This window comes from Chenopodium album, chromosome 23, assembly GCF_948465745.1.
Source record: "Chenopodium album chromosome 23, dcCheAlbu1.1, whole genome shotgun sequence".
Lineage (NCBI taxonomy): Eukaryota > Viridiplantae > Streptophyta > Magnoliopsida > Caryophyllales > Amaranthaceae > Chenopodium > Chenopodium album.
In genome coordinates, this window is record NC_137856.1 from 1,141,231 (window position 1) to 1,200,302 (window position 59,072).

The following is a 59,072-nucleotide window of genomic DNA, read 5'->3' on the forward strand; positions in this document are numbered from 1 at the left end:
AAAAAAATAAATATATAAAATACAAGGCTCTTGTTCCACCACCAACCACGAGCACCAGCACCACCATCCACGCGCACCAGCACCATCACCACCATCCATGCGCACCAGATCCCAGCCCACCACCACCATCCAACAGACCACCACCACTCACCATATCCATGAGCACAACCACCATACACCAGACCACGACCACACACCAGTTCCCAGCCCACATCACCACCAACACCCATAAACTCGTAACCCACCTTACCACCCACCAAAACCCTCACCGAAACCACGACCTCCACCCAAACTAGCTCATCTGCGGCCATGAAAACGCCAATTTTGGCTTGAATTTATGGTTTTAAAGGTCAAATTCGAACCTAAAAACTCTAGATCTAGAGTTTTTAGGGTCGAGTTTGACCTAAAAAACTTGAATCCACACACATGCATGAATTTGCTCGAAATTGTACTTGAAATTTGCTCGAAATTGCCCTCGAAATCGGCTCAAATAAAATTGCTCTGAAATTTGCTCTGAAATTTCACTTGGGGTTTTGGTCGAATTTGCTCGAAAATATTGTTTTGTGGTTCGAATTTGTGGAGATGAGAATGAACAAAGAAAAAGAGATTGTGAAAGAAAAGAGGAGCGAAGGACAGAGAAGAAGATTGGAGATGAAAAGGGAAGAGAAGAGGAAAGAGAGGGAGAACGGGAGATATGGAAGAGGAGAGAGAGAGCAGCGAAAATGAGAGTAAAGAAAGAGGAGAGAGAATCGGGAAATGAAGTGAAGGGTGGGCGGCTACAAGTGCTGAGCATTAGTTTTAGGTTTTTTTTTTTAAAATGGCAAGTGGTTTGGGGTTGAACCGCTTGCCAATATATCTAATGGCAAGCGGTTCAACCCCAAACCGCTTGTCATTATATATATTGGCAAGCGGTTCGCGCCAAAACCGCTTGCCATTTAATATTAGAAGTTTTTTTAAAAAAAATTGGGTAAATGGCAAGCGGATTTTTAAAACCGCTTGCCATTTGGGGCTTCCCATTACGTTTTTTCTACTAGAATTCGCCCGAAAATAAAAATTGCCGAGATGTTTACCATCGTCCCTAGCTAATACCCTATAGGAGTCCAATTAGGTCGGTAGAACCATCCGATGGAACCATCCGATATTCCCTTAAACGGTCATTTTACTCGTTCGCATTTTGCAGTGATTTCATAAACTCAAGACTATAACGGACGTTTATGAAAACATATAATGATCATATGTGGTTTTAAACGGCATTGTATGATTTAACCCCGAGATGTATCCCTAAGGTTTTAAAACCCTTCGTCACCGGGCCCCGAAATATCAAATTTTCGTCAAAAAGCGTGGATTATAGCATTCCATTTTGTAATTTTTTTGACCTTTTTTCGCCTGGAAATAAAAATTGCCGAGATGTTTACCATGGTCCATAATACGCTCAGGAAGTCCACTTGGGTTGGTGGAACCATCCAATATGCCCTTAAACAAATATTTTACCCGTTCACAACTTGTAGTGATTTCGTAAACGTAAGCCTACCACGTACGTTTATGACAACATATAATTATCATATATGGTTTCAGTCCGCATCAGATGACACCGAGATATATATCCCCTAGGGTGTTAACTCTTTTCGCCACTAGGCCCCGAAAACTCAAAATTTCCTCAAAAAACGTGGATTATAGTCTTTAATTATGTAATTTTTTGACCTTTTTTCGCCCGGAAATAAAAATTTCCGAGATGTTTACCATAGTCCATAATACCCTCCGGGAGTCCAATTGGGTCGGTGGAACCATCCTATATGCTCTTAAACGGTTATTTTACCCGTTCGCAACTTGCACTGATTTCGTAAACTCAAGCCTACCATGGACGTTTATGACAACATATAATGATCATATATGGTTTAAAATGACATTATATGACCCCGAGATGTATCCCCTAGGTCTCAAAGCTTTTTCGCCACCATGCCCGTAAACCCAAAATTTCATCAAAAAGTGTGGATTATAGCCTTTATTTTTGTAATTTTTTGACCTTTTTTCGCCCGAAAATAAAAATTAATGAGATGTTTACCATGGTCCCTAATACATTTCGGGAGTCCAATTGGGTCGGTGGAACCATCTAAGTATGCCCTTAAACGGTCATTTTACCCGTTCACAACTTGTAGTGGTTTCGGAAACTCAAGCCTACCACGGACGTTTATGACAACATATAATGATCATTTATGGTTTCAATCGGCATTATATGACCTCGAGATGTATCCCTTAGGGTCTCAAGGCTTTTCTCCACCGGGCCTCGAAATCTCAAATTTTCCTCAAAAAACGTGGATTATAGCATTCAATTTTGTAATATTTTGACATTTTTTCATCCGGAAATTAAAATTGCTGAGATATTTACAATGGTCCCTAATACCCTCCGGGAGTCCAATTGGGTCGGTGGAATCATCTAATATACCGTTAAACGGTCATTTTACCTGTTCACAACTTGTAGTACGTGATTTCATAAATTCAAGCCTTCCATGTACGTTTGTGCAGTGACGACATATAATTAATAATCAGATATTATTTCAAACAGTATTATATGACGACAATGTATATCCCCTATGGTCTTAATACTTTTCCCCACCGGGCCCAAAACATCAAAAATTAATTTTGTAACTTTTTTCACCCGGAAATAAAATTTTTCGAGATGTTTACCATGGTCCTAACACCCTCCGAAAGTCCAATTGGATCAGTGGAACCATCCAATATGCCCTTAAACGGTCAATTTACCTGTTCACAACCTGTAGTTATTTCGTAAGCTCAAGCCTACTACGTACGTTTATGACAACATAAAATGATCATATATGCTTTCAAATGGAATTATATAACCCCGAGATATATCCCCAAGGGTCTCAACACTTTTCGCCTTCGGGCCCTTAAACCTTATGATTTCCTAAAAAACGTGGATTATAGCCTTCAATTTTGTATTTTTTTTACCTTTTTTCGCCCAAAAATAAAAATTGTCGAGATATGTTTACCATGGTACCTAATACCCTCTGGAAGTCCAAATGGGTCGGTAGAACCATCTAATATGCCCTTAAACGGCTATTTTTTCCGCTCATAACTTGTAGTAATTTCGTAAACTCAAGCCTACCACGTACGTTTATGACAACATATAATGATCATATATGGTTTCAAATTATATGACCCCGAAATGTATCTCTTAGGGTCTCAGGACTTTTCGTTACCGGGCCTCAAAACCTCAAAATTTACTCAAAAAGCATGGATTATAGCTTAGGCATTAATTTTGTAATTTTTTGACCTTTTTTTCGTCTGAAAATAAATATTGGTCAGGTGTTTACCACGGTCCCTAATATCCTCCAAGAGTCAAATTGAGTCGGTGGAACCGTCCAATATGCCCTTAAACGGTCATTTACCCGTTCACAACTTGCAGTGATTTCGTAAACTCAAGCCCACAACGTACGTTTATGACAATATATATGGTTTCAAACGGCATTATATGACACCGAGACATATCCACTAGGGTCTCAACACTTTTCGCCATCGAGCCCGAAAACCTCAAAATTTTCTAAAAAAGGTAGATTATAGCCTTCAATATTGTAAATTTATGACCTTTTTCGCCCTGAAATAAAAATTGCTGAGATGTTTACCATGATCCCAAATATCCTCCTGGAGTGCAATTAGGTCTGTGAAACCATCCAATATTTCCTTAAACGATCATTTAACCCATTCGCAACTTGCACCGATTTTTTAAACTCAAGCCTACCACGGACGTTTATGACAACATAAAATGATCCTGTATGGTTTCAAACGGCATTATACGACCCCGAGATGTATCCATTAGGGAATCAAGGCTTTTCGCAACCGGGCCCCGGCCCTAAACCTCAAAATTTCCTTAAAAAGTGTGGATGCCTTCAATTTTGTAATTTTTGGACCTTTTTCGCCTGGAAATAAAAACTTCTGAGATATTTACAATGGTCCCTAATACCCTCCTAGAGTCCAATTAGGTCGGCAGAACTATCCAATATGTCCTTAAACGGTCATTTTACCCGTTCACAACTTGTAGTGATTTTGTATATTCAAACCTACCACGTACATTTATGTAAACATACAATGATCATATATGGTTTCAAACGGCATTACATGACCTCGATATGTATCCCCTAGGTCTCAAGGCTTTTCGCCACCGATCCCCTAAACCTCAAAATTTCCTTTAAAAACATGGATTATAGCCTTCAATTTTGTAATTATTTGACTTTTTTTTCGCTCGGAAATAAAAATTGCCGAGATGTTTACCATGATCCCTAATACCCTCCAGGAGTCCAATTGTGTTGATGGAACCAACCAATATGCCCTAAAACGTTCATTTACCCGTTCACAACTTGTAGTGATTTCGTAAACTAAAACTTAACACGGACGTTTATGACAACATATAATGATCATATATGATTTCAAACGGCATTATATGACCCTAAGATGGATCCCTTAGGGCCTCAAGGATTTTCGCCTCAGAGATCCGAAACCTCAAAATTTCCTCAAAAAGCATGGATTATAGCCTTCAATTTTTTAAAATTTTGACCTTTTTTCCCCCGGAAATAAAAATTGCCGAGATGTTAACCATAGTCCCTAATACCCTCTGGGAGTCCAATTGGGTCGGTAGAACCATTCATTATGCCCTTAAAAGGTCATTTTATCCGTTCACAACTTGTAGTTTCGTAAACTCAAGCCTACCATGGACGTTAATGACAACATATAATGATCATTTGTTGTTTCAAACGGCATTATATAACCCCGAGATGTATCTATTAGGGTCTTAATGATTTCTTCACCGGGCCTCGAAACCTCAAAATTTCCTCAAAAAGCGTGGCTTATAGCTTTCAATTTTGTAATTTTTTGACCTTTTTTCACCAGAAAATAAAAATGGTTGAGATGTTTTCCATGGTCCGTAATACCCCCAGGAGTCCAATCAGGTCGGTGGAACCATCCGATATGCCCTTAAACGGTCATTTAACCTGTTCACAATTTGTAGTGATTTCGTAAACTCAAGCCTATAACGAATGTTTATGACAACATATAATGATCATATGTGGTTTCAAACGACATTATATGACTTCGAGATGTATCCCTTACGTTTTCAAGCCCTTCGTCACTGGGCCCCGAAACCTCAAAATTTCATCAAAAAGCGTGGATTATAGCCTTTAATATTGTAATTTTTTGAACTTTTTTCGCCCAGTAATAAAAATTGCCGAGATGTTTACCATGGTCCCTAATATCCTCCAAGAGTCAACTTGGGTCAGTGAAACCATCCAATATGCCCTTAAACGGTCATTTTACCCGTTCATAAATTTGTAGTGATTTCGTAAACTCAAGTCTACCACGGACGTCGTTTATGACAACATATAATGATTATATATGGTTTCAAACGACATTATTTAACCCCGAGATGTATCTTTTAGGGTTTTAAGGCTTTTCACCACCGGGCCCTGAAACCTCAAAATTTCCTAAAAATGCGTGGATTCAATTTTGTAATTTATTGACCTTTTTTCGCCCGGAAATAAAAATTGCCGAGATGTTTGTCATGGACCCTAATACCCTCCGGGAGTCCATTTGGGTCGGTGGAACCATCCAATACTCCCTTAAACAGTTATTTAACCCGTTCACAACTTGTAGTGATTTCGTAAATTTAAGCCTACCACGTACGTTTATGACAACATATAATTATCATATATGGTTTCAGACGGCATTAGATGACACCGAAATATATCCCCTAGGGTGTTAACACTTTTTGCCACAGGCCTCGAAACCTCAAAATTTCCTCAATAAGCGTGGATTATAGCCTTTAATTTTGTAATTTTTTGACCTTTTTTCGCCCAGATTCAAAAATTACCGAGATGTTTACCATGGTCCCTAATACCCTCCGTGAGTCCAATTAAGTTGGTGGAACCATCCTATATTCCCTTAAACAGTCATTTTACCCGGCTCGTTCGCAACTTGCATTGATCTCGTAAACTTAAGTCTACCACGGACGTTTATGACAACATACAATGATCATATATGGTTTCAAACGACATTATATGACCCCGAGATGTATCCCCGCAAGGCTTTTCGCCACCGCGCCCCTAAACCTCTAAATTTCCTCAAAAAGCGTGGATTATAGCCTTCAGTTTTGTAATTTTTTTACCCTTTTTCGCCCGGAAATAAAATTGCTGAGATGTTTACCATGGTCCCTAATACATTTCGGGAATCCAATTGAGTCGGTGGAACCATCCAAGTATGCCCTTAAACGGACATTTTACTCACTCACAACTTGTAGTGATTTCGGAGACTCAAGCCTACCACGGACGTTTATGACAACATATAATGATCATTTGTGGTTTCAATCGGCATTATATGACCTTGAGATGTATCCCTTAGGGTCTCAACTCTCAAGGCTTTTCGCCACCGTGCCCCGAAACCTCAAAATTTCCTCAAAAAACGTGGATTATAGCCTTTAATTTTGTAATTTTTTGACATTTTTTCATCCGGAAATAAAAATTGCCGAGATATTTACCATGGTCCCTAATACCCTCTGAGAGTCCAATTGGGTCGGTGGAACCATCCAATATACCCTTAAACGGTCATTTTATCCTTTCACAACTTGTAGTGATTTCATAAACTCAAGCCTAGCTACCACATACGTTTGTGACAACATATAATGATCATATATATAGTTTCAAACGGCAAAAACTGGATTATAATTAGAGCTGTCAAAAATTCCTCAAAAGTGTGGATTATAGCTAGAGCTGTCAAAAACTGCTCCAACCAGAGAACTCGACCTTAATCGACAATGATCTGAACCTAGCCTGTACTCGAAAAATGGGGTGAAACTAGGGACCTGTAACCTGACCTGATCTTGACCGAAAACCGATTTGATCCAATTCCTTATGAATTGAACCCGAACCTGCACCTGACATGATAGTAACCCTCAACCGATTTAATTCAACCCGAAAACAATCCGAACCCGAACTAGTACCCAAGCCAATTAAAACCTGAACCCGAGTCATGGAAGGTTTAATAAAATTTGTATACCTTTTTTCAGCTTATGTACTGGTATATAATTCTGTAAACCCTCAATCTGATTTAATAAATTCTTTTGTTAAGCTTATATACCTTTTGTTCTCCATTACTCGTATATAGGTTTAATAAAATCTTGATGATACTTGATCAAATTATGGAAGGCGTAATTATATACTACCTCCGTTAACTATTATTTGCAACAAAGGAATACTATATCTCACAAATAATACCCCTTTGTTGCAAATAATAGTTAACGGAGGAATTAAGTAGTTCAACTTGGCCACATCGATATTATTAGAATTGAACTTGAACCAAAACCCGACTCATCAACACTAACCCGAACTGGAATGTACCATCTTGTTAACCAATCCAAACCCGACTCAACACAACTCGAACCTGAAATTGAACCCGATCTGATTTTAACTCGAATTAAACCCGACCTATATCCAAAAAGTTGAACGCCCCGTTATAACTTGAATTGAAATTGACCCAACCTGAACCCGAACCCGAACCTGATTTGAAGCTAGATTGAACCGACATAATCTGATCTTGATTTAACCCGAGATCTAATTTGACCCGACCCAAACCCGAATTGACAGCTCTTGTGGTGTAGCATTTGTGTTCTCACTGGACTTATCGTGAGTCCGTTCTACCCAAAAGTTTACCTTGTACTTAGCAATTTTCTATTATGCTATTTATAAAAAAACTAGTTAATGCACGAGCTATGACCGAGTTTTTTTTAATTAATACATAGTTAGATTATTTTGTATGCATAATATAGAAAATAAATTTTGTATGTTGATTTACTTAGTCGATCAATAACTAGAATGTCATTTACAATCTTTCATAAATAAGAATGTCATTATACAACGAACCTTTTTTTTTTTTTAATCAGTCAAATTGAACATAGGTTGTATGTTGAAATTGAAAATTTTTGTCTTACCTTTTACCGTGATAAAATTAACTTTTAGTCATTTACTTTTAAATTTTAACTTTAAAGCTAACTTGGAATTATTTATTTTTTAATGAAAAAATGGCAAAAGAAAAAAAAACAGTATTTTAGACAGGAATTTTTTTTTTTAAAATATTGTATACATTTTTTTTTATATATACTGTATACATTAATACTACCTCCGTTAACCATTATCTGCAATTTTGGGGCATGACACGGATTCCAATGCAAAATTTATAATTGTGATTAGTAAATTAAAAGGGTATGTAGTTAAGGTGAAGAGAGAGAAAGAAGAACACCAACACCAACCAAAACCAACCACCCACTGTCACCACCAAGACCACGCAACACCATTCACACCGCTTCACCCCCACGAAAACCTACCACCACCACCACCAACACCCCCACGAAAACCGACCACCACCACCAACATGACCACGACAAGCGCTCACATCTCACCCGTTTTCATTAATGACATTTTCGTAATTTCGCGAATTTTTAAATTTTTTTTTAAATCATTTTGTAAAGTTTAAATATTACTAAAATGCCATTAATGACACGGGAAGCATGTGAGCCGTCCGATTAACATGATTCAAGGGCCTAGATTAGTTCCTAGTTCTTATTTTAGCCTTGATTCTCATTGTAACTTATTAACTTGGTTCTCTCTCTCTCTCTCTCTCTCTCTCTCTCTCTCTCTCTCTCTCTCTATATATATATATATATATATATATATATATAGTCCTATGTATATATAAATTATCATGACTCAAGTTTAAAATATACTTAACTCAACCTAATTTCACTAACCCAACCCAAACACCTAAATTAACACCTCTAAATTCAAGCCCGTGTATTGTGTCATTTGTATGAGACGCGTCACACACTCACACCTGACCACTATATTAAGTCCAACTCCAAAATTCAAATCTTCCTTTTACAAGGACAGCCAAATTGACATTCTTGTGGCTATAATTCAGAATTTGATAACCACTTGAATTGATGAATTGCTACAACTTGGATTTGGATTGAGTGAGGGCCGCCACCAACCAAATAAAACAAAGTATTCACATTTTCCTCCTTTCGTTGTTCTCCCCTTCATCTCTCTTCTCACTCCTTAACATTTTAAGGTGAGAGAAGAGAGATTAACAATGGAGTCTGCAATTATTACCAGCAATCACATTTCTCTTGCATTATCTATCTCCAGAAACCCCAGTTTATCGACTAAAAATGCTGCTGGTAACTCATTTCTTATCATTTTCTTTTTGGGTATTTTTGTTTTTTTGTTTGTTCTTGCTTATAATTTGCTGCATTGGAAGGAAGCTGTATATATGAATTGGGTTGTATTTGTATGGTGTGTAAATATATGAATTTGTGATTAATTAAAAGTTATGAACTTTGATGGTAGAATTTTGATTGTTGCTGTTTTGGAGTTAATTATAGTGATTACTTTTGATTTTAGAATTGTTAATAATTATTATTGTGTGGTTATAGAAATGATTGAAAGCAAAATTTTCTGGTAATTGATAGATATGTAGAATTATGTTTCAACAAGAAATGTCATTTAGCTTCTTTGAGAGCTTTCAATAATTCCTTGGCCACTAGCTTGACCATTGGAGCTAGAAAACTCAATTAGCTTGGCTAAGCAAATTAGCTTTGCCAAGCTAATTTTCTTGGGAATTAAACTTGCCAAAATATAATGCGCATTGCACCAATTAAGCTCTTTCCATGTATTTTATATCCAACAACTACTACTAAGCTAATAGCTTGCCATTGGAGCAAAAAGTAGCTAAAATGATAATTTGCTTAAAAACTTATGTGGCATGACAAGCAAATTGTCAAATTAGCTCCTCATTGGAGTTGCTCTAAGTAAATGGGTCAACATCTATGAAGAGAATGCAGGTAAAATGCCTAAAAAAAAATTTTCCCTTTTAAGAAATCTAATAAAATCTAAAGTATGCCACTTAATTCACCGTATAGGCCCGTGTCATATGATGGATGGTTAGGCATCCTTCTTGAATGGGAACAATTTGTTTAACTTTGTAAGGATAGCACATGAAAGGAACAATTTCTTGAATAGTTAGGTTCTTTGTTCATTTCCATTGCTTGTAACCCTCATCACAACACTAAGCTTAGTTTATGCTGTTATTAGACTTTTAATGATTATCCACCAGTTATATCTCTATCTAGAAATACATTGCCCTGTTAAGGCGTTGACTGTTTGTACAGTGCTTTAATGGCTTGGTCTTGAGTAATGGGTAATACGGAGGCTATTAGACAATTAGGTGTTAAATGCAAAAACCATTGACATTATCGCATTAGAAGACACCTGCTGACAAGTTATATACTTCATCATCTTCATGTATGTTTTGGACTAAGAGAGTATATGATTTGGAACATGTTTTCATGAGAATTACGCCCTAGTCACGTATATTTCTCTCTTACTTTGAGAACAAAAGTTAAACCATTTTACTTTTGGTTTTTGACTCTTTATTGTTAGATATAGAATAGTCTTCTGGCTTATTGTTATTTGCTCTTGTCATCTTGTATTTCATATATATGAAATTATTAATGTTAATTGCTTGTCCCATGATTTTGGGTATCATTAATTGAGTATTATGTGTTTATGTTTGGGTAGTACAACCAGTTTTATAATCTTAGGCAAGGGTTATTGTGGATATGATTTCATCAAGTGAATTTCAGAATGCTGAGGGCAATTCTAGTTTAATATTCAGTAATTAGTTATGAATTGAAACTTGTTAATTGTTGAATGTAATGTTCTACGAATTATTCGAAAAAACATGTCCTAACCTCAAATTGGAGATGTTGGATGCCCCAGAATGAATCATTTTAGAAGTTACACATGTAAGCTGTGTCCAGTGTTTGAAAAAAAGCGCTGAGATGCAGGACGTTAGGGGTCATTCGCCTTTTGTGGTCTAGGCTAAGAGATTTCGTTGAAGTGCAGCTAAGATGCACCTTAAAGCATATTGAGGCACACCAACAAATACTTTTATTGATTATTATATGACCTCACTTCAACAAGGCACAGTGGGCCCCTGGCACAGGAAACTCCAAGCTGCCTTGATGCATCTTGAGTACATTGGTTGTGTCACATGCCTGTGGAGTAAAATTTTATTGATCCACGCTGCTCACTTTATTGGCAGGTATATCTTGCATAAAATGGCAGAAACCATGCCTAAGAAAGTTAAGCCATGTGAGACTTAACCAACAATGGAAAGGTACGAGAAGAAAGTCAGCCTTGGTGCAGGCTGTTGCTGTCCCTGTTGCACCACCGTCAGAACTTCCCCCAACCAATAACACAGATCACCTCAAACAGCTAGCAGAGAGCTATGGTTTCCAGCAAATTGGTGAACCACTTCCTGATGATGTGACAATGAGGGACATAATTACCTCCCTTCCTAAGAAGGTAAAGGTTTTATTTGCTTCTGAAGTTGAAATTAAAGTTTTAACATGTAGACTCATTCCAGGGAATCCAATTTCTGCTTAGGTGTTTGAGATAAATGACATGAAAGCATGGGGAACAGTTCTAATAAGTGTGACTTCGTATGCTTTGGGTATATTTATGATTGCTAAAGCCCCTTGGTACTTGCTTCCTCTTGCCTGGGCATGGACAGGCACTGCTATCACAGGGGTATGTTCCTTTTATTCAAGTTCAGTATAAATTATCTTTCCATCTATAAACTCCTACATTACTTTGCCAATTGTTTGCTTTTATGACTTTGAATCCCTTTTTTCTCTTTTAATTTCAGTTCTTTGTGATTGGACATGATTGTGCTCACAAATCCTTTTCAAAAAATAAGCTACTTGAAGATATTGTTGGGACTCTGGCATTTATGCCGCTTATATATCCTTATGAACCATGGCGCTTCAAGCATGATCAGCATCATGCCAAAACTAATATGTAAGCAGTCAACAGTAATCACTTAGCTTTATATAGAGTGTTCCTCTAGAGTGTAGACCCCCCCCCCCCCCCCAAACAATATAGTTTGCTGCACTTGTTCCTTTCCTAATAACTTGCATTATTTTCCGCTTCCTCTTACGATTTCCATTGCTGATTCAATACTTATTAAATTATTGCATGTATGCTTTAAGAAAGCCTTACAATCTGATAATGTAGGCCAGCTTAATGCTTCAGCATAGAGCTTAGACAAGCATGATGCCACTTGAGACATTAGCTTCTCATGTTTCACAAAGGGATTGACAGCCCATTCGGCTCTTTTAACCAGGTTGCGTGAAGATACAGCCTGGCTTCCTATCATGAAAGAAGATATAGAGGAATCCCCTGCCTTGCGTAAAGCTCTAATTTTAGGTTATGGCCCCCTTCGAACTTGGATGTCAGTAGCTCACTGGTATGATGTTAAAAATTTAATCATCATCTGCAATCCAAAGATTATGTTCAAATTACGATAGTTAATTCAATATGTACGTCACTTCATGTGAGCAGGTTAAGGTTTCACTTTGATTTGAAGAAGTTCAGAAAGAGTGAAGTAAAGCGTGCCACAATAAGCATAGCTGCTGTTTCCGCATTTATGGTTATAGCTTGGCCCCTGATTATATATAAGACTGGAATAGTGGGATGGATCAAGTTCTGGCTAATGCCTTGGTTGGGCTACCATTTTTGGGTAACAGAGCTCTTTCTTTCTTTTTTATTTTTTTTTCTTACAACACAAAATTTTCGAGTGATGAGTATCATGTCTTTTGCATCTTTAAACTGTCTGGTAGTTGTTGGATCTTCTTGAAGTTCTTTTCCTTCACTTCTATGTGTGCTCATTGTTATTTCCTTCTTTGTTTATAGATGAGTACTTTCACAATAGTCCATCATACAGCGCCTCACATACCATTTAAGGATTCAAAGGAGTGGAATGCAGCACAGGCCCAGCTTAATGGAACTGTGCATTGTGACTATCCCCGTTGGTATTGTATTCTGTAACCCATCTTAGCATTGAAAACTATAGCTTGATCTTTCATAGTTTTAATCGCTAACATCTTCCATTTTTACATCCAGGATAGAGGTCTTGTGCCATGATATCAATGTGCATATTCCTCATCATATCTCTCCTAAAATTCCAAGCTACAATTTGCGAGCAGCTCATCAATCCCTAAATGAGAACTGGGGAAAGGTATGTTTTTTGTGTTGGATTTGTGTGATGGGAAGTCCTTGGTGATGATTAATTATTTTTTCTGCAGCTTGTGCAATGCAAATTTCCTTTGTTTTGTATTTTTTCATAGCCAGTTAGTAGTTACGAAGTATTTTTTTTTTTGAATTAATAGTTCAAACTTAGTTAATCATTACTTAGAGATTTAATAGCTTTGATGGTACTTCCGAAAGACAGTTGATTAATTTTCCATAAGAATATATGTCTCCATTTTGCTAATCATTCTCATTACTCATAAGCCACAATAATCCCATGCATTGTCTGAGTTTTATCAGGCTTGTTTATGCTTGGTACCCCGTTCATCTAATACTGATGAATCAGGCTCTTTGATTTTCTTCGAGGGTCTTTACTCTTTGCTGCCTCTCTGGTTTTCTAGGAGTAAGATTGCCTACAATATACTTCGTATCGTTTTAAAGGCTAGCATAATTGTTTTTGGTTATCTTGGTTGTTATGGCTGTGGTAGTTAATGACATTTTCCGTGCTTATGGCAGTACCTAAATAAGGCTGTATGGAATTGGCGTTTGATGAAAACGATCATGACTACATGTCATATCTACGATAAAGAAGAAAACTATGTCTCCTTTGAGAAAGCTGTTCCTGAAGAATCACAGCCGATTTCATTTCTTAAAAGAGTGATGCCTGATTATGCATAATTCATTGGCACAAAATTGATTCTTGGTATGCTGGATAAAAGTATGCAGGAAAGTTGTTACTTTCAACTTGCCTATTGTGAACTGGTTGGGTGGCCAAAGCCCTCCATCATACCGTACTAGCAAGTGTAAACTAGCACGATAAATTTATCACGTCCATGGAAGGAACCTGGTTTCGCTCTGCAGACTGTAGCATTAGCTATACAGATTAGATATTTGTATGAATACTGAAAGTTTCTTAATGATTTTTCTCCTTTCAGAATATATTTATATATACATGGCAAAATAGGCCTCAACAACATGAACTTTTAACAAGGTGCAAGTAGCAGCATGAACTTTGACTAGTAGCTATAACAACACAAACATTTTTATTAGGTGCACAAAATATCATAAATGAAGCTTGATACCAAAAATTTTGACGAAGACATGGTATCTAATATTTTATTACTATAAAAAATCTTTTAGTATTGCGTGCCTCAATTTTTTTATGGGGAAAAATTATTAAATGAGGTTTTGGAGGTCAATTTAATCAAATTTGAGATCAACTTTAGCATAAAAATTACAAAAAAAATCGATTTGCGTGTTATAAAAATATCTCGGTCAAAGTATTGGCTCAATTTGGACCTCCAGGACTAAATATGATATCAAAAATTGCAAACAGTTAATAGAATATTAATATTCGATAAATTTTCGATTCTAGGTTTCATTTATGATATTTTGTGCACCCAATAAAGAAATTGGTGTTGTTACAGCTACTAGTCAAAGTTTATGCTACCATATGCACCTTGTTAAAAGTTCGTGTTGTTGAGGCCAATTTCAGTATTTATCTTCTTCTGGGTCGCTATCACACGCTCAGCATTTAGAATAATAGAGGCAAGATCACTAGCTTTGTCAATGAAATAAAGAGCTGCCTACAATCAAAATCCTTCCTCTTAATTTAAACACAAGAAATCTACAACTTTCTCACAAATTTTGAGTACTTTAAGGTCAAGGCCCCTGAATGAAGATACACTTTAGGTTTGGAACTATTTCCAATGTACTTGATAAATGATTTTATACTTCCTTCACTTTTCTTAATTTTAGTGTTACCTAACGAACATTTAATTTTGGAGCAAAAGGAGTACTATGTAACTATGTGCTTATGTGCACACATAAACACAATTACAAGCACCTGTGGGCACGTAAATGTCCATATGATGATACAAATGTACCACACAAGCAAATTCATACCCTTGTGATTTTGGAGTTGTTATCTTCACTTGAAATGAGGAGGTCTAATTTAATAAAGTCTAATCTGATTTGAATTAAATTTTAATTATTAGTATCTACCCCATGATCTATTAATTTAACTGAACTTTAACCTCGTTTTTGTACTATCAAGGAAAAAAATTATCAAATTGAGTCTTATTCGATTTGTGTTTTTTTTTTTTTTTTTTTTTTTTTTTTTTTTTTTTTTTTTTACGGAGATTTGTGTTGTCTCATTAAGTATTTCTCAATAAAATAATTATAATATATCTATACTAATATATTAAAAGGCATTTCTAACAACGTCATCGTGTCACGAAAGCTCCCCTCACTACGTTGATTTTCATTGCATGTCATGCACTCATAATAATTTAAAAAAAAGTTCTCCGCAAGATTTGTTGCATGAGACATTTGTTGCATCACAATTCACAAGAAACATACTCTACTACTCACAGTTCCAAGAATAAACGGATTAGAAAAACAAAAACAGTAATCACAAATCTAGGAGCATGCACAACAAAAATACTTCAACTTAGTGAGATTAACTAGCTTAGTCAGATTAACAAGCAGAAGATGACTCTATCTTAGCTTTCAAATACTTCAACTCCTTCTCAATTTCTGTCATTCGAACCATCAAAGCATGCATGTCTTGCCCTTTGAAAGTTTCCTTGCTAACTGGCATAGAATCATCCTTCTCCAAAGAAGGATAGTTGTCGGTGGTCAACATTTCTTGGGCGATGCTAGAATCAGGCAAGTCCTTCAATGTCAGATTATAATCAACCATCCTTGAATCATTACTCTACACATTAAAATCAAGAATGTTATTCCAAACCGATGAAAATCACAAACAAAAGTAATTAAATGATTCAAAAGTCTCAATTTCATAACTCATGCATGCTCCAAGATTCAACTATTTCAAAGGCAGAGGGGAGATTCCTTTAAAACAATTGATGAAACTCAAGCATATACCAACAAAATGGTTTCAACACAACATATCTGGTAGTCTGGTACCACACAGTAATTCATTAAATACCATAGAGAGGGAGTCGATGGCAAATGATAAAGTGTATGAAGTATGAACTAAAAAAAACTGACTCCAAGGCAAAGAATTTGCATGGTTATCTTTTGCAGGTATAAATTTCATATCTATTTTTAGAATTGCCCTCACTCTTCTTTTCTCGAAGCAAAAGTTGCCTCTTATTCGAGCTTTACGTGGAGTTGAGTGTGAAGGATGTGATTGAAAAAGAGAAAAGGAAGAGTGTTGGGTCGGAGAACAGCATTCATATCTGGAACAATCCATGGGTACAAAAGCTACCTGATTTTCGTATTATGTCACAGAGGGGAGTAGGAGAAAACATCACAAATTTTGTCAATGAGCTACGGGATGATAAGAGATGGAATCTGGCCATGCTTAGTGAGCTGTTCATTCAGAGGGAAGTAGTCAATATTAGCAGCATTCCTATTCCACTTTTTGATAAAGGGGATGCCCGGACATGCCATTATTCGAAGGATGAAAATTACAATGTAACAAGTGCGTACAACTTGATGATTGAGGAGGAGGAGAGGGGAAGAGCTTCTACTTCAGTAGGAAGGAGTGAGTTCAAGTGGAAGACTATTTGGTAGAGCTGTTCATGGGCAGGACGGCCCGCTAAGCCCGCCCAACCCGGCCCGCAAAAAGGGCGGGCTTGGACAACCTTTTTGAAAAAATTGGATATTTGGGCGGGCTAGGCCCGGCCCGTCAACATAAATGGGCGGGTATGAACAAGAAATATGTATCGCGGGCTAACCCGCCCGGCCCGTTTATTAATATATTATAATAATAATAACATTCTTATTTTAATAATTTTATTTAGTTAGTTAGTTATGACATACTTTGTGTATTTTTGAAAATAAATACAAAGGGACTATAATGAACTATAAGCTTTTATTAGTTACAATTATTCATTTTTATTTTATATTTTATCATTAACTCTTATTAAATAAGTTTTATCTTACATATATTTATAACATGTGTCATAATTTCAACTTTTATTTTAATTTCTATTACCATTTGTGAACAAAAAATTATAAGACAACTATACCAAAATAATTTTAGCACAAGTAAATAATAAAAAGATTAGTTAGTGTTATAAAAAATAAAACAAAAATTAAGGCCCGTTAGCCCGCGGGCAAGCCCGGCCCGTTTAACAAGCGGCCATGGACAAAGTATCAAGCCTGCATAAAAGGGGTTCGGATTTGCTACATAAAGCCCGTTGGACAAAAAAATAAGCATAGGCCCGGCCCGCTACCCGTCCAAGCCCGCAAATGATCACTTCTACTATTTGGCATGCTCATATTCTGCCAAAAGTGAAACTTTTTGTGTTGCATTGTGTTAAGGACAGCCTCCCTACTTGAAGTAATTTTGCTGCAAATGTGTGGGGAAGAGGATGAATCAGTTTTGCATATGCTGCTATTGTGCCCGACTGTAGGAGTGATTTGGAGATATTCGGAGCTAAGGTTGGATGTTAAGCTTGGACGGGATGGTGGGTTCAGAGAATGGTGTTCTGCTATGAAGGAAAAGATTAGCGAGGCTACGTGGTGGCCGGTGGGATATGTTTTGGTGTTTGGCTGAGACAAAATGGATGGGTTTTTGAAGGTAAAAGGAAGCTGGAGTTGGAAGTCATTCACAAAGCTGCTAGCCTTGTTGGTGAGTATGCTGATGAATTAGAGAAGGCCGTGGTGAAGCAGCCTGTGATTCAGATGGGGTCAGTTTGGAAGTTTGGAAGTCCCCTGGAAATGGAGTGTATAAGCTCAATACTGATGCTGCTTTCTTCGATCAGCAGAAGCTTGGGAGTGGGGATATCTTGCGTGACAGTGTGTGAGATGTAGTACTGGCTTGCTGCGAGTGTGCTCAAGGTAACTTTGAGGTTGATGTGGGAGAAGCATTTGCAATGAGGCAGAGCTTCAAGGTTGCAATTGAAGCAGGATTCAGATATTTTGTGCTAGAAATGGACATCAATCTATTTCATCATATGAAGAAGGGCATTACTCTTCCAAACGAGTTTGGCAATTTGGTAAAGGATATTTAGAGGCTTTCAAGAGATTGTCAAAGGGTGTCTTTCTCTTTCATTTGGAGATCGGGTAATGAAGTATCACATTGTTTAGCTAAGTTAAGTTGCAATTTTAATGAGTTTCGAGTTTGGCTTGAAGAGTACCCTCTTGAATTACAAGGGGTCATTTGTAACAATATTGCAAACTTGATGCCTTAATTAAATTTGTGCTTCCGATTTGTGCCAAAAAAAAAAAAAAGAATTACCCTATATTTTGAGCTAAGCAATTATATAGCAATTAGTAAGGTTAAGAATATACCTTTTTCAAAGAACAAGAACACAATTTTTTTAATGCTTTGGAACACTCCTCGGGGTCCTCAAATTGGATGGAGACATTATTGTCATCAATATCAAGATTCCTTCAATAATAAATTCAGGGGGAAAAAATGTGTAAAACACCAAAAAAAAAAAAAAAAAAAAAAAAAAAAAAAAAGATAATCATAAATTTCAAGAATTTAGTGAATAAGCCAAGTGTGATTCATGTTAACACAAGAAATTCAACATAGGAAGGGGTACATTGGCAGCAAATAATGTATAAAATAAAAGAATATAAAGTCAAAATTGGTCAAATACCTGAGTCTCCCAAAAGTATGAAACAGAGCTCGAAGATTCTCCATTGAGTGATGGTCAGCAAACCACTCACAAGGCACACCCTTAAGAACAATAGTGGGTGGCTTCTCTTGAGACAAAACTGCAAGCAAGCACTGGTATTAAGTTCTTTGTGTAATAGGAAAATGAAATTAATTAAAGTAAAGCAATCCAAAGTATTTAATTTGAAAAAGTACCTGACATCATTTCACTCAAATCGTCTTGCATCGCGACTGAAACTTTAAAAAGGGTCCCAAAATATTTCATTGGAAAAACACCTAATTTCTCAAGTAATTTTTTTTAAAATTCTAAATATATCTCTTCCGAGTTTAATTTAGAACCTCGAAAATTAAAATTTCCTTGAGCAATAATTTCAAAGTCATCAATGAATTTGCGAGGAACTGAATAAGTAACATCAATGTCCTCATCTGACAAAGGTATATTTTTTGAAAAAAACTTAGATTCGCGAAAACCTGTGGCAACCATATCTTTCATAATCCATCCAGTAGGAAAAAGATTGTTTACCCCCCCTGGGCAGCCAAAAGCAAACTTTAACTTGATCGTGGGAACCAGCATTAAATCACCTATCATGATAATTCTTGCAAAATCCAAATATTTGGGGAATGCATTCTCAATTGCAAGAGCCTTATCATGATTTCCCTTAGGCAGCATTAAAGATGGAGATATATTACCTGCATTTAAAAACACCAAATATAACAACAATATATAGAGCCAGAGTAATTTTTGAGTGAAAAAAGGAAATCGTCAGTTATAAAAGGAAAAAAAAGGTCAACTTTACGATCATTTGTCAAAGCGAAAACATCTATCAGCCATTTCAAAAATCAGGTATTCATGATCATTTGAACTGCAAGTACCAGCAACATGGATATGAGCTGTTGTGTTTATATTTAGACTTCAGTTCACAAGCATTCTCCTTTATAAAGCTAACTTGAATACCTCACTCAATCTACACAACTATGACTTCCTAAACTTTACCATAAACAAGTAATATTATATCAAGAAAACCCCATAAACAAACCAGCAATAATACAACATATGCAAATAAAAGAGATCATTACTTTGAGCTTTGTGTTCAATAGAGGCTTGTTCATCACCCAGCTGAATAACCTTCTCATTCTCATTTCCTACTATAACAAAACCCGATTCTATGTCATCTTCACTTCCTAATTTTTGAACAGTTGGAACCTTATCCTGATTTTCCTTGGGCAGCATATTGGGTCCAGATAAATTACCTGCATTTGAAAACACCAAATCTTAACACTAAGATATAAAGCCACATAATAATTTTGGAGTGAAACCGGTTATAGAAAATCACTTTACTATAGATGATATGAGATTTAACCTAAATGACTTGAACTCCTATCATCCTATGCACAAGGTATGGATGATCTCAAACTTACTCTTTAAGTATATGACTACAACACTCTCCTTACCCCTGTAGACGGAAACTATTCAATAAAACTTGAAGCATATATATATATATATATATATATATATACACACACAAATTGAAGCAGAAAGAAAGCCACCGGCCAATCATTTCACCCACAAAGGGGAAACCTGAGAGTGGCTGCTATATGTGATCATAGCAGCAGTTGTGAAAGAAGAAAATTATGTGAACTTATGATCATTTGTCAAAGCGAAAACCACTATCAGCCATTTTAACAATCATGTACTAGTATTCAAGTTTATAAGTTATATAACTACAAGCATCAGAAACAAGGGATATGACAAAGCTATTGTATTTATATTCAATGCACAAGCATTCTCCCTTATAAAGCTAACTTGTACAATCCACACAACTATATGACTTCCTAGATTTCATAAGGTTCTTCTCAAATCAGCAATTATAGAACATATGCAAATATAAGCGATCATTAGTTTAAGCTTTGTGTTAATCAGAGGCCTGTTCATCAACCCAAATCACAAACTTTTAGATGAACCATTGTCATATGACTAATATGAGCATCAATATCACCAAAAGTAAAGGCCTATAAAAAAACCTTTGGCATATTTGTTGACAACTAGACAAACATAACTTCCTCCGCTAACCTCTTCAACAAGTAAATTTTCTAACATCAAAACAACAAGTATGTAACTTGATTACACGTAACCTCCAAGGACATTTACATTATTTTTCCTTTCTTATGCACCAACAACATACTTTTCTGGCTGCACTTCATTGACTCGAAATGTTTGATTTTTGGTAATAGAGCTTAGTTTGATAGCATCTCATTAGCTTATAAAGTTATAAATCACGCAATTTCCTTAATAAGAATCTCATTAGCTTCTCTTACAAAATCATTAACCTAAGGGTGCTAATCGGGCGAGCCGAGCCCGAACTATGGTCAGCTCGGCTCGTGATCGTTTGAATATGTTCACGAACTTATTTATATACATGATTTTTTTTATATGAAAAAAATTATAGAGCTTTGTTCACGAACTTTTCGCGTCGAACTTGGCATAACTCAGCTTGGCTCGTTAAGGTCTCGAGCCGAGACCAAACCCGAGTCGAGCCACCACAAATCAAGCTTTGACCGAATCGAGCTCGAATAGTTCATGAATAGCTCAGTCTCATTATCACCCCTAGATTAACCCTATTACCCTAATCACCATAACATAACATTACATCATCACCTAGCAAATATACCTCGGGGTTTAACGAGTTATAATCACCAAAACGAATTTGGAGAAATCACATCCAATAAATAATCGTCAATATAATGACTACTAATGATCATTAGTGAGTATTCTTGTAAATAAATGATTACATCCCTACATTAGAAATTGTATATTCAAGAATCAAGATTGAGAATTTATTCTACCATAGAGTAACACAAAACTAAATTTAAGAAAATACACATTCATAACTAAATCCGTCTAAATGCAATAACATAGATGGGAAGATTTTCAGCAATCAAGTAAAGCATCCAATTAAAGATATTGATCGAATTAAAACCCATAAAATAAACCAGATTTTGATTTAATTTAGGAACATAATCACAGTATACAGGATGAATGATACAATTATCAAAGCTAACCTCACAATTGACGCTAGAAAGAGCGACGGCGCAGATGTTTACTACGGTAGAGGAGTGTACGTGTTCGCTGCACTGTTTTTTTTTTCTTTGTTATAGAGAAATACGGAGTTTTATAAAATTATTACGGAGTAAACGAAGATGAACTCGATAACAGTCTAGGGCCTATTCTTATTAACTGAACTAAATATTTTATAAGAGAACAGGCCCTTACTGAATTCACACAGAATTCGCTCCCCGATAGATAAAAGTTTATTTAGTTCACGTTATTTTTGCTTATCTAATATGATCATTATTTGAGAGCTTACTGTTTCATTGTTCTATTTTTCTTCCGATGAGAGTTCTTTTCACCCTTTTCTCACGATTCTATTTTGCTATCAGTCACCTAAGAAGCTAACAGAATAAGTTTAGATCAGAAAAATAAAAAGTTTAGGTTAAATGTATTAGGGAAAAAAAAAAAGAACTTTAAAATGTGTCAATTAACATTGAAACACTGAACAAACGTTAACAAATGTACTGCTCTCTTAATCTCAATGGCCAAGTAGGCCCAAGCTATTTCACACACGTTTTCAGCGTAGTTTTCTTTGGGAAAACATTTTTTTTTTCCAAGCCCAAAGCCTTCGTTATTTGATTGGGCTTGGTAATTGTCAACTAGGAAATTCTCTTAAAAACACTTTCTTTTTTTTTTTCAATTTTTTTTAAAAGAAAAAAGTCATACATAGCCCTAAATAATACGGAGTAATAAGCTAAATGAAAAAAAGTATTAATGAAATATATTTAATTTGCGTATGATTTTGTTATACATTTTAAAACTAATACCATATAAGGAAAGATGGTTACAAAAATTTTGGAGTATCAATGACAGAGTATTGATAAATAAAAAAGTACTAGAGGCAAAGTCTTAAAATCTTCATTTTTATTTGTTAAATATATAACTATTTAACCGCTACTCCAGTACTCCGTGATACATTTTTTTTTTATATTCATTGTAATACATAAAACAATTGTTTTTTTTGGATTTGACTAATAAATAAAATAGCAGGGGTCATGCTCTATCATAGGGGCATTGGTTAAGATCTTTTGTTAAGTACGAGTTTGGGCTACATACGTCACCAGTAGAGAGAGCGCACGTCTACTTTATAAGTTTTAGAAGGTTTCATCCCAAAATCATATGGCAATAGGAGGAGTAGCCTCTAGCTTTACAATGATCAACTCTCTCTTTTTTTCTCAATGTTAGACACTTACATGTGTTCGAAAATTTTACACTTCTAACATCTTCCCCAGTGGACTTATGAAGTATACATATATATATATATATACTATACATATATATACATACATATATATATATATATATATATATATATATATATATATATATATATATATATATATATATATATATATATATATATATATATATATATATTAATATGTTAATTAAAACTTAGAAAGTTGGAAGTTAGACCATCTTCAATGGTGAGACTCAACATTGAGTATTGAAATACAAAATGAGTTGTTTTTTTATCTTTAATGGTGAGATCATATCCACTTCTCAATTTAGCAACTCATGCTAAATCTAATTTTCCAATGGTGAGACTCTCTAAAATATACAAATGTCACTTTCAATTTATGGCCCATCAATTATTGTAAGATTAAAAAATAATAATAAAAAAAAAGTAAAACTTAAATAAATTACAAAATATATAAGAATATTGACAAGGGCCCACACTTTTTGTCAAATGAGACTCAAAGTTGAGTATCTAAACTTAGTAACTTTCTTTTGGAGTTGCTAAGTTTAGATACCAACATAGTAAAAAATACTCTCTCTCCTAAAAATATTTACTTGAGTCTCACCATTAGAGAAGGTATACAACTCATGTGAAAAATGGAGATATTTCTAAGATTCTAATCACCAAAAGTCTTTGTTTGACGGTCTTGCCTTGTTGACTAGGAAATTGCATTAATTTGTCCAATGACCCAAAGCTGAATCCAACCCTTCACTCTCACTCAATCCAATGACCCAAAGCTGAATCCAACCCTTCACTCTCACTCAATCCTATAATAGTAATGATCATTCTCATTGAATTGACGATGATTTGATCCTTTTATTCCACCAATACAACTATAACAATTGTGTGATTTAACTTGTTAGAAATATTCCCCTTTCTAAATTGATTGTAATAATTTGATTTTTACACTGCTTTACATGTCTTTAGTATGGCCATTCACAAACATTATGTAAAACAATTGTTGTTATGTATGCATGTTGTTATGTAAAATAATTGTTATTATGTGAATTGTTATTAGGATTATGGGCCTGTTCACATTTACTTAATTTCAGTTCAGTTCAGCTTCAATCAGTTCAGTTCATTTCAGCTCCAATCAGTTCAGTTTAGCTCCTAATTTTCCTCTCTCATAAAATATTCATCTCAGCTTAATTCAGTTTAGTTCAACTCCAATCAGTTCAGTTTAGTTCAGCTTAATTCAATAAATGTGAACATGCCCTATATTTAATTATAAAATTCAAACATCAAATTTTATATGTTTCATTTATAACATAATCACATATATTAATTATCAAAGTCATGTATTGAAAAATATCAAGTCATAGTGACTCTTTCGGAAAGAGATTTTCATCCCCCCCCCCCCCACCCCCACCCCCACTTTCTTGTGTTTTCGTCTTTGACAGTCTAGGAGCGAAAAAGCAAAATTCAATGTGATTGATCAATTTATATTCACACTATGATAAAAAGTAAATTTAATAAATTAATAATGTACACAACCCTAATAATAAGATTGATAATCGCGTTCACATTATTACTTGCCACTCCTCATACACAATGTAAAGTTAAAAATTTGCCTTCAATGCAGGCAATGCACACAATTGATTAAATGAAGATAGATAAGTCCATGAGATGCACCATAAGATGTAGGGAAAGTCATAAGAAATTTCCCCTAATTTAAAGGCAATGATAATTGAAAAGTACAAGTACAATATAATGTTGGATTGAGTTATTTGAGTACACTTGAAATGATGGCCCATTTAAAGCTATTAGTCAATGGGAAACCGAAAGACTTCCAAGTAAACCAGCTACTTGGGTTAGGTGAGCAGTTGGTATTCAATTTCAACACCAAACACACACTTTCTCTTATTACTTAGCTCAATTTAATTTAATTAATCATCAAATTTCACCATCATTATAAATTAGTTTACCAATTTATGGTCTAATTAGTATGTCATTTATGCTCTTCGAGTCTTGGCTTTTTAAAAAGTTGAGTGTGGTTTTAGCTTTAGTTGTAAAGTATTTATATTATAGATGTGGAAATAGTTACTTTAAGGAAAGATATAGAAGTAATAATATATTCAAGATCGTGTTAGGATACTACGGTTGTAAGTTTTAACATTAAAATCTATTTTTTGTGGACAAGACTACACTATAGGGCTATAGGAGTGTTATCTATGAGTGTATTATTATATACACACGCCACACATTATTATACGCGCTCTAAAATTTTAAAGATGAATCATTAGCTTTAAAGTTCAGTTTTTTCTACTTTGTGTATAAGATTTACTCCCTCCATTTTTTTTAAATGCATCACTTTGATTTTTGTTTTATTCACATATCATGGTTAACTTAGTTTTTTCACCTCTACAAAATAAATAAATGTTATCATATAATATATGATTAGATTAGTCATAATGTCTAGTTTCATAATATATTTTTGTGACAAATTTTACTTATAGACAATCAAAGATATTAATGGTCAAAGTTGCGTCTCGACAAATATGTTGGTCAAACTGATGCAAATAAAAAAAAACAGAGGGAGTATCAAACAACACTTGCACAACACTTTCGAAAAAAAAAAACAATAACTGTGCGATGTATTCATGCTAATAATTCTATCATTGAACTTATTTCATTTCTAAAATTGTAATTGCAAAAAAACAAAAGAGAATTTCAACATCTTTGAATGACTAAATAATTTAGGGCATGTTCTCTTCAATTTAATTTCAGTTCAGTTCACTTCAGCTCAGTTCAACTTAATTCAGTTCAGTTCATTTCAGTTTAGTTCCTAATCTCTTGCTCTCATAAACAATTCAGCTCAGTTCCTAATCTCATTCCCTCATAAACAATTCAGTTCAGTTCACCTCAATTAATTAAATGAGAACAGACTCTTAGTTAATTATACTACCCAATATTATAATAGAAATCCAACTATACTACCATATACTTCATATTATGATGTTTGTATTTTGTATGCCTAAACATACCACACTCTGAAGTCTAGATTACATATCTGACCATATCAAAACAAGATATAAATAAAATTTACAAGAAAAAATTCACACTTCAAAAATTACAACACACATTTCAAATACTCAAAACGCGTACAAAACATGCGCCAGCGTAAAAAAGTAAAATTACTGTGACAAACTCATTACAAGAAGTACAAAAGACTATCCTAAAAAAAGCTGACTGAGTAAGCAAAGTAAGAGTCAACAATCCAAAAGTGGGCCCCCACTCAACTTGAATTTCAATACTTGTATTTTAGACTTTCCATTTTTTTTGGTGTTCCCTTTACACTCTCACATTCTTCCTTCCTTCCAAAAAAAAAATCATTCCTTATTATTTCTTCATTCAAAACTATCATAACATCAACAATAAAAGGCTGCTAGTCCAAATTGGCGTATTTCAATCACCCAATTTCTTGACTTTTCAAAATTCAATTTTTGATAAAATCATTGATTAAGCGATTTCTGTTGATTTTGATACATATATTTTCAGTTGAAGTTGAATTTTTTTTTTCGATCAAAAAATGGAGGATTGGGGTGAGGAGAGAGAAAATAAGCCGATAGAATTACGAGCAGTGGAATCATTAGGGTTAGGGTTTGATCTAACTTCCGATTTCAGATTGAAATTCGCGAAAAAAGAGAGGCTTGTTGTTTTGGATGAAGCTCATAAAAGAAACGTTGTTATTCCTGGTGGAAACGTTTCGATTCCTGGCGTTTCTGTGGATATTCGTTGCGATAAAGGCGAACAATTGCGGTTTAAGTCTGATGTTCTTCAATTTAATCAGGTTGATTTTTATTTTCATTTTATTTTAATTTTTTACTATTTTTGGTTTTATTGACTTGACAATTGTAATTGTAATTGTTGATATTGGTGCTTGATTAGTGTTTTGATTTAGAGAGTGTTACCAATGGCGGGCACTCGAGCAGTGATGTAGACGGGATTTGATATGAGGTCGGATGAGGTTATGATATGGAGTATAGATTAAGGAACCATTTTATTGAAGAAATTTAATATCTTTGATTTTTGTAACACTATGATTGAAGGGTGTATATTGCAAAATTAATTAAAATATATGGTGCTATTTATTTAAATTTTTAACAGAATTTTTATTGCAAAAAGCTAGTTGTTGAGATATTAATTAATTGAATTTAGTGAGTAACCACTATCTTTGTCCTTAAATAGGTGTTGTTTAGAGTTATACGCGTGAATTAAGGAGGCTAATTAAAAATGACTAAAATATCTCTATTTTCATTAATTCTGAAAAAGATCAATGAGGTTGAAAGGTGATATTTTGGGGCAATGAAATTTAGTCAAAGTTTTGCATTAAAATCCTTACAAGACACGTAATATTAGCAAAGGATTGTACGCTAAGATTATAGGCGTATTTGTTTTGGGACGGAGGGAGTATTATGCTAGCTATTTATGTACTCCGTATTATTAGTTGGAACTTGGAAGATCGATAGATAGATAGATAGATACCGCCTTCGTTGTTCATAAAAAGAGTGACATTTATGGTAATTCAGTAAGTTTAGACTTCTCAAGGTAAGCAGATTGTTCAAAGATGACTAAATTACCTCGATTGAATTTGTGTTAAGTGCAGTAAAAGTTCAAAAGTTTTCGCTCTATAATGGACCATTCTTTGGTACTACAGGATAACATTGGAGTTTAATTATTTTTTGCATTTGATTGCTAAAATGACACTAGGATACTCTACCTTAATCTGTGGGGCTTAGTTGACTACTTATAGTGGTATTTGGTTAATTAGCTATTGACATCTCTAGCTTTTCAATTGGCTGGAAATCGTAAAATGCCTAAAAGAGAGGCAAAATTGGAGTGATATAATATTATGTGCTCGAAGTCAAATATCATCCATAAAGTTCACCTCTTTTTCCAGCACTAATGAGATTCTTCAGGTTTAATCTAAACATTGCATCGATGCACCCCCAATTGAGTGTTGGATAGCTGTTGAGCTTTGACACCATATTTTAGCTTCCACGCTAAATCACCAAATGGACGAATTAGCTCCATGTAGAATGAGATGAAGCTCATCTCTGAAAAATTTCATGCGGGAATATGATTTCCCAAAGAAAAAAGCTCATGTGGGAACTTGTTACATTTTACCTTGGCCTGAATATGGATAGTATGCTAACTGCATCTTTAAAGACCAATGGTAGAAAATGTAGATGAGTGGAAGACAGACATATTTGATGTTGGTTGTTCGGAGTTTGGACACTAGATTAAGAAAGAGTTTTGGAGAGATCTTGTACTAGTATTCCTAGTTGAAATATTATGGTGCTGCTGAATTAGAAATACCTCTTCAAGGTGGTATTTTCTTTTGTTATTTAAGACTTGAGTGCAAGTCTTCTATGCAATTTGCTTATTCTGTCAAAGAAAAACTTATATTGTGTATCTGTTGCATTTGCATTGACCAACACATTATATTGTACTCTTTATTTATGGCTGGCCAAGCTGTTAGTTATCTTTTGTTGATTCTGATTTGTATTATCTAAAGCAACGGGTTAACAATTAATATTATGTCTTTGCAGATGTCAGAGTTACTTAATCAAAGATCTTCTGTACAAGGAAAAGTTCCATCTGGCTATTTCAACGCTATTTTTAATTTTAGTGGAGCCTGGTTAAATGATGCTACAGATAGCAAACATCTTGCATTTGATGGTTACTTTGTTGCTTTGTACCACATGCACTTAATGGCGTCTGCCATTGTTCTCCATGAAAAAGTAAAGAAATCTGTTCCATCACATTGGGATCCTGCATCATTATCAAGGTAGCTTCTCCTTTGCATTTGCTCTGATTAACTAGTGAATTAGCAATGTGGATTATACTTCATCTGACTAAGAATAATTTTTGGAAAGTAGAGACTAGAGACTTGTTGCTAGTCAGGGGTAAAGTTGCATGTAGACCATCTTTGGACCTTGCAATGGCAGGATCTATACTAAATTACAAGGTGTTTCTAAGTTTCTTATATGTTTATATTGAAATTTGCAAGTATTGTAAGAGTCTGTTATTCAGCGTAGGTTATCGTGGCAAACCTAACATCTCTCCCATGGAGGTGGGGTTATCTTCTTTGTGAACATGTTACATTCAACACAGGAAACTTATTATCTAATCTTTTTCTTTACTTTTAATAAGAATTGTATTGGAATAGAAATTACCATTTACCTATGTATATTTGCTTGCTTTTGGCCCTCCACTTGGTTTGTTCTGAGTGCTTGAGGTGAGCTTATAAGTTATAACAGATTCTATTAGTTGATTAGCTCTATATAAAAGGCCAGTCATCTTTCTGCTTCAAGGAAGTTTCACACCCTTAGATAGAACATTCTTGTCATCTATGCTTACCCTAGTTTTGAGCATTAAGTGAGCCTTGGTTGTTGTGAATCTTGTGATAGATCATTCTAAGTCCAATCCTTTCCGACTATGTTGTGTTATATGCATACACTATCACAGTTAAAATAATATTTTTTTTTTTACTCCCTAGGCTGCGTGGTATTATTCTTTTAAGTTTGTTTTGTTTGCTTGCGTCAGTTTCTGATCTCACTTGTTAGGCAGGTTTATTCACAAGTATGGTACACATATAATTGTGGGCTTGGCTGTTGGAGGTCAAGATTTAATTTGTGTCAGACAGGCCCCTACATCAGAAATTCCTCCTGCTGAACTCAGAGCGCATCTGGAAGATCTTGGAGACGCTCTTTTTTCAGATGGAAAAGATCCACTTTTACAGCGAAAAGCTAGAGACGGACAACAAAAGGTTAGAGATCTGAGTAAAATGCCTATTTATTTCGTGCTTGAAATAGTGTCATTTTTATAAGAAATTATATGTATTTCCCTTGTCATACAGGCTCCAGAGGTCTTCAGTCGGATCCTGCAGTCAAATATAATACAGTTGACTAGTGTTGTAGAAACATCAAACAAGGATGTAAGTTTGTAATTTAAATCTTGACCGTTAAGCTCCCATGTTATTACGCTTACATAGCAATTATATATTTTTGTGTTAATTTGTTCAGGGACTCTCTGTTATACGATCAAGAAGAGGTGGAAATGTCTTTCTGCATAATCACTCCCAATGGCTCCAGACAGTGCCTAGCCACCCTGATGCAATTCTCTTCAAGTTTGTGCCTATTACTTCACTCCTTACTGGTATCCCAGGCAGCGGTTATCTTAGCCATGCAATTAATTTGTATTTAAGATGTAAGTTTTCATTTTGCATCTAAAACTTTATGTTCAATTTGCAATTCAAGCTGTGATTTAGTTCAATCCTTCAGTTATTACTGAATAATTGAACAACAATGTTCTTTAGGAGATTTGTTTGGACACCATAGCTCTACTCTGCATTCTTGTGCCATTTAGCTATTTACTGAATTTATAAACCTGTTGCTTACCTTTTTACTGTCTAAATTATAATATTCGGATATTCCTCTCTTCAGACAAACCTTCTCCAGATGATCTGCAATACTTTTTGGAATTCCAAGTCCCAAGACAATGGGCACCTATGTACAATGAGCTTCCTCTCCAGCATCAAAGAATAGCGCCCTCCTCATCTCTCCTTCAATTTAGCTTATTTGGTCCAAAGATTCATGTTAATTCCACTAAGGTACTCTCCATTTTCTTGTTGGAATAGTTTACATATTTTGTTGAGGATGGGGTCTATAGCTCCATATTGGGTCCCCTTCTCAAGAAATCGCCTGCATGTATAACCCACCCTTAGGGATGATGTAGTGAGGATTTGACCCCGGGCAGAATGTCCTGAGGTCCGGGGTGATTCCTTTGGCACAGATTTCATCTGACATTGAATTTTTTTGCCATTTGTTTTTCGAAAATTTGTTGTTTCATCCCCGTTCTGTTTTCGCTCTGTGGTTTTAGGTCACAAGTAGTTTGAAACCAATAGTTGGTTTACGCCTTTACTTGGAAGGGAAGCACTGCAATCAACTAGCCATCCATGCACAGCATTTGACAACGCTGCCTAATTCTATGACGTTTGCTTCAACTCATGATCATGGCCTGTGGCGAGGTTCTGATGATTTTGATCCTGAAGGCCAGTTTTTAGAACGCATCAGATGGAAGAGATTCTCAAAAGTCTGCACTTCCATAGTGAAGCATGACCCGAACTGGCTGCAGGGTAAAACAACAGGGGTTTTCATTGTTACCGGCGCTCAACTCCTTACAAAAGGGAGGTGGCCAAAAACAGCTCTTCACCTTCGGTTGCTCTTCAGCCACCTGCCTAACTGCACAATCAGAAGAACTGAATGGGCCGCTGCCCCGCAAGCATCTCACAAGTCAAGTATCCTCATGACTTTGAGCACAACTTTCACCTTTACTCCGAAGCAAAATAACAGCCCGCCTAAAAAGTTACCGGCTGCACTGAACTCTGGTGTTTACCCTAATGGTCCTCCGGTTCCTGTCAACTGCGAGAAGCTGCTTAGATTTGTCGATACTTCTGAGGTGTTGCGCTGTCCTCATGATGCTCCAGGACACTGGTTGGTCACAGCTGCCAAGCTCGTCACAGACGGAGGTAAAATGGGTTTGCATGTAAAGTTTGCGTTAATAGATTATACAAGTGATCTGTAAATTTTGCTGTATATATATGTCAATCGAGTCGATTATTTTGTATTTCTGAGGGTCTCTTTGTGGAAGTGGCTGCGTGAGGGAAATAGTACTATAAAATACGTTGTACAAAAAAAAAAAAAAATTAGAAGTGATGATTTTTTTGTTTTCTTTTGTTTTTTTTCTCTATTTTTTTCCTTTATAATGAGAAGAGTAGATCTCTATGTTTGCAACGAATTCATGGTTTCTCTTTTCGCGTTAATTTATAGTTGGTGCAACCTAAGAGATAACAGGTTGTTGCTATGATTAAATACATGTATAAATGTATTGTAGTGAAAAGAAGCAGTATGCTCAATTTGGGTGACAATTTGGTGAAAGTGCAAAATTAGAACTAATTGTTGAGCAAGATATTGTGTCCTCTGAAGTTAGTGGACTTTCTTGCAAAAATTAGAATTTTCTTATACAACCAAAATAACTTTATGCACTTCTAAAAAATTACATTTCCTTCACATTTCCTTAGAAGTGCAACCTTATGGAAATGTGTGACTTGTGCATCCGACCAAATGAAGAGGTATAAAAATAGAGACATGGTGCAATACTGCAATTGATGTGGTATTCTTGCATTAGTTTTCAGGAGATATAAATTATGATAATTGTGTCATTCATATAGAAACAAAGATGTCTTAACTACTTTTGAATTTGTCACACACTTTGTTATCTTTGGTGCTAGTACGCTATGTAAGTTGTATTGAATTTTTTTTTTTAATCAAAAGTCAACTAAGTTTTATAAATTGGATTAGAACTTGTGTGGTTTTTTTTAATGTTTTAAAAAAGATTTTTCCGACTTAAAATTCATTAATAACTCTTAAAATGGTGTTCATTTCAAAATTGACCTAATATTAATATATTGTGTAGTATTTTACTTAAATTCTTCAAGACCCAATGTTATGTGTTGAATCAGTCGAAGTAGCTCTTGTTCTTTCTTAGAAGAAACTTTTAGTTCAATTTCTTATTATCAGTAGCGCAAATTCTTTTTTTTTTCCCCACTTCATTATGTCAAGTCCACTATACTATACCGTATGAATGTATGATTTATTGTTGTATGCATGCTCAATGCTAAGTTCATTGTGATTTTCATACAACTGATTAAATACATCTAACTTTTAGAGATGAGCAACTTTCCAGTTGTATATCAAGCGAATAGTAATTAACTAATTATATAAAATCTCAACTTTTGTTAATATAAACAGTTGAAGAAAATCTGAAATTTAAAATATTTTTGTGATTTTAAACAATAATAATCTGAATAATTCAAGTGGGGTTTTGGTCAAAAAAGAAAAAAGAGATCCAGGGCTCTAGAAAGGTAAAAGATTTGGTGATATTGACATTTGTTTTTATATTAAGTCATGTATAAAAAGATAGAATATTTTTCAAGTGATATTGACATATACCTTGGCATGCTAATGCATGCTCAAACAGTAAACATACATAACATAATTGTAAACTTTTGAGTTATATATGTATGTTTGCATGCTTTAAGAATATGATGATGATGTATTGATGCGTGATTTGTTGTTTGCATGCTTATGAATGAGCATCATTGCAATTTGATAGCATAGTCTTGATCAAGAGGAAGAAGCCATTGTGATTGCTTTAGCTAGCTATCTACTTAAAATTTTGAACTCAGACACTAGCTAGAGACTAGAGTTAGCCACAATGATGTATTTTTTTTTTGTATCTATCGATTATAATCGATTTAATGGATATGTTTCTCGGGAAAAACTGTCACCTTAGTTTTTATGATCAATAGATTTCTTATAAGATACTCAAACTTAGATTAATGACGAGATAGAGATAGAGATAGATATAGCACAATATTTAATTTTTTTGGCTGTGGGAAAATTAGATTTTGGTTTCATTTAACTCATTACTTATTATGAGAGGGTGTAATAATGTGATACTACTAAGGAAAATAACAAAAGTTTGAGCAAACTTTTGTTGGTATCTTCATATGCTTCGATCCGATCTACCATGTCAAATCACCAAATTAACCATGCTAACTTGTACCGAGTAGCCTTGTTTTTTAAATATTATACTTTTTAAGTTATACTACGAGTAGTATGTACTATCTTTGTTCTCTTATAATCGCAACGTATTCCTTTTAGAAAAGTAACGGATTAATTGCAACATTAGTTTATTTAAACAATAATTCTCTCTCCCTTTGTTTTTTCTCATTTTATCTTTCTTTTCTCCTAAAGTATTGTGCAACTCTCCTATATTGCAATTAAAAATATATATACTATTTAAGCTATGTATGTTTGACCTTCTTTTGCAATTAATAATAAACTATGTAGCTCATCCAAAACAAACAAAAAGGATTCAATGAATTGAATCATTGAAATATTACTAATTACTATTGAAGTAATGATCGACAAAGTGAAAAAAAGTTTCAGGAGTTTGAATTACTATATGCTACTCAATAATTATCCTTTAACATATTTTTCTATGGTAGACCATAGCAGGCTTGTAAAAGCTAGTTTAACAGTAATATACTAAATTATTGCTAAGGGTTCCAACCCCATGCTATCTTCATGATTATAAAGCCAAAGTAGCCACTTTTTTGGATGTAAAAATGATTACTACTGTTAATTAATTATGAGATGTACTCCTATTTATATGGGCAAAATGTTGATCTTTTTTGTCATAAATTAATCCAAATTCATAGGTTTTAATTGGACCATGAAATAGACTTTAGAGGAAATTTTAAGTTTAAAATAATAATTAGTGGAAATTGAATTTCCTTTTTTTTTTTTGCACCTCACTTTGGCTCCTCAAATATGAGGAATTACAAATGGGTGTACACAACTACACATAAAATGATATTACAACCAATGACACAATAGATGGAATTTAAGTGGACCAAATTGAATAAAGCTAGAAATTTTAAATTACCTTTACTTGAACATTAAGGCAACATACAAGTTATAAAAATTACAAAGAAAATTAGGATTAAATCTAGCACTTCTCTCTTGCTCCCCAGTCCTTTCTGATGTCAAAGTAGTATGTGGTGTCCAAGTAACAATTGCCATCATCATCCACAAACTGCAAATATAAACACCAAAATTAGGTAAAACAAATCAAATTTAAAATTAGATATATATACCCCTTTGAATAAACAAAATCAAGACCATATTGTATGTGTCATCAATGATCACACTATTATGTTTTCCTCGACTAAGGTGACAAATAAGTCGTTTGGAATAAAATTGAATTCTGCCATGTTGGACAAATTAATTATAGTTTTGGTAATTTTTTGTAATATCACATTCGAACCTAATGATTACTTTTAGATCAAACTTTAATTAGTTCCTAGTTTTGGGTATAGACGTATAATTTTGTTTTAGGTACAAGTCAGTTTTGTCAAGTCTAGGAACAAACTTACCTTAGATCGAACAAGAAAAGGACCCCTTGCAAAGAACCCAGAAGGTGTTGTTCCTTCTTCTAACTCAAAGGTATATTGTTCTTGTCTTGGGCTAAATGTGCCTACCAATTTCTTTGTTTGGTGTACTGCAAAATTCACATATAAAAATTTAACACATACAACCAAAAATAACAGCATAATATTAAATAAAATTATGTATAAACTCCTTATTTTACCTCTAATTCCAGACTTCCAGACCATGTAAGTGTATGCAAGATTCTTAACAACATTTTTGGTCACAGTAAAAAGAAATTTGATACGGTATTTGCTTCCTTCTTTAAGGGTGAATAGTGTGGCCTTAGAAGTTGTTGATGGAAATGGAGTTGGCAACACTACATCGGCTCGACCAGGAGATAGAACTGATAGGCTCAGTATCTGAACTTCTGGTGCTTTGTTTCCTGTTAGTTCATTAAACAAAGTTGAGAAAAATTAATTTTCAAAGTTGTAAAACAAGGAACAAGATTATAGTAGTATAAGGTTTTTGTAACTAATAAGTTAAGTGTCATGCTTTAATGCAGGGCTATATAGTCATATTGTTCGTTGTATTACTTTACTGGCTTTGGAACATTCAGATAAGTTCGGAAAAGATCAGATATGTTAAGTGCTTCAGATAAGTTCAGCATATCAGGTTATGAAGATTTCAGAGTAATTTGGAATAATGCAGATGTTAAGAAGATTACAAGAATTAGCTAAATTTGCTTATTACCTTCTACTGCAGTGAGGTCAATGTTCCCAAGAATTTGTTGCTTCTGATTGCTTAAGCTTTCATCATCCTTTAAATATAGCAACACAGAAGTAACATGTTAGAAAATCGAATCATAAACCATTACTATTATAAGAAACGCGACTATTAAATTACTGATTCAGGAAAGACAAGGAGAAGGAGCTAGACCTTGTCATCCTTCTCAAGCTGCTCGTCATTCTGACAATTTTCAGACTTCAAATAGGAATCATCATCGCGCTTGACTTCAGAGTTTTCTTCAGTATGATCAGTCTTTTTGCTGATTTCTTTGATCAAATCCTTGCAAATGTCTGTGTTTTCATTCAACTCGCAGCCTAAGCTCTCTATGATCTTATCAGTTTTTTGCTCTACTTCCTTCTTCATGGTAGAAGACAGAATTATCCCAGAATTCTGGGAAGGTGAAATAGTTCCTACAACAGCAGACATTATACTTTTGGAAACTAACAGTTAGACAGAAATACAGGGTTTTTGCTCTGTGTTGTGCTGTGAGGTTGAAATTGTCCTGTATTTAAGGCATTGAAGAATTATTTATTTAATTGTGCAAGTTATGATCATGATGAAAGCATATGGCATGTGGGTTCAAAAGTTATGAAATATGGTAGCTTTGGAACAAAGGCAAGCAGCAAAAGCAACATACGATATGTGTATAAATTTTCTCTATTCGTGTAACTGTTATACAAGTAACAACAGTACCACATCATTTTCCGCAATATAAATAAAGAATTTAAAGACTAACGTGACTTTCGCCCTTATGATGAAGAAAATTGTAGCCATTTAATGAAGGGCGTTTGTGTCACTTCAATCTTTTTGTTACTTGTATAACAAAGGATTGTATCGGAGCATTAAATATGTAAAAAGGAGAGTTACAGGCTAAGGCTAAATGGCTAACTGTTAGTCACCTAACACTCAATAAAATAATTAAAACGTCAAAAGTTTTCTCCAATTTAACGAAGCTCTTCTCAAGTTCAAGTAATATTTTGTCGATTCGATAGATTAGTTTCTTTAGATGATTAACATGTTAACCATTTTGAGTATCTTCAAATTGGAAAAAAAAAAAAAAAGTAACAAATCAAGAGTACGGATGCAAATGAGTTACAGTAATGCTGCAGAAAAATGAAAAGTTAGGTAGCAATCCCAAGAACTAAATCCAGTACATATTCCCTAGTGATTATGGTAATTGATTAATGACATGTTACCAGTGACTAAGTGACCCTAATGATGATGAAAAACCCCATATTAAATAAAATTTGAATGGGGGTCCATTTCCTCATTAACTTTTTCATATAATGCAAAGCACTTCAGGAATATTTATTAGCTTATTATATACAGTAACCTCTAATTATCTTGCAGATTTATGGATTAGGAAATCTTACATTTTGTTGCCAAAATATTCCATAGAAGTGGTTGAGGGTTTTATGTATACTTTAAAATGCATTGAATTGAGTGCATTTTGCTTTTCTTAAGCTGCAATTGCACAATGATTACTGTGCTAATTGGATTAAATATGCATTTGTTAGGGAGGAATTTTATCAGAATGATATCATAGATTTTCTCTCAATTAGTATTGTCTGTCTCATTCTTTTTGTAAACTATGATGTTCAAATAAAAAAGCAAGTATTAATTTAAATCTGGTTGTTTCATGATTGACTATAATTAAGCTTGAATTGGGTTATTATTATGAACTTAATCAATAATGACTCAATGAATTCCATGTACATATTTTTTTTCCAAGTTGAAGGCAAATTGTTCATTCTACATGAAAGGTTTATTGGAAACAACTTCTCTTTATAGCACACAGGAGTAAAGATGCGTACATCTAATCCCTTACCTCGCTAAGGCGGGAACCTTAATGGAGTTGTTAAGGAGAGAACTGTTATTGTAATTACCGCGTCCATGAAAGAAAAAGCTCCATACGAGAAATGGTGTTAGCACTTGTTACAATTAGCCAAAGCAGGAAGAACATAAGAGAAAGTCATATGGCATATATGTTACATACTTCATAGAATGATGCTTCATTTCATGTACCACATCTTCGGCCATAGCTTATTTTCGATAATCGATCACTCTGTTGAGATTCAAGTCTCAAGCTGAAACTTTTCTCTCTATAGCAAAAGGGTAACATCTCTTAGTAGTTTTTTTTTTTTTTTTTTTTTGAAAGAACATCTCTTAGTAGTTAGTACTAGTAAATCATTAGAAATCATTTGCTCAACCATGGACACATGGTGGCCAGGAAGAATCACTAAGCAAGTTAGACAAGGTTTCCGGGAGGAATTATAACCAAGGGTCCAGACCCTCAGAATTGGGAAATTAATTCAGACAATAAGCATGTTTCTGGGTATTCAACAGCCTGGAATGTAGACTGTGGACCCAGTTGCAGTCATCCTACCCTAAAGTTCAAAAAAAATGGTTAAATAATAAATGGAATATAATTTGAAGAAGAAAAGAGCAGTTTACTCCAAAAGTTAGAGAATAAGGAATAGAATAGACACTTTTATTATCACACAAAACTTCTATTCTGTTATTTGAGTTTCTAAAGTTTAAAGATTCACTAGCTGAGTGGAAGGGGCTTTATGAAGATGTCCCCAAGCTAATTTATGTAAAATAAGTAACAATATGATAATAATAATTAATCCAATACCATGAGTAGATATTAACAGCTTAGAGAGGTTGAGGGCGTGTTTGAACGATGTAAACATCATTGCCAACCAAGCATCCTTCGACATCCTGAGGGCACCCGAATTTCCTCTCCAGGAAAAAACCAACTGCACAGAGTCGCTGACCAAGCTGCTTTCTGAAAACAGTATCAACAGTCAGTGGTTTCTTGCTGTAATCTACAGTCAAACGAATAACTTCGCCGTCAGCAGGTCCTGCTCTGCCCACTAGCATCTCTTCACTGAAGTTTGCGAAAGCCAATGTCTTCACAGACCCGTCAAATATTCCAGAAGATAGACGCCATGGTGTACCTCTGGTGCCTGATGCCAGTGTTTCACCAAGACCAGGAGCAATCTCAGCCTCGACAACATTTCTGTCATTGTCTGTTGGAGAAAGGGTGTGAAGTACAAATGATAAATCTGGAGAAAGCATTTCTTGGACCAAAACTGCCATTTGGGCCTTCTTTTGGGGTACCCCTGCAGCCCTCCGACTAAGAACTGCTCGACGAGTGTATAGTGAAGCCCAAACCCTACTGACAGCACTGCCAAAGACGGTTGGGTTTGATGGACTGACATTTGGAATAGATTCATAGAGCCCAGCTGCTGACATTCCCGCCAAGTCTTCTACATTAGCACTTGACCGTACAATTAAACAAGCAGTGCTCGGAAAGATTTCTGCTATATTTTGAATGACGTCTTTAGAGGGCTGTATGGAACATATCAGTTCTTGAAGTTTAGAACACAGATTGTCAAGGGCTCCATCTGCAACCTCTGCAGTTTCTATCTGTTCTATGTAGGACCTGAATGCTTCCAAAGAATGGTTAGCCTCTAATGCCAATTCCATAGAACCAAATGGGATAACTGCTCCTGTCGGGGCCTTAAATGAGGCTGGAACTCCAAGCTCATTGTAAACTACAATAAGAGAAGAAAATGCAGATGTTATGATAAGGGTAAAATTTATTGTTCCAGTCTTCCGGATGAATGATAATTAATTATTCTTCAATCCAAAGACAGCACACAAGAGGAAAAGGTAATAGAAGAAACAAAATACACCTTTAATAGAGGCTTCCGACAGAGAAGACAAGCGTCCACAAGCAGCAGCTTTTGCCCCACAAGTACGTGGCTCTGCGTCAGCAAGCAGAGTAACAACTTCGGAGGGAATTACCTGAACCAAAAATTTTTTGCACTTGTCAACAATAAGCAGAATGGCGTCTGGAATCACCTGAACCAAAATTTTCTGCATTTTATCAACTTAGTAACAAACAAAACTGCAATTTCATCACTCAAAGCTTAGGGAATAGGGACGGAGACACAAAGAAAGAAGGTGATTAGACCTCGCTTAGCTGTGGATCTTTGCTCAGAGAGGAGGAAGAATCATCAGACTCAACAAGCCCTGCTGTAGATGGATCATGACTTGGAGGAATGTCTATGATAGGATCATTATTTGTTTCACCAGGAGAACATGGTTGTATATCAACCCCTCCTGAGGATGCTTCCAGCCTGGAATGAATTACAAGGGCCCTCAGGAATACGGATCAGAGAAATACATGATAAAGAGAACCCAAGGTTTTCACAAAGCAAATTAAAATTTGAACAGTGGGGATATTCTGATATTGCATTTAAAAAAAGGAAATAAATAATTTGTTCAGTGGCAAGTTTCAGAGAAGATTACCTGACATATTGTCCACTAAGCTTCTTGAAATACGAAGCTGAATCATCATCTTCGCAGGTGACAAAGGCAACTTTTTCCTGTACAGGAATATTTATGTTGTTACTCCCAGTTCTCGACCTAAAACGAGAAATAAAATTTGATCAGAAGTACATTGGAACTCACTTGTCGTGCTCGGACACCAAGATGGGATAAATGGGGAAGCTCTTGCAGGAGTATGACACCAGCTATATTAGTCCCTGCAGCTGTCACCTGCCAAACACCTCACATGTTAAACATTCAATTTAGCCCTTCAATATGTGCTACAAATTTTTAGGACTTCATACCTCTTCATCTCCATCAGCTTTGCGAACAACAAGAATAACAGGCCCTGTTACAGATGAAGGTAGTGACCCAGGTGTAATACTATCAACCTAATTTGAACAAAAGCCAACACAAAAAGATCCACACTTAGTCAATTAATGAAATAAGATAGCAGAAAAAGCTAATTACCAGTGCAGTTTATGCTACAAGATCAACAAGCTGAATTCAAACACAACATCAACATTAATTTTATCTGACATCAATAACAAAATCAAGCATGATTAAGTTGGTCAGCAGTTTTAACTTGCAATCAACCAGGTCAATTGTACAGCAAAATAACAGCTGGCAATAGACAATAATACTTATTCGACTTGACATGGCAACAGCATTAATTGTATAGAGTAATCTATAGAGGTGAAGCTCCATAGGAAAGGTACAACGGAACAAAATTATCAAAGAGCCACAGCATATATCAATGTGTCAGAAACAAACTCAAGAAGAAAGGAAAAGAAAATAATAGTTCAGAATCAAAAAAATCAATAGTGGGTAAGATGCTCCCAATTTTAGTGACAGAGACTATCAAATTTCAATTGACAAACTCTGAACGATATATTAATGCTAAAGAAGTTCAATTGACAGCACCTGAACAATTGTTCCATAAGCAGTTCCTGGAACAATAACATCCCAACCTTGCGATGCTAGCAAAAGTCTGACACCTTTCAGAAGAATGGTACAGATTTTAGAGACCTGAAAAATCACACTGGGATAACATTGAACTGAAAGTTAGTAAAATATCTATAACTGAAACTTGCACCTAAGTCAACAAACTGGTACTATCTGCCAAGGTTTTCTTTTTCTAATGCTTGTTATAAGTTCTTACCCTGCACGAATCTCAGCCTCTGTGTAAGTCCTAACACTATTCTCAGCAATTCCTAGAGCTTTTCCTAGCATCTGTCAAACCCAAACATTGTCACATTAGATCAGAATCTTCAAACAAACTACACATACCAATTCATATTGAAGTGTTATTGTCAATATTTTCATGATGACAGTGATATTCCAGAATCCAAATTCCAAACACTTTTTTTTAAAAAATAAAATAAAATTATATATGCTCAAGAGTAACAAATGCATGCATCAATCGACCACTTCAAACTGAACAGAGAAAATAAAGAAAATAGGAAAAGGAGGGGCAATAAATTGTAAGATTTGTAACCCAATTGTTAAAGAACAATAAAATCCAAGGCTAGCCATGCCAAAAGGGGCAATAAAATCACTCCACCTGAACTTTTTGCGGGAATATCTCAAGTAGAGAATCGGAGTATTCTTCAGTCAGCCTTCGTGATCTATCAAGAGTAGCTTTAAGCCTTAGAGCCCAAATTCTCTTATTTTCTTCCTTTCCTTTAGGATGTTCATAGAAACACGTCATTCTAATATGATAAACATGAATCTCATGATTCACTTAACAAAAAACAGAAAAATAAACTTAGAACCACACCTTCACTTTCAGGAAGACCTTTATCCTTCCACGCAAAGAGTTCGTTCCCAATTGCAATACATTCCTCTGACTTCCAGCCTGATAGTCCCAGCTGACGAATTCCAATAGCAAGGGCGTCAAGTGGTTCATTCCATGAAGTAACATTTTTTGACTCCACACTTTCAGCAAGCCAATTTGCACCTCCCAAAGAATCTAGTGCATTGAGAAATCTATAAGAAGAGATGGGAGTCAGTGAGGTACTGTAACAAATTAAGCTACAAATACGATGTATTAGACTAGCCTAGGGGAAAGGAGCATTTTTGGTATTGCAATTTAGGCTATTAGAAAAAATCTTGGGGAAGAAAAAAGACTTAGTTAGAGGTGATGAGGTCAGAATATGTTAAAAATAGGGGAGTTCTGTTGGAAAGAAAACAGGCAGAAAATAGTGAGTGAATATCATTTTATTTTACTGTAGCTAGTAATTGGGAGTGTGGAGCCACTTGGAGGACTAGGGTTGTAATTCCCTTTAGTAATGAATAATGATTTAATTACATTTTTTATACAGCCAATCATCGAATTCCTCTTCTTCTTCCTCAAATTTTACTTCTGAAATTTCCAGATACTTTCAGCCTAGCATTCTTCCCCAAGACTCCAACATACTACTTCACAATCTCATACCTTTGCCAGGATTAGAAAACTGCCAATATTTTTCTCATAGATAATGCCATATAATCAATGATTTTTTTTTTTTTTGGCAATTTACTGCTCATTTATCAATATCTTTGTTCTTTATCAGAAAAGGAAAGTTAAATCCTTCAAAAACAGAAAAAGAAAAGTAGCAATTAAGGTAGATTATGTCACTGTCACGATCAAATGCATGGTAGTAGTATGCAATATGCATCAATCAGAAAGTAATTGTATGTTTATCCCTCAATATGCTCTCTCTTTCCACCTACTTGTTCCAAAAGCGACAGAAAATTTTGAAACTTAAGAATAATACTCATCTGTTGTGCTGGTATCATCAATCTCTTGGGGGGTGGGGCACAGTGTTTTAGGAGATCATATCTATGGATTGCAATTATAATAAAAATAGTACTAACAAAAATCCAAACTAGAAAGAGAAACTACCTGCTTAGAAGAACAAAAGAATAATCCTCAAGGCCAATCTCACAAAGACGCCACTGCAAAGGGTAATAATTATAAAAAGATGAACCATGAGATCATATCTATGGCTTAAAAAGTGAAGATGATTTTATTTTTTTTTAAATTCAAATTATACCTTTTGACGCATTGCAATAGCTGCATCAGATGCATCATTCCGAAGGCCGCTTTGAAGACCCTTCATCAGTACTTCCCTTAGTGAATTTAGAGACTGCATTGGCTTCAATAGTTTATCTACAGCTTCATCTGACCCGTTTAAATCATCCAAGCTCTGAAAAGGGGGAAAACATTCTTTTATAACCAAGATCTAAGGAAATTTTGAAAAAAAAAAACTTAAAGCAAAAAACTGAGATGTTTAATTCTTGAACTAGTCATTCTAGATTCTAGATAAGTTTGCACAAAGGTTGACAATATATCCAGAACAACAGCTTTGAAAACACCTCCAAATATAAAAAATTAAGTTTATTTTTTGAATTTTCTAACAGTAGGACGAAAAGATGCACCAAATTTTATTCTACCAAGTATCACTCAACAATTACCTTATAAAAGACTTCTAATGTTATTAATAATCATAGTCATACACACATTTGTGCGAATGACATAAAATTTATAATGTCCCATACAATTAGGACTTTATTATATGCACAAATTGTATGACCTCATAACTCATTCACATATCATTATCATAGTCTAAAAAATCAAGAGCTAGAATTATTATCACTAATTCACTATTATCAGTAAGTATAAAGGAGAGGTAACTTCCACACCAAGTATTCAGATCACTTATGATCAATAGTTGAGGAAGAACCAAAAGGTCATACAAAGAATAGATATAAAAATACAATTATTCACTCATAGAGCTAATGCCAATAAAAGCACAAACCATAAGTGCACAAGCTTCCCCCGGGAAGGGGGAGTCATTCAGAAAGATGGAAGCAATATTCAAGGAAAAATTACAATTGCATGCTGAATTCGAGAATTTGATAATACCCTAGTATCATAGTACATAAATAAAGATTTTTGAAGAAAATCTGTACCTTCTTCTGCTGCAAAAATACAGTAAGAGCAGACAATCCTTTTTCATCCAAGGAATCCTTGATTGATTCCAGCTGTTCAACAAGGCTGGAAAAACAGGGAAGGATGTGTTAGGAAACTTTTGAAATTTGAAGGATGCAAGTTTTTGAGCAGTGAATGCACACATCTGAGCACAATCAATTCAAATAGTTATTAGTTTACATATGGTAGCCATATAGCATGTTCACATTCACAAAAGCATGCATTCCTCAAGGAAATGTAAAGAAGCAGCTAATAAAAAATGGATTTCTTCTCATCAGAAACAGGATATCTTTATAATTATTTTTTTTGGGGAAGGATCAACAAAACAAATAGAGATAAACCCTAATAGTTATTCCTAAATTTAGTCACTAGCAAGTAGCAACTAACTTGTGGGCTTCTACCACTTAGTTTCTGTTAACTTCAATACAAGGAAACTTAGGAAAGGATACAGCAGGACTACAAATCTCTCCTGCCAAATGGGCCCGACAAATCAAAGTTACTGCTCCATTTTGGACAGTTATGTGTTTGTGTGAGGTTTATTTTATAGATTCATGGTCACCTGAAGTGATGACAGACCACTCTTGATATTTAGGGCTTCCCCCCAAACATATTGAAATCAGCACAGTGACAGGGCTAGATGGTTGAGTAAATAAATATCGTATAAGAGTAAGTAAATGCATGCAAATACAAAATTCTGATGCAGATTAGACATTAATAATTATGAAAGACAAAGAAAGGTAGGGTCTAGCACCTTCCAGCATTGAAAAAATCCTTCAATTCATGAAGAAAAATTTTAAATTGCTCCACAAATGCATCATTATACTCCCCAGGATTTTTGGTAATTCTTGCCATCATAGCTTCTGTAGCCACCAAATCCTCAGGGCCAGCACATCTGTGGAGCTTGTTTTGTATAGTATGCTTGATTTCTTGCTGATAATAAAATAAGAAGATGATAATTAGATAAGGACCCAATGAACAACCACAATCAAGATCATTATCTTATAGAACAAAGTAGAACCTTAAGATCATGAGGGATATCATTACGATGAGCAATATCTCTAATTCGAGTAAGAGGAACAGATGCAGTGAATTCAGCTTTAAAGGATGGCAAGGAGGGGTGAATCTTGCGAATAACAAGCATCTCCTGCACAATAACACAAGGCAATGAAAAATACATCAGTGACACATTTAGAAAGGCTAAAGAACACTTGTCATCAAGGCCCGGCACATAGTTAAGAAAACATAAGGTTATCAGAATTCAGAAGGGACGAGACAATCATGACCAACAGATAAAACAACCAATGTATTAATTTTATTTTATTTTAACGCTTTCGGCTTTCCAACAACTCAGTTACTTTAATTAGTCGGGGATTCATGTATAAAGCCACACAGATATAACCCTTGTAGCTTCCTTGGAAAAAAATTTATGTTCAAAGGTCTTTCTGTGTAGCAGTAAACCACATGTTGAAGATGCAGAGATCAGATGAGTATCTTCTATCCCTTTTTTTTCCCCTTTTTCCCAGTTGGTGAGAGCCACGATGACCTTAAGCATTGCTTCTATAGCAGAGTTCTGTGATAATATTCCTGACACTGTTAAGGAAAAATACACGTTAACTCAACTCAAATTAAATCCTAAGGATTTTAGCTCATTAATGCCTAAAAGGAAAGTCCAGGTGACTTGGTTATCATAGTATGAGTCTTACGACGAAACACACTCACATAGTCGATGTGAGACGAGTATAGCATCTCAGACACCCAGGAACTCCCTTTTATGAAAAAAGCATCAGGTCTGACTCCTAGGTAAATTAGGTCACCAGAATCAAGGCTCCACACATTAAGATTGAACATCAAGCTACTATCACTTAATTCCCCACAAAACCAAAGTATAATAGTGTCTTGCTGCATTGCACTAAATTGCATTTCTCATCAGCTCACCTAACACATGGGGAACAAGCTAAACATATAACAATGCTAGAGGAGCTATAAATGGAAATTGAATGAAAAAGCATCGGATTGTTCTTCTCACTCTTACTTTCAAAATGTTTGACCAGAAGTACTAAGGTGTACATAATGAGTTTGCATAGGTCCCACGTAATGGGCCAAGGGAGGGCAAAAAGAAAATAACGTTACTTAAGGGGAATAAAGTGAAAGTGGATAGAGGTTAAGAGAATGGATGAAAATGGAAGGTGGCTGGAATAAAAAAAAACAACGGGAGCAATATTACCTAGAGTGCACTAAATATCACCCAAAACTAATTTGATGAAAATAAAAAAAATAAAATTTTCTTTTAGGAAAGAAATGGCTATAAACGATTGAAAGTTTGAAACCTACTCCTATAATTTTGTTAGAAAATTCATTTTATTAAGACTTGACAGAAGCAAACTAGCTTGCTACATTCACAATTTGCAAATGTGCTGCATTTGGATTTCTGAACAAGGTAGGTACATAATTAGTTGGAAGCTATCTGTTGATGCTTGAAGATATGATAAATATCATAGGTAAGAAGATTAAAACATAATAGGATGAAATAAAGGTGAGAGAAAAGAAAGTCTTTCAACACTTGAACATAAGAATACATTACTACCTCAGGGGTGGTATCTTTCCTGCAGTAAATTCTTTCCAGCTCACGAAAAATGAGCCTTGAAATCTCCGCATGCCTATTTGGTCGATGATGACCTCCATCTTCAAAGCAAGGGATTTGTCCAATGTTTATCCACTGCATGAGACAGATTAAATTTGATTTTAAGTTCGATAGGGTGGAACTGAACAATATGATACTAGCCAAAGCAATAATGTGACAAACCTTAAGATAGATAGCAGAAAGAGTAAGAGCCTCCAAGCGATCATTGTTATCCAAATTTGCAGCTATAAGCTCACGAACTACTTCAAGCTTTGCATACACAAACAATGCAATATTAGTAAATTTCATTGCTGCAAACCAAATTAGTTGCATCAGTTTCCTACATCAATATTGCTCTGACGTGATAGATTGTGTTTCTGGAGATTTATTACATTTAAGTTTGCTCACAAAAGGAATTGTACATAAGATTTTTATAGTTCATATGAGCAAGACAAAATCCTTAGGTAGCCAAGACAAAAACTTATCCTGCAGACAGCAGACGGGTAACACAGGACTATGCAGCTGTAGGCCTATGCCATCAATCCCTTTAGGTACACTCATTTACCAGGCACTCAGATTTTCACAGGTTCCAATTCTGATGGGAAGACAAATCAAGGGCCATTTATGTAAAAGGGAGGAATAGGAGTAGCCCTACACTTAACTACATAACCCATGATGAAGCCTCCAATATATCTAAAGGCAATAATTCCTCCATTACAAAATAAAGGCTTTTTAGGTTGTAGCCCATAGATATAGAAAATGAGGTCAATCAATCAATCAATCAAAACCTTAAGCCCATAAGTGGGGTCGGCTACATGAACCAAAAGTGAGAAGGTCAATTGAATAAAATTAGCTTCTTTAAAATATTGCATAAACTGTTAAAAAAGGGTAATTTTGAAAGTTGTATTGAATACTGCATTGCTTTTCCAAAGCTAGTCCTATGAGACCAAAGAATACTGCTGTAAGCCTTATATAATGTAATTATGCATCACGCGGACCTTGGTGAATTATGATTTTGTACTACACACAGCGCAAGGATCACACTTGTCACTTGGACACTTGGATGTGACCAGGTGCATCTCAAAAAGACATTGTACACTACAGGTAAGTTTTTGATGAAATAAAGTTTTTCAAGTGACAACCAGATTATGTAGAATAGAAATTGGAAGCATTGACTTATAGTACCTTCCGCCACCAATTTCTTGCATTCTGGTCGTCTTGAACCAATTTTAGAGCTAAACCTTCAAGACCAGAAGTGTCCCATTTCCGGTCTTTCTCATTATTGTGATGCTCATTGGACCTCATGAACGTGGCAGCCTTCCCTTGCCACTGATCTACAAAAGGACTTGCCTGAACTTCTGAATCTGTAGCAGCAACGTCACTAACAACAGATCCATTATCAACAAAATCCTCAATCACGTCTTGGCTGTCCCCAGATTCAGCAGGTAAGAGCTCCAGCGTCTCTGATGTCATGTTCCAGTGACAAATTAATGTGAAATTCCCTTTCTCGGGAATCTGAAGTATACGATTATCTCCAGACTCCCAGGTTAAACTTTTATCCTTCCCCATTATAACAAATTTGAACTCCACAGAGTCCCCTCCTCTCATTTCAAAATCTGAAACCCATCCATTCTCCGTCCAACCCAGTGTAACTGGTTTCTTCCATGATCCCAGTTCTTTTGCTGACCCCAACATCACAACACTCTCTCCAAACTGCACTTGATGCTCAAGCAGGATCCTTAACAGTACCTTTCCATGTCTAGACTTTGTTTTGCTTTCCATCTCTTCCTCCTCTCTGCCACCACAGGCAATTTACAATCAACTTAACATCACATTTTTTATTCAAAAAAAAAATTAAAAAAAAAAAGAGTTGGGGAAGAGCAATGATGATAAGTAAAGCATACTACCCAGTACCCACTCTGACATTGAATTACAACTTTACTTTAGTCCTTGAGATTAGAGTTTCAAAGCACAAAAACTGTCAACCAATTACTACTAGTATACTACAGTGAAAAATGCTTTTAACTCGATCTAGTTCAGTTTCTATTTTAGATGATGGGCAGCCTGAACCTCTAATCCTTTCTCAATCTTTCATCAAATGCAGGATAGCCACCGGAATAAATGTGATAAGTTTTAATGTACCTTCATCACCCCATGGCCTACAAAGTTCATGTTCATATTGAGACTAATGTACATTCATGATACTTCAAAATGCACATTTCCAAAGGCTAAGAGTCACAATACATAAACAACTCAGTTACTCAACAGTCAGTCAGTCAACACTATAGACATGCAACTATGCAAGACACTATCAGAATATTAGTCTCACATTGAAATAATTCCAATAAATATATACTTATATCTCCTCAACAAGGAACAAATGCATCAATTCAATAGATAATTAGGTATGAATGCCAATGTACAAGCTTTCAAGGGATCAGGATTAACGAACAGCTCCGGTATATTTGGGCTTGAAAAATTTGTATATGGAATCATGACATTAGCATGAGAGAACAGTCTTTGTACAAAGTATCTCCAAATTCTTTACACATACAAATTATGCAAAGCAAAATGACAAGTCTCTTTTTATTTTTATAAGCAAAAGTCTACAGTTTAGACAGAAAAATATGTCTTACTCTAAATTGCAAAAACATAAAACAACTTTTCATCAAAAGATTAACATATACTAAACTACTAAACTTTATTCAAAAACCCAAATCGACATCATTGTAATTCCAACTTCTAATTCATTTAACTACTCAATACTCAATAGCTGACTCATTCCATTTCCACAAAATTAATCATCAAAAAAAATTTTAAAAAAAATACAATTTATAATTCCAAGTTAGCAAAATTCCAACAATTTTTTTTTATTATCATAATAAAGTATTCATATATATTGTACTCAACAATGCTTTATCCCAAAAAGACGGGGTCGGCTACATGAACCAAGAATCTATCTTCCATGAAAATTTCACATAATCAGCTCAACATAATCAAAGGGTGAAAAAAAAAGACAACAACAAACATTATCTAATTTTATCAAGCTTCATCAATCAAATTTACAAGAAAACATGATTAATTGAACGAATTTTAATCAATTATACCAAAAATTGAGCTAAAAAATCATACCGAGTTTGAACAGAGGAAACTCCGCAACAAATTCGAGAACGAGAAATTGATGAAGAAGGAAATTTGAAGTGTAATGGCCTCAAAAACCTGAAATTAGGGTTATTAAAAGTAGCAAATTGGCGTTGAATTTGCTGATTAATTTGGAAACAATTACTATGACGAACACATTTTGTCACTCCGACAACCTCCATTGCTGAGTCACTGACCGAGTGAGTGAGTGAGTGACCGAGTGAGTGAGTGAGTGAGTGAGCAGAAGAAATGAGAAGTTTAAATCATTGAATTATTATTATTATTATCATCAACAAAAATGGTGATGAAGATGAAGAAGAAGACGACGTAAGGAAGACGGAGGAGAGCAAATCTCAAGATCATATAATACTAGTATGATTTATCCCCGATTTTTCGTTCCATTTTAGTTGACACATACATGTACACACGTGCTAAACTGCTAATGCGAGAGTAGAACAATTAATATTCGTATTTCTAATTTTAAAATGTTGATATTATGAAAATGAATTTGGTTAATAGTTTAGTGCTTGAGTATTAGAATATTAATTACTATATTATTTAAAATAATTTTTTTCTGTTTTTGTTTAATTTAGACACACATATTATAAAGAACGAGAGAAATTGATAAAGCAAGAGGATACACTAGTAAATATAAGAGAAATAGCTTACTAAAAAAGGATTTGTGTCAATTAAAATAAATTTTCTAAAACGAAATACGTGTCAACGAAAAAAATGAAAGTAAATATTAAAATTCTTTATAAGAAAAAATATTACTTGAAATTTAGAATGCACATCAAAATTACACGTTAATCGGTATAATCAAGGGTCTGTTCACATTGACTGAACTAAGCTGAACTGAACTAAACTTATTAGAGCTGAACTGAACTGAAATGAATATTTTATAAGAGAAGGAAATTAGGAGCTGAACTGAACTGAACTTATTAGAGCTGAACTGAATTGAAAATAATCGTATGAGAACAGTACAGGCCCTAAGTTTAATATTTTACTTTAATATTTTCACTTTTAGTTCTCTAATCTAATACCCCAGAGCACTCATTAGCTTTTGCCTATGAAAATTTACGAGATATGATTATGTTTTACTAGTAAGATAAATAACAAATGGAGTAAGTGATTGAATACGACCAAAAATGAAAACCCGACAACTTAAAAGAACCGAAAATTTTTGAAAATATTTATATTTTTGTAGGAAATATATATAGCTAAAATGTAATTTTGTTCACATTTTAAGGATAAAGGTTCATTTTTAGGGACCATGTCATACATCTTTATATGTCTTCTTCCTCATAAAAATATCTAGTAGTGCAATTTGTAGACTATAAAATGACTTTAAATTAATTATTGTAAAAAAGATCTATATTTATGTCGATCTTCTTCCCAAGAAGGAAATATGAATGACTCACTACTCACTCAAACGTGATCTCCTACAAAGCATGTAGGACCAAATTGTTTGGAAGCCTCCTATGAATTAATAATCCTTGATGTCGGCCAAATTTATTTTGGTTACTAGTGCATATAGGGCCTATTTAGGCAAAAAACATAGTTATGATCGAGAGTAATCGTTAGATGTGGTGAGATTAAATGTTACTGTAATTAATTATTAGCTGTAAAAATAGATAATTGATGTTCGAGTGCTTAAATAATTAGTGTTGGTAATAATATTTCGAGCAACATTTTACAGAATAGTATTTTCTTACTAACAGATACTCTCCATACCAAAAAAAAAAAAAAAAAAAAAAAAAAAAAAAAATTAGTATTCCCTCCATTCCAAAATTTCTAACACAGTCAATATTGCATACATGCCAATGTACTGTTTTGACTTAATTTATATAATTAAATATTAATTAAAATTATTTTAAAAATTATATTTTGAAACTTTATTTAATATCTGTCTAACGACATAATTTATGATAAAATATGTTTTTATATGTTAAAAAAAAATTAAAAAAATAAAAAAAAAACTATGGTAATAAAAGTCCAACATTATCCCAGATATTCTAGGACGGAGGAAGTACCAAACACTCTTATAATATGGTATGTTGATCGTTTTAAAAACACCTTGCTATTTTCTTCACATAATTCTAATATACTCCCTATTAATATGCCTAAATTTATGAAAAGAATGTCTATCTTTCATATATGCACACTAGTGAGATAGTGTTTGAACTTATCTTATCTAGACATATATTTATTTTACAGGGTACTTGTAAAAGAGATTCATAAAACTATTAGGCTTCATATATGATTCTATGGGCTAAGATATGAAAACTTATAGAAAAAAGAGAAGCACCTAAGGTACATAATTGATTGATTACTAGCCTTGTTTAATTCAACTTATTTTCAACAAAATACTTCCTCCGTTTTCTTTTACTTGCAACACAGCCTTGTGGCACGTGTTTTGAGGTCGGGTTTATGTAATGTAAACGGATAAATTATTCATTATAATTTTTACAAATGATACTTAACCCTATTCTAATCTTCGTGTAAAAATTATATTGATAAAATCGCTCGTTTACCCTCACTAATCATCTCCTAAAACTGCTTGCCTAAAAGGTGTGTTGCAAGTAAAAGAAAACGGAGGAAGTATAATTTATGAAAGGTTCAAAGCAATTTTTATACCACATAATTTCATACACATAAGATAATTCAAGACAAAATAGCTCTATTACTTAGGGCTTGTTTGACATTGTTTTTTTTGTTTTCAGTTTTCTGTTTTTTTGAAAACCAAAAACCAAAAACAGGAAACAAGAAAAAGGTGTTTCCACTTTTCTGTTGTCAGTTTTCAAAATTATCATGATTTTGATAGGTTTGACTAATTTTTGAATCATTATACGACATATATTATATGATTTTGAATAACAAAAAACCAAAAAACAGAAAACCACAACGATGCCAAACGAACCCTTAGTTAGCATAAAGTTAATCAAACTCAGAGTAGTATACTAGTATATTAAAATGAAATAAGATGAATTAAACATAGCCTTAACCTCTTACGAGTTTAGCAGTGATATGGTCGAAAATGTGGTCTATGATGAGCCAATAAGGAGAGGACGGGCTAAACATTTATGTTGGGCCATATTGGGCTTTTCAGATGCAACACATTTCAAAAAGTAAAATCCATTCCTAGTACAAATTCTTGGCTGCATTAGAATGCAGCCAAGATGGCCACAACAAGCCAAAACGCATACTTCAATCAATGAAACGCATTCTTCTTCAGCTTTCCTTCTTCCTGCTAGTACTTTCCTTATTTTTTCTCCTTTTTCCTTATTTTGTTTATATGATTCAATTTCTTTTTTCATTCAAATTACACATTTGATTGCAATTTTCTCTCTCCTCTCTTTGTTTTTTCTTCCATTTTTCCCTCTCCTCTTCTTCTATTTTAATCAAGATTTTCTCTCTGCTCTCTTCTTCACTTGATAATTGAGATGGTTGTTGTTCCTGATGAAATCATCAATGCAGGTTAGTTTTTGTATTGATTATAATTAATTAGGTTTTATTTTTGTTGAATTTGTAATTATATTTCTAATTTTATAATTTTATGAATTTGATGAACTTCAATTTACTATTGATTAATTGATTTTGACGACATTGATTTTGATGAATTCGATGAATTTCTGATTCATTTATCTTTTCTGGTTTTATAATTTGATGAAAGTTGTTCTGCATTTTTAGGATTCATTTTATGATTTTATAACTAGTGAATTTTTCGATGGATTTCATGAATTTGTTCAAGTTCTATCTACATTTTGCTGAATTTGATGAATTGGACTATATCAATTTACAATTGCCATTGATGTCTTGAATAAGTTATGAAATCTTGAATTGCTTAATTTATTATGTATTTTTTGTTTTTATGATTTTTTCTTTTTTTTTTAGTTAAATTTGTTTTTGAGTTCGTTTTATGAAAATTTAACATTGTATACGTTTATCATTTACATTTTGAACATTTATATATTCAATATGAACATTCCATTTCTATATTATGAACATTCATTCTCCAGAAGTGAGCAATGTTACAATCACCAAACAATGAAAACTGTTATTTTGTTCACTATATATAATCATTGTGAACATTCATTGTCCATTTTATGAACATTTATTGTGCAGATTATGAACACTTTGTTATTTTTATTGTTTTAGAGAAAACAAATGCAATTATGTTTAAGGAAGTTGAAGTATCTGAATTTTTGTTGGCGAGCATTTGATTTGTACAATGATTATGCCTTTAAGATGGGTTTTAGTATAAGGAGGGGCAATGTACGAACAATTTATAACACTAACATTTGGCGAAGTAGGAAATATGTATGTTCAAATGCTGGTTAAAAGGATGATTCTAAGAAGGATGTTAGGAGGTATGAGAGGTTGGATTTTCGAACAAATTGTGGTGCTCTAGTTGAGTTCATTATTAATAATCTTGGTGTATGGACTATTGTGCAGCATCTTATGGAGCATAATCACCCTATGATATCGATTGATAAGAGACATTTGCTAGGTCTCAAAGAAAAGTGAATAGAAATTGAAAATATTTCAACAATTTTTTTATATCTTTATTTTTTCACGTTAATAATTATATACAATGAATTTGAACCTATTTGAAAATCATGTTCATTTTTAATATCCTAAGTGTTCATAACCTTTTGTAACATGTTCATTTTTTAATACTAAATTGTTCATTTTTAAGTGTTCTTATATTTTTATGAAATGTTCATTTCATTAGGTTGAAAGTGGAATTATAACACATTGAAAGTTGAATTATATGAACATTCAGTGTTGAAAACCTGAACATTTCATATATTTATTGTGAACATATATGTTTCGTTATTTATATATTGCAAACAAATCTATATTGATTATGAACACATGTGCATATATGGTGATAATTTATATTTTTAATTATTATATTGATGATTATATATTATGAACATTCTAAACAATTATTATGAACATATAATGTGATGATTATGAACATATGTTGTGATGATTATGATTGAAAATTCTGATTATTTGTTGTTATTTGTTATGTTTTAGTGAGTGCAGTCGTGCAGATCAATTGTATTTGTTGAAGGCAAAGAATCTGAATTAGTGAAGAAACAAGTAAGAAGTGATGAAGAAGCATATGATATGTACAATGATTTTGCCTTTAATTTTGGTTTTGTATAAGGAAGGGGAAAATACAAATAGTTGGTCAGACTAATGTATGTTTTGTAAATTTTTTTAATGTATTTTGATGTTGGCGCAATGGAGGGAATGAATGGTCTATTGTTGGTGGATCTCCTAATTGTTCACGTTATAATGAAATGTTAACAATAATGTCTGACAAGACAATTAATTTACATTTTTTGAAAAAATTGATTATAAATTTTCATTTAGCAAAAAAATGTTAAGTATACATTATACATTATGAAGTTCGATCAATATTATAATTCATTTACATTTTAAAATTTATGTTTTTATTTACACTTTTTAGATTTAAACATAAACTTTAAAAATGAACAAGTAATATATGAACATAATAGACGAGAAAGATGAACAACTAGTAAGATATATATGAACAAACTCCCAAATATATTAAGATAATCGTTTGCAAACCACACATGTTTATAAAAAGATAAACCACACTTGTCCTACATCAATTTTAAAAGATTACACTTGTTTTGCAAGGTAATTAACATTTCAATTGCAACATATATAAAGTCAATCTCGATCATTTCTTCTTGTAGCCATCCTTACTCTATGTGCTTCTCTGATAGTGTTAATTAGTATAGTTTCTTGTAGCCATGTTTACTCTATGTCCTTCTCTGTATGTGTTACTTAGTATAATTTAGCACAAAATTCACCCTTAGCTTCCAAAATTGATCAGCCTGAAAACAAAAATATGAACAAATGAATAAATTATTTGAACATATAAGTTTCAAAAATGAACACACGTTTATAAATGAATATTTTAAATATGAAAAACTTGTATCATTAGCTTTTAAGTCACAAACCCACTCTTGCAAAGAATTTGAAGTGTATATTTCAATATGCTTGATTTAATAAAGGTAATTAATTAAAAGATTATGAACTTAAAGCTAACTAAATATGAACATATAGTTAAGTGATTATGCACATCAAGAATACAGAAAATGATTCTATATGCGTTAATAAAATGAACATACAAGCCTTTAAAATTGAACATACTTATTAATATCCTTGTAAAAAAAATGAACATAGGACGGATGTTTTAAAAATGAACTTACGTATTATAAAAAATGAACATTTAGGGTGTTTTAAAAATGAATAATACGCATTAAAAAATGAATAGACTTGATACTTGTTATTAATCTTAATAATATGAAACATTAAAGTTAAAAGAACAAACAAAAGGAATTTTGAAGTTTATGAACAAAAATGTAGATCAACAATGTAACAATAAATTTAAAACTTTAATTTTATAACATCAACAATGTAAAATAATCATTTGTACTTACATTTCATCTTGATTTTCAGTAGTTGTTGAAGAAATTTTTGTTTCAACAAAAAAAATAAAAATAAAGTGAAATATATACCTCAAATTATGAACACGACCTCAAAAATTAAGCAAATCAATTCGACTACTTGTAAATCAAAACTAATCTAAACAATTTTCGTATAATTTCATCTTCTTTGGGACCTCATTCATGAATTTCAAGAAAGTATATATCTAACAATTCAAACAAAAGTAAGTAGTAATCACTAAATTTACCTTTTTTGGGGAGTATTTGTTTGATTTTTCACTTCATCCAGAATATACATGCTAGATTCGTAGTGATAGAAATTCATAGAGGAGAGAGAATGAATTGTGTTTGATTCTAGTGAGAGAAAACCATAAGGAGGAGAGATAATTTTCAGAAAATACAGTGGTTGGTGAAGTGGGTTGAGGGAGGTATGTTTGTCTGGGCCGCTTTTAATAAGATGAAGTCTGGGCCGTGTGTTTTGGGCCGCGTCTTGTTGCAGCTAAGATAGCTGCATTAGAGTGCAGCCAAGACCAATTGCATTCCTAGACCCCAAAAAACAAGCCCAGTTGCTTTTCATTGTCCACGAATATATAATTGCTTGCTTATTAACTCAGATTTTCAGTGAAGTTCTATTTTCTCTAAATTATTTTCTCATAATATTTCCTCTATTTTATAAATTCTACGTATGTATTGCTGTTTGCTACATAATTACATAAATAGTCTCATGCTTCTAACTCAAAACTTTACCATTTAACATCTTTAGATATTTATAAATAAAAATATAATATAACGAGGTTAAACTTGAATTATTTTTTCCAGATGTATAAGTCATAATAAATGATCAATAATGTGTGAAAATGAGGGCGTGGATTTATTAATTAAAAGTGATCACTAACTCACTACTTCGTAGATCCAACAAATATGCTCGTAAAATTTAGCTATGTGATGTTATTTTACGACAAAAACAAATAGACCTATAAAGCTCAATTTGAAAGAACGAGTGTACGACTATACATGTTAACATGTATGGAAATGGTTCCATAATTTTTAGGAAAACATGTAAAAGGATACTTGATCCTCCAAGAAAATATAAGGATAACAATATAAATGCGAAGACCTCTGTTAATTATTACGTGCAACAAAGGAATATTTTATGTCTCACAAATAATACCCCTTTGTTGCACATAATAGTTAACGGATGTAGTATTTAAGGAGAACGAGTAATCTATGTCTGAAGTGGAGGACAATGGAAGCCATTAGGGAGCTCGCTACCACAAAAGTTGATAAGAGCATTAAGAGCAACACTGAGGTCAAGGTTAACAAGACCTAAGACGTTGGCATGAACCGCGGTGCAAAGGCAAGTAGAAGCATTAAGGCTAATTAGGTTACCCACAATGCTACAACATGAATCCCTCTTAGAAGATCCAATGCGAAGTTGAACAAAATCAAGTACATCCGCGCACACATTCAACTTAAGGGCATCCGAGGGGCAGTCATGAAGAGATTGGGCCGAATCTGTAGCGAAAGCAAAATTAAACAAAACAAGGTTCAATACAAGAAAGATAGCGATTGAGGTTGTTCTTCTAGAGGCCATTTTGCAATAATGTAACTTGGACAAAGCTTGCTTTAATTTTTGATGTTAATCAATAAAATAAGCCTAGTTAACACAAACAACTTAATTGTTTTGATGCTGAAAAACTTGAAAATTAAAAAATGGCATTACTTATAGATTTCAAAGTAACAGATGATGTATTGATGATTCAATAATTAGGGATTGAGTTGGTTAGATGAGTATGAAATATGAAAGGATTATATAAGGTTGGCAAATAGTTGTAACGTTGAAGAGTTAAACTATGATCAAAATTCTAAATATACATATAATGCTATTTTTAGCATGTAACAACGCAAGAGGCCATGCACGTAGTATTTTGCTAAAATTAGGTCAAACACAAAACGACATTGTGGTACACACATCATAGTAGCATACGACTCCCTTCGATCCTATTATTTTTTCATATAATTTAATAATCTTTTTGTAAGACAAGAAAAGTTAAAGTGGAAATAATAAAAGAGATCGAAGGGAGTAAAAGTGGTTGAGAAAGAAATTAATGTCTTTCAAGCATGAACAATAGTTTCTCTATTTATTTCTTCATACCAGTGGCGTATCCAGGAATTCCGAACTGTGGGTTCGGAATTTTTTAAAAAATGATGATCATATATTAACTAAATATTCAATACATAAGTTCATTTTTTTTTAATTACAAATGGATGGATTTTACAAAAAAAAAAAAAAAAACACCTACAAAAGCATTTTTCGAGTTTTCATAGTTTGAAATTAAAGCGTGCTAATACATTACTACTTCTATAAATCTATATTTCTATTGCAAAAAATCAATATTACACATAAAAATTAAAATAAAAAATCTCAAGCCCCCAATAAACACAAATTTAACAATGTAAACTTCTTCTAATTATCAATTAAAAGACCAAGTAAAAATTTTAAATTCTAAGTTTCTACAATTCAATTTGTCAACAATTCAAGTATTCAACAATATATCAAAACCAATTAAAAAAATCAGTATGTAATTAACTAATTATCACTAATTTTAATAAAAT

The 59,072-nt window shown here is 34.0% G+C and overlaps 5 protein-coding genes and 1 pseudogene across 10 annotated transcripts; 2 read left to right on the plus strand and 4 right to left on the minus strand.

The window, feature by feature from the left end:
* Window positions 1-9,041: 9,041 nt before the first annotated feature.
* On the plus strand, window positions 9,042-14,087 carry LOC145606750 (omega-6 fatty acid desaturase, chloroplastic-like). Its single transcript, XM_081662573.1, has 9 exons — window positions 9,042-9,235; window positions 11,161-11,423; window positions 11,505-11,648; window positions 11,767-11,918; window positions 12,244-12,366; window positions 12,462-12,639; window positions 12,813-12,931; window positions 13,023-13,137; window positions 13,665-14,087. The coding sequence occupies exons 1-9, from the start codon at window positions 9,148-9,150 to the stop codon at window positions 13,824-13,826; spliced, it is 1,344 nt and encodes a 447-aa protein (XP_081518699.1). The 5' UTR covers window positions 9,042-9,147; the 3' UTR covers window positions 13,827-14,087.
* A 1,414-nt stretch (window positions 14,088-15,501) lies between these two features.
* LOC145609310 (uncharacterized) lies at window positions 15,502-19,994 on the minus strand. 5 transcript variants are annotated; one of them, XM_081664824.1, is made up of 5 exons: window positions 19,825-19,994; window positions 18,943-19,437; window positions 18,731-18,848; window positions 18,417-18,516; window positions 15,502-15,825 (listed from the first exon to the last, which is right to left on the minus strand). In XM_081664824.1, the coding sequence occupies exons 2-5, from the start codon at window positions 19,010-19,012 to the stop codon at window positions 15,628-15,630; spliced, it is 486 nt and encodes a 161-aa protein (XP_081520950.1). In that variant the 5' UTR covers window positions 19,013-19,437; window positions 19,825-19,994; the 3' UTR covers window positions 15,502-15,627. The 5 variants fall into 3 exon arrangements, 2 of the variants coding, with proteins under 2 accessions (XP_081520950.1, XP_081520949.1); XR_014106004.1 differs by having other exon boundaries at window positions 15,502-15,867; XR_014106005.1 differs by having other exon boundaries at window positions 15,502-15,808.
* Window positions 19,995-26,400: 6,406 nt separating this feature from the next.
* Window positions 26,401-31,832, plus strand: LOC145608317 (MACPF domain-containing protein At1g14780-like). Its single transcript, XM_081663933.1, has 7 exons — window positions 26,401-26,886; window positions 28,649-28,887; window positions 29,670-29,868; window positions 29,959-30,036; window positions 30,125-30,308; window positions 30,545-30,711; window positions 30,981-31,832. Exons 1-7 carry the CDS (start codon window positions 26,626-26,628, stop codon window positions 31,683-31,685), a joined length of 1,833 nt encoding a protein of 610 aa, XP_081520059.1. The 5' UTR covers window positions 26,401-26,625; the 3' UTR covers window positions 31,686-31,832.
* A 2,619-nt stretch (window positions 31,833-34,451) lies between these two features.
* LOC145609321 (rho GDP-dissociation inhibitor 1-like) lies at window positions 34,452-36,498 on the minus strand. The gene is made up of 5 exons (XM_081664831.1): window positions 36,035-36,498; window positions 35,849-35,915; window positions 35,319-35,540; window positions 35,104-35,228; window positions 34,452-34,763 (listed from the first exon to the last, which is right to left on the minus strand). Exons 1-5 carry the CDS (start codon window positions 36,308-36,310, stop codon window positions 34,677-34,679), a joined length of 777 nt encoding a protein of 258 aa, XP_081520957.1. The 5' UTR covers window positions 36,311-36,498; the 3' UTR covers window positions 34,452-34,676.
* Window positions 36,499-38,354: 1,856 nt separating this feature from the next.
* LOC145608273 (phosphoglucan, water dikinase, chloroplastic-like) lies at window positions 38,355-50,344 on the minus strand. 2 transcript variants are annotated; one of them, XM_081663886.1, is made up of 19 exons: window positions 49,954-50,344; window positions 48,007-48,616; window positions 47,005-47,091; window positions 46,786-46,917; window positions 45,220-45,345; window positions 44,953-45,131; window positions 44,183-44,267; window positions 43,264-43,416; window positions 43,113-43,165; window positions 42,006-42,214; window positions 41,790-41,908; window positions 41,388-41,458; window positions 41,150-41,267; window positions 40,531-40,617; window positions 40,370-40,456; window positions 40,208-40,284; window positions 39,870-40,035; window positions 39,589-39,700; window positions 38,355-39,447 (listed from the first exon to the last, which is right to left on the minus strand). In XM_081663886.1, the coding sequence occupies exons 1-19, from the start codon at window positions 50,142-50,144 to the stop codon at window positions 38,543-38,545; spliced, it is 3,567 nt and encodes a 1,188-aa protein (XP_081520012.1). In that variant the 5' UTR covers window positions 50,145-50,344; the 3' UTR covers window positions 38,355-38,542. The 2 variants fall into 2 exon arrangements, with proteins under 2 accessions (XP_081520012.1, XP_081520011.1); XM_081663885.1 differs by having other exon boundaries at window positions 39,589-39,757.
* Window positions 50,345-57,681: 7,337 nt separating this feature from the next.
* LOC145609512 (putative lipid-binding protein AIR1 pseudogene) lies at window positions 57,682-58,050 on the minus strand (annotated as a pseudogene).
* Window positions 58,051-59,072: the final 1,022 nt, after the last annotated feature.

Excerpts from the sequence above, each read along its gene's own strand:
- LOC145609321 (XM_081664831.1), bottom strand. The coding sequence starts at position 36,310 with ATGTCTGCTGTTGTAGGAACTATTTCACCTTCCCAGAATTCTGGGATA. Across the intron at positions 35,541-35,848 it reads TGACCTCACTGCAGTAGAAG|GAAACAAAGCACCAGAAGTT; the intron begins GTAATAAGCAAA and ends ATGAACTAACAG. Across the intron at positions 35,229-35,318 it reads CTGGAAGTCTGGAATTAGAG|TACACCAAACAAAGAAATTG; the intron begins GTAAAATAAGGA and ends TGAATTTTGCAG.
- LOC145606750 (XM_081662573.1), top strand. The coding sequence starts at position 9,148 with ATGGAGTCTGCAATTATTACCAGCAATCACATTTCTCTTGCATTATCT. Across the intron at positions 11,424-11,504 it reads TTACCTCCCTTCCTAAGAAG|GTGTTTGAGATAAATGACAT; the intron begins GTAAAGGTTTTA and ends ATTTCTGCTTAG. Across the intron at positions 12,932-13,022 it reads CATTGTGACTATCCCCGTTG|GATAGAGGTCTTGTGCCATG; the intron begins GTATTGTATTCT and ends TTTTACATCCAG.
- LOC145609310 (XM_081664823.1), bottom strand. The coding sequence starts at position 19,012 with ATGAAATATTTTGGGACCCTTTTTAAAGTTTCAGTCGCGATGCAAGAC. Across the intron at positions 18,849-18,942 it reads TTTGAGTGAAATGATGTCAG|TTTTGTCTCAAGAGAAGCCA; the intron begins GTACTTTTTCAA and ends GCTTGCTTGCAG. Across the intron at positions 18,517-18,730 it reads CATACTTTTGGGAGACTCAG|GAATCTTGATATTGATGACA; the intron begins GTATTTGACCAA and ends TTATTATTGAAG.
- LOC145608317 (XM_081663933.1), top strand. The coding sequence starts at position 26,626 with ATGGAGGATTGGGGTGAGGAGAGAGAAAATAAGCCGATAGAATTACGA. Across the intron at positions 28,888-29,669 it reads GATCCTGCATCATTATCAAG|GTTTATTCACAAGTATGGTA; the intron begins GTAGCTTCTCCT and ends CTTGTTAGGCAG. Across the intron at positions 30,309-30,544 it reads AATTAATTTGTATTTAAGAT|ACAAACCTTCTCCAGATGAT; the intron begins GTAAGTTTTCAT and ends TCCTCTCTTCAG.
- LOC145608273 (XM_081663885.1), bottom strand. The coding sequence starts at position 50,144 with ATGGAGGTTGTCGGAGTGACAAAATGTGTTCGTCATAGTAATTGTTTC. Across the intron at positions 42,215-43,112 it reads TCTTTTGTTCTTCTAAGCAG|ATTTCTCAATGCACTAGATT; the intron begins GTAGTTTCTCTT and ends CTCTTCTTATAG. Across the intron at positions 41,909-42,005 it reads AGGTCTTCCTGAAAGTGAAG|GAAAGGAAGAAAATAAGAGA; the intron begins GTGTGGTTCTAA and ends AACATCCTAAAG.